The sequence below is a fragment of the Muscardinus avellanarius genome (genome assembly GCF_963383645.1).
Source record: "Muscardinus avellanarius genome assembly, chromosome: 1".
Lineage (NCBI taxonomy): Eukaryota > Metazoa > Chordata > Mammalia > Rodentia > Gliridae > Muscardinus > Muscardinus avellanarius.
In genome coordinates, this window is record NC_137786.1 from 180,231,658 (window position 1) to 180,285,324 (window position 53,667).

General features: G+C 35.7%; 4 protein-coding genes and 1 pseudogene across 5 annotated transcripts; 4 read left to right on the plus strand and 1 right to left on the minus strand.

The window, feature by feature from the left end:
• Window positions 1-2,944: 2,944 nt before the first annotated feature.
• LOC308258955 (olfactory receptor 51L1) lies at window positions 2,945-3,889 on the plus strand (the record flags this gene model as incomplete). The annotated part of the gene is made up of 1 exon (XM_080689605.1): window positions 2,945-3,889. The coding sequence occupies one exon, from the start codon at window positions 2,945-2,947 to the stop codon at window positions 3,887-3,889; it is 945 nt and encodes a 314-aa protein (XP_080545731.1).
• A 1,973-nt stretch (window positions 3,890-5,862) lies between these two features.
• Window positions 5,863-10,043, plus strand: LOC308258961 (olfactory receptor 51G2-like; annotated as a pseudogene). Its single transcript has 3 exons — window positions 5,863-6,602; window positions 6,823-7,019; window positions 9,969-10,043. The product of its transcript is annotated as an olfactory receptor 51G2-like (transcript).
• Window positions 10,044-13,710: 3,667 nt separating this feature from the next.
• LOC308267700 (olfactory receptor 51G2-like) lies at window positions 13,711-14,652 on the plus strand (the record flags this gene model as incomplete). The annotated part of the gene is made up of 1 exon (XM_080702577.1): window positions 13,711-14,652. The coding sequence occupies one exon, from the start codon at window positions 13,711-13,713 to the stop codon at window positions 14,650-14,652; it is 942 nt and encodes a 313-aa protein (XP_080558703.1).
• A 9,631-nt stretch (window positions 14,653-24,283) lies between these two features.
• Window positions 24,284-25,377, plus strand: OR52J3 (olfactory receptor family 52 subfamily J member 3; the record flags this gene model as incomplete). The annotated part of the gene is made up of 1 exon (XM_080702698.1): window positions 24,284-25,377. One exon carries the CDS (start codon window positions 24,284-24,286, stop codon window positions 25,217-25,219), a length of 936 nt encoding a protein of 311 aa, XP_080558824.1. The 3' UTR covers window positions 25,220-25,377.
• A 6,150-nt stretch (window positions 25,378-31,527) lies between these two features.
• Window positions 31,528-32,481, minus strand: LOC308267459 (olfactory receptor 52E2; the record flags this gene model as incomplete). Its single annotated transcript, XM_080702188.1, has 1 exon — window positions 31,528-32,481. The coding sequence occupies one exon, from the start codon at window positions 32,479-32,481 to the stop codon at window positions 31,528-31,530; it is 954 nt and encodes a 317-aa protein (XP_080558314.1).
• Between the last annotated feature and the right edge of the window lie 21,186 nt (window positions 32,482-53,667).

Sequence of the window (53,667 nt, forward strand, 5' to 3'; positions counted from 1 at the left end):
TGTAGAGTTACAGGTTCAACACCGGCTTCAGCAAATTAGCCAGACTTTCAGCAATTTAGCAAGCTTCTGTTCCAAAATAGCAACAACAAAAAAGATCTGAAGGTGTAGCTCAGAGGTAGAATGTTTCTGGGTTCAATCCCCAGTAGGCATGCCCCACACTCTTAAAAAATATAGTGAGATGAAAATCAACAGATAAAAGACAATTAAAAAGGGAATGGGAAAAATGAAAAGAAAACACCGTAGATGCACCTACAATAAAGACAATTCTAAATAATGGCGATCCATTTAATTTCCTGGAACTTAAATCTGAGAATTGAAGAAAATATGATTTATACAATATTGGAATAATTAAGGGAGAAAGCATAGAAAAAATATTCTGGCATGGAATAAAAGAAACTACTTCTCATTATGACCACAATCTTAGCTCATTATCATGAGTGTATGTGTGTGTGTATGTGTGTGAATGCATACACACACACAGGTTTGTGTTCTAATGCATTATTGTTAATGCATAGATTGGTTTAATGAGTTCAACTGTTAACAAAAAAGAAGACTTTTTTCTGAGTGAGGAAGAAGAAAAAATAAAGGGGCTAGAGACTTTAATAGATGTTGAAAAATAGAAAAATATTGGTTGGATATATGTATATGTATATATATATGTGTGTGTATATATATATATATATATATATATATGTATGTATGTATGTATGTATGTATGTATGTATGTATGTATCCTGCCTGGTGGGGGATCAATTTGGTGAGTAGCCAACTTTTTTTATCCAAGACAAGTTAAGGGCCACAATAAAAGCTGGATTTAGACTGCTTGGAACTGGAGAAGAGGTTTCTGAGGCTTGTTTAGGATGGGGCCTGACACAGAGTAATGAGAAACCACTGGATTTGTGGAAAATGTGAGAAAGCTCTCTTAGTATTTGGAGAAGATGGACTGATATTTTCTTCTTTTCCTCAGGTATATATTCTAAGTCTTCTTTAGAATCACAGATTGTAAAACCTAAGAACTTTCAGTCTTCACACTGTAAAATGGAGATATCAATCAGTAGAAGGGGAGAATTTAAAATAAATAAATGCATGAAAGTGTTTTGTGAGATATGATTAAGGTCTCTTACACATAGCTGGAACCCTATGATAAGAATTTTGAGGTCACATTTGGAGAAAGCCTTGTGTTTTGGTCAGGGCTGAGTCCTAAGTGAGGCTCTCTACTTAGAGATTGCAATCCCCCTGGAGGAATGAGGGAGATGCTGAGCCCCTGCTGCAGAGATGGCCGAGGTCTGTGGGGCCTAGACCCTGAAGGACAAAGTATCTGAGGCTTGGATAGGACTGAAATAATGAACCAGACGGTGAAGGGTAGATAATCCCAATGTACTTGGCCGTTTTGCCCAGTGCCATCAACCCAGGAAGAATCAAAGGCAGCACTGGTATCTAGCTGGCAGGAGGAGCTAACACAGTGAAGACTGCTGAAAAGGGAAAGTGAAAGCTAGCATAGGAAAGATGTTTTGGACCAGGGAGTTTCTAAGAGACTGATGGTGAGTACTTAGGGATATATTTCTGAGATTCCTATGGGTTCATAGACCTAGGTACAAATATGTTCTAAAATTGAATAATTACTTAATATCTGAATCAACTGTTTATGAAAACACCTAATAAGCAGCATATTTGAAAAAAAATCTTTAATCAGTAAGTGTTAGGGGTTAGGGCATATCTCAGTGGTAGAACATTGATAAACAAGTGCAAGGCCCTGGGTTGAGATACTTAATACTGAAAAAAAAAAGAAAAGAAAAGAAACAAAACAAACCCATAAAGAAATGATGAATGCCCATAATGTGGAAAAGCACCCATTTTAATCATTTAAGATATATACAAGTAACTGTGTTAAATGTATTGTTTTCAGATTTTGTAGAACAGACAGGAAAATGCCTTTAAAAAAACTTTCATAGTTACATTAAGACCTTCTTCACTAAAGATTTATTTTTAAAGTGCTTAAGCTTTGATCTGATATATATGGAAATGTATAGGTACCTCTGTGAATGTGTGTGTAGACAGACAGACACAGATAGAGACACTGACAGATACACAGATGTATTCCTTTTTAATCACAAGGATGTATGAGAATATTTTTTACTGTTTGTTTTGTTTGTTTGATTTTTTGCTAGAGGCATTCTACCTCTGAGCCCTTCTTCCTCCTAGCCCTTTCAAAAATTTTTTGCTATAAAACAGAGTTTTGCTAGGTTGCTAAGGCTGATACTGAATCTGTGATTTTCCTATTTTGCAGGTGTAAGCCTGTGAGAATGTTTTTATGTTATGAATTAGTTGCTATCCCAAACATCTAAAAATTGTAAGTGTGCTGGGATTAGAGATTTGCACATGCTTTCTTTTATATTATAGGTTATTTATATTTTATCGCTAAAGTATTACATATTTAAAATGTCTAAATACTGAAGATTATTAAAAATTTGAAGTGAAACTATATTGAGTTCTTGGGATCAATTCAATTATCATGCATGAAAATATCTTAAAGCAATAATTCATTTGTTTAAGAACATTTCTGATAGGAGTTTTATGCAAATCAATTGGCATTTATGATGCTTTTCTCTGATGTTATCTTTATAATTTATAGTAAGACTTTTCTTTCTCTATTCTTATGTTGCTTAAGCTTTTCAGTGTCCTCGATGTAAAGCTACGGATTTCTTGTCAGAGATGACCCTATTTATGTGGGGCATACTTTTGTTCCAGAGTTTGGTGATATTTAATTTGGGGAGTTTTTATGTAAGATTAATGAGAGAGTTTTCATTTCTTGTAATATGAAGTTAGAGGAAAGATGTATTGCTTGTACTCACACAAGATAATTTTGATGGATAATCATAGGGAATAGTAAAGAATAATAAAAAGGAATATTCTTCACTGTCTGCCAAGTCCCTCAAGGGTCGCTATGGTGGCCTGGAATAACAGTGATATGGTGGAGCCCATATTTATCCTGAGGGGTTTTCCAGGACTGGAGTATGTTCATTCCTGGCTCTCGATCCCATTCTGTCTTGCCTACCTGGTAGCGTTTTTTGGTAATTTAACAATCCTCTCCGTCATCTGGGTAGAGTCCTCCCTCCATCAGCCCATGTATTACTTCCTTTCCTTCTTGGCATTGACCGACCTGGGCATGTCCATGTCCACACTTCCCACGATGCTTGCTGTACTATGGTTGGATGCTCGGGAGATCCAGGCAAGTGCTTGCTACGCTCAGCTGTTCTTCATCCACACATTTACATTTCTGGAGTCCTCGGTGCTGCTGGCTATGGCCTTTGACCGTTTAGTTGCAATTTGCCGTCCATTGCACTACTCCACCATACTCACCGACAGTGTGATTGGGAAGATTGGCTTGGCTTGCCTGCTAAGAAGCATGGGCGTTGTGCTGCCTACGCCGCTGCTACTAAGGCGCTATCGCTACTGCCATGTCAATGCCCTCTCCCACGCCTTCTGTTTGCACCAAGACGTTCTAAAATTATCCTGTTCAAATGCTAGGATCAATAGTGTGTATGGACTCTGTGTAGTTATTGCCACACTAGGTGTGGACTCAGTCTTCATACTTTTTTCCTACATTATGATTCTGAATGCTGTGCTGGGTATTGCTTCTCGGGAAGAGCGGCTAAAGGCACTCAACACATGTGTTTCTCATGTCTGCGTGGTGCTCATTTTCTTTGTGCCGGTTATCGGGGTGTCAATGGTCCATCGCTTTGGGAAGCATCTGTCTCCTGTAGTCCACGTCCTCATGGCTGACATCTACTTGCTTCTTCCTCCAGTGCTTAATCCTGTTGTCTACAGTGTCAGGACAAAGCAGATTCGTCTGGGAATTCTCCGCAAGTTTGGACTAAGGAGAGTTTAACCTTGATTCTCCTGTTTTTCCGCTGAAAATATTAGGCCAGCTATTTTATTATGTATAAATATGATTTTGGTCTTAGTCTTGGTCATCTGCTTAAGTTCCTGATGTTTTCACTTCCTAAATATGTGATCTCAGGTAATCATTAACCTTTATGTCACTCAGGTTTTCAGGATCAAACTATGATAATAACTGGCCTAATCTATCTTCAAGATAATTATGAGACTTCATGATAGATAATGTATGTAAGACTAATATAAAAAGTAAGCATTTTCGAAGGAAAAATAAAATCCATAATATTCAATTTTAGGAAAGCAGGATTTGAATGGCTAGTAAAAACAACATTTAGAATGAAGAAGCTGTAGATCCCTAAAATCCATCATCATCTATTTGATACCTGAGCTCTGGGCTCACAGGCTGTAAATTCTTCTCATAACTCCACATTGTATTCTTTGCTTTCATTTTCTTTTTACTCTGAATTTATTCTCTCTCTCTCTCTCTCTCTCTCTCTCTCTCTCTCTCTCTCTCTCCCTTTCTCCCTCCCTCCCTCCCTCCCTCCCAATATTTTCCCCTCTCTCTTTCCCTTGCTCTATTATGCATCCTTTCTTCATGAGTAGGAGTAATTCATCCTTTCTCAACCCTCTGTTTGGAACAATATGCATGTACCTCAAGTTTATCATGACTGAACTGCATTGATATTGCTCACTGATTCCCCAAATTTTTATGCTGGTTTGTTTTTGTTTATTTGGTTCAATAAATGTCAAAAAGTTTTTTTTTACAAAATAAGTGAACTTATTATAAATTTCTTTTTCCTCTCTTAGTATATGATAATCTGAGTCAAGTTATTTTTGTCATGTATGTAATTGTTATCTTAACTGTTAGAGCGATTACTCTTAGAATTTACTTCCATCCACATTTTTATTACGATAATAACTTCTTTGATGTCTCTTGGTTAACCTTTAGAGCACTCTTCACATTCATTGTCCCTAGTTTGACACTGACATACTATAAATCTGGTCAAGCTGATTGCTTCTTTATTAAATTTAGTGCCTTGTGTTCTCTAAAGATAAGTCCAAGCTATTTATATTTATGCACGTGTTTCTTCTTTAATTATGGTCTATTTTTATTTAAACTTAGCTCGGATGAAAAAAAAAACCCAGAAAACTCTCATGTCTTACAGTTTTGCTCAATTACATTTCCTTATACTTGTGACGTAGGAAACCACCCCCCTTTAGTTACCTGTTGTCAACCTTGGTTTAATTATATTAAATGGAAAATCCAGAAACAGATCATTCATAAAGTTTAAATAACTTTCTTTTAAATATATATCTATACTCTATTTTAGCAATAGTTCTTAACATATTTTAATTGATATTATGAATTAAATTTCATCATAAGTATGTGAATATAGGAAAAACAGTATAGTCTATCAAGTTTTAGACCTCCACTGGGGACCTTAGAATACATCGCGGTTATACTGAGAGCCACTACACTTTCTAAGATGTTTCTGCATTTTCATGGGTGTCAATTAGTTCAGGATGCAGATCATGGCCCTTTGATTTCACCAAACACACAATTGTCATTTGAGACCTAAGAATCACCTTTGATAACCCTTCTTGGATTCCCTGAATGACCTTGGCCTCTCTTCTGTATTTTGAATCATCTTGTATGTTTAGGTGTTAAAATACTACTCTAATTTTGGTTCTGTATCCACTAGTTTGTATTTGAAGATGTTTCTTATACATTTCTTAATTTTTATTGTTGCCATATTTTCGTTAAAATGTTCTTAATAAATGTGCCATGAAAAGTGAATTAAGTGGTAAAATAATAAATATTAGATATTACGTGCAAAGAGTTATTAAAAACAATAAAATATTAAATATTGTGAGCAGAGGAGTGATCAAGAACACTAAACATAAGGCAGCACACATCAAAGAATCTTTCCTTTTTACCATGTTTACTTTTCCTCCTAATTTTCTATGTTCTTATCCCTATATCCTCATTTCCTCCTGACAGGTTTCTCAGGCCTTGAAAGTAGATACGGCTAGATTTCCTTCTCCATCTTCTTTGATTATGCTACTTCCATTGCAGGGAACATCATGATCCTCTTTATGATCAGAACTGAGTCTTCCCTCCAACAACCAATGTACTACTTTCTATCAATGCTGGCGATCACTGACCTGGGCCTATCCACCACTACCTTGCATCCATGTTCAGTGTTTTGTGGTTTTATGCCTGATAGATCCCTTTCAATGCTTGCCTGGTCCAGATGTACTTCATTCATGTTTTTTCAATAATTGAATCAGCTGTGCTGTTGGCCATGGCCTTCGACCGCTTTGTAGCCATCCGAGAGCCTCTACACTATGCAACCATTCTAACCAATGGTGTAATCATTGGGATTGGGTTGGCAATTGTTGGAAGGGCCTTGGCGCTGGTTTTTCCAGCTTCCTTCCTCCTGAAAAGGCTTCAGTATCGTGCTATCAATATTCTTTCCTACCCTTTCTGCCTGCACCAGGACCTCATAAAGACTACCGTATCCAGCCATTGGGTGGGCAGTGTCTATGGTCTCATAGTGGTCATCTTCTCTATGGCACTGGATTCAGTGATTCTCCTTCTGTCCTATCTTCTTATCCTGGCCACAGTGTTGAGGATAGCCTCCAAGGCAGAGAGAGTGAAAGCCCTCAAATCTTACATTACCCAGCCGGGCATGATGGCACATGTTTGTAATCCCATTTTGGAGGCTGAGACAGGAGAATCATGGTTTGTGGACAGCCTCAGCTACTTAGTGAGGGCCCCTGCAACACAGTGAGACACTGTTTCAAAATAAAGAATAAAAAATAGGTCTGGGGGTGTATATTGGAGGTGGAAAGCTGTTTCATCTCCAGTACCACACACACACACACACACACACACACACACACACACAATCTTACATTTCCCACATCTGTGCTGTGCTCACCTTCCACACCCTAATGATTGGGCTGTTCATAATCCATCACTTTCTCATTGTCCGTGTGCTTATTATGACCAATGTGCACTTGTGGTTCCACCACTGATAAACCCCATTGTATACAGTGTCAAGACCAAGCAGGTCCATGACAGAATCCTCAAGAAATTCAAGAAGCAGAGAGTGTGGGTGAGAGTGTGAGTGTGAGTGAGACTGTAAATTATAGCTTTTCTTCCATGTATTCCTTATGTATTTCTCAGTAACAGAATTTTGAGTTTAAATGTAACTAATAATATTTTACAATAAGGTACTATATCTAAAGCTTATTAATAGAAATTGTTTATAATATTAATACAAAGAAGAAAACTTTTATCTTATGCTGAAGTTATCCATTACCCCCTGTTCAATTTCTGAAGAAGATTGAGGTTTTAAGAAAAATGTTTAAGCCAGGATGGGTGGCTCATACCTATATTCTCAGTACTTGGAAGCTGAGACAAGAAGAGCACAGGTTCAAGGCCAGCCTCAGAAAATTAGTGAGATCCCTACTGATAGAGCAAGACTCTTTCAAATTAAAAAAAAAACCCTAACATAAAATAGGGCTTAAAATGTAGCTCAGAAGCTGGGCATGGTGGCACACGCTTATAATCCCAGCATTTGAGAGGCTGAGACTGGAGGATCGGGGTTTGCGGATAGCCTCAGCTATTTAGTGAGGCCCTCCACAACTTAGTGAGATCCTGTTTCAAAATAAAGAATAAAAAAAGGGCAGGGGGTGGAGCTCAGAGGTCAAATGCCCCTGGGTTCCATCCCCAACCCCCCCCCCCACACACACACACACAAATGTAGCTCAGCGGTAGATGCCCCTAGGTCCAATCCTCAGTATCATACATACACAAAAGTAATAATTTATAAGAAGTTGTATAATATAGACCCTGCAATCTTTTTTTTTTTTTTGGTGGTACTGGGGTTCCTGGAAACCCTTCTACCTCCAGGCTACACTCCCAGACCTATTTTATACTTTTTTATTTTTGGAAACAGGGTCTCTTAAGCTAGCATGGCTGGCTTCGAACCTGCGGGATCCTCCTGTCTCCACCTCCCAAACGCAGGGATTACAAGCGTGCACCACCACGCCCAGTGACCCTGCAATCTTAATAATATTCACTCCCAAAATGATTACCTTAAAAATATTTTAATATTTTTGATCTTCTTTTCAGAATGGAAAAAATATTTCAAGCAAGAAAGGGTATTATAAAAATATTTTGGTGATTATAATACTCTGATTTTATTTTTTTTGGAATATGTCCAGGAGTGTTATCACTGGGTCATAAGGTATTTCCATTTCCAATCTTCTAGGAAACCTTAATACTGATTTTCATAGCAGTTGTATTAGTTCGCAGGCTCCCCAGCAGTACAGTAGTGTTTTTATTTCCCCAAAGTCTCACTAGCATTTATTATTTGTGTTCTTGATGATTTCCATCTCAAATGCAGTTAGATGCAATCTCAGTGTAGTTTTAATTTTTATTGCTCTGATTAAAGATATTGAGATTTTTAAAAATTATTTGTTGGCCATTTGTATTTTTTCTTTCCAAAAGAGTATATTCAACTTAGTTGCCTATTTCTGTTGAGTTATTTGTTTTTTAGTGTTAAGTTTTTAAAGCTTTTTATACAGTCTAGATATTAGATCTTCTTTAGATGGGTAGGTAGTAAAGATTTCTCTTCCTATAGGCTTTCTTTGTAGATTCTTGGTGGTCCATGTTCATAGCAGCATAATTTACAATAGCCAATTATGAAATCAGCCTAGGTGTCTACTGATGAATGAATTGATCACAAAACTTTGAGATATTTGCACAGTGTAAATTTACTAAGCCATGAAGGACAAAATCACACCATTTACAGGAAAAAATATGAAACTCAAGAATATTATACTGAGTAAAGCCAGTCTCAGAAAGCAAGTAGATGTATGTTCTTTCTCTTATGAGGAAGCTAGAAAGATATTCAGAAACAAGAGCAACATCAAAGATATAAGGAGAGACTCCAGGAAAGGGGTGGAGAGGAATTAGAAAAGAAGGCACAAAAATAATAAGGAATGCAAATATTGAAGTGAAGCTATAAATGCATACAAAATTAACCAACACAATCTCAAAGGCATGGAGGAGGAGGGTGAAGGGAAGGACCTGGTGGGAAGGGCACAGATAGTTGTGTGCATGTATTTTTCTGACACTCAGTACAAAATATGATGTAAAATTACAATGCACCAAATAAAAAAAATTAAAAATAAAATTTAAAACTAATGACGAATGAAGGAAACAGCACATTTTCAGAAGCATAAAAGGAAGCAAATTTGAACCCAACTTAACTGAACTTATTGGGGTTGTTCCCAGATAATCTAAAAGCAATGATAATTAAAATATTTTATTGGTGCATTGTAGTCATACATATTAACTTATGATACTCACACAGCATGGTATTACAATGTGAAGTTTCTCCCAAATTGGTTGGCCAAGAATTTATTGAAATGTACTTATTTTTGGTCCATTAACACTATTAAAATAGTGGTATGTTGTAAGATTTAATAAGAGCAATGTAAAAACAAAATATTTTTGAGAAGGAAAATGCCATAATATTGACTTTTACAAAAACAAATTTAAATGGCTGGTAAAAAAAAAACATTTTGAAATAAGTAACTGTAGCACTTATAATAACTTGAATTGGTCTATCATTAAAGAAAATAGAAACATAAAGATGGATCTGAGAAGAAACAATAAGAGAATTGGTCTTGGGAAACAGCAACAAAAATAACTGGAAAAAAAGGAGTCCTGGTGCCAAAAGGTTAATAGTAGTAGAAAAAAAAAAAAAGATGAGCAGAGTGTTGTATGTTAAAGCCTAAAAGTTTTGCCACATACTCTACTCTCATAATCACTACCTGTTAATTCATGAATGAGCAAATAAGATATCCTTTAAAATTGTTATTTCAGAGAAATTATTTATTTGCTAGAGAGGATATGAGGCAATAACACTTATTATCATAGTTTTGTATCTTCAGTTTAGTGTAGAAACTAAGGAATGATTAGAGGGAGATTGTGGGAGAGTCTAAACAGGAGTTTTTCTGGAGGGAGATTGTGAGATATTCATCTTTCTAAGGTGAAAGCATTGCGTTTAATGGATCAAATGCATATGGACCCCATCGCCTTTCGCTATCTGCAATTGTTATCATAAGCACTAATTTTGAGATATGTTATACTTTATATACATTTTTTAGTCTTTAAAATAAGCTAACAAGTAGGGTTTTTTATTCCTAATGTTTGGCTTGCAAAAGCTAGGACTAAAATAATTTTTCTAGCACTCAACAGCTAGTAACTGCTGTTGCTGGTTACTCAGAACACAAACTTTTCTTCTTATGTCATTCTATTGAAACCCATTGGTTTTCTCTATCACATGATCATAAGGACATTTATCGATTACTTTTCAACATGGGAGTCCATGTTAGCATAAACACCTCCTCGCCTTGGGCAAGAGAAATACCTTAAACATCATTTACCTTCCCTAGAGTTATGAGGAGAAAAAAAGTAAAACCGTGTGATCTTAAGGGAATGTACTAGTCAAGAGGGGATAACAGATGAGAGTAGTTAAAGCCCAGAAGTGCGGCAGAGCACCCAGATAGATAGAGTATAGGAAACTAAAGGCAAAACTTATCTTTTCCTGGCTCTGGAGTCATGGAAGAAGAGACCTTTCTCAGGATATCTGTGCTCCCTTGAAGAACCATATTCCTTAGAATGCCCTGTATATATTATTCTTCTATTACCCATTCAGTGGCTTTTGAAATATACAAGAAGTTGCTAAGTTTGAGAGACAGAAAACACAGACAGCCTGCATCAGAGTGAATTCTGTCTGTACTTAAGAGCTCAGGTCTGACTGAAAGGAGGCTTTGAGGTGAGGAGAATGAATAAAGACAATGCATTATCTATTTAAAGAATCCAGGAAGTAGAAGGGAAGGTCAAGAAATAGGACTGACATCCACTCCTGTGAAATATCTGCCCTGGGATAAGTGCAAGTACAGACTGGATTTCCATTAAAGGAGTCAGAAAGCTCAGCGGCTGCTCAAAAGAGCTCTGGGATAGAATAATATTATAAATTCAACCCTAGGCACAGATAGCACTACAGGTAAGAATACTTAGAGTGGAAATCCTATTCTTTCAAAACATTTCTGTTTAATATTAACTAAAGTTATCATGTTTAAATTGGTGAAGTTGATGGTGATACTGTTGATGATTGGAATGCCTCCTCTATCTTACCCTCACACAAGGCATGAGGACAAGTACCTGTCAAGAGGGGCCCCAGGGGACTGTATTTTACAAGTGATTCCTTGGGCACTCCAGGCTGCACCTGCATTTGAGTTGCTGCTTTCCTTGGATGATATTACTAAAGCCATGGATACTTGATCATTTTCACCTTAACTTGACCCCAAAGCATCTACTAAGTTTCAGAAATATATGAAGAAGGCTTTAAATGCATCTTTTTGAGTCCCTTAAATGTTACACGAAGTGATCTAATTTCCATTTTTAATACTTATAGCAATTTATTAATCTATTCAAAGTGATTGAGGTGGTAAATAACAGTTGGCATCTGTGAATACTCTAAGTCAGAAATGTTTCCAAGAAGAACTAGGAGCAGGTTATCTAGGTTGGAGACCCTGAGGACTACCAGAAGTTTTGAGAATGTGTATAAAGAAAGAAGAACATAATTGTGTGAGAGTGTCAATGTGATGGCAGTCATTGATCAGTGATGGATACTAGGAGAATTTTATGATAAAAGGCTAGAAAAGTGAGGAAGATGCATGAAGAAGTGTATTCCTAATGTGTTATGATTAGTATGTAAGTCAACTTTTCTCTTTATTTCATCTGATTCTTTATAAATGAAGGAGAATATTATCAGAGTGGAAAATTTTCATCATCCTGTACAGTGACACATCACTAATTGAGGATGAACCATGTGAAGTTTGACAAAGCTTTTGATATAAATTATGTTGTGTGGAAAATTTTTGTTGTTGCTTGATGCCCAGAGTAACCAGAGTTGGGTAGTCATCATATTGCTAAGTGATTGTGATTTCTATTCTGGTGTCTGTCTTCACCATTTCATGGGAATATCTGTTTCATATTCTCTATAGTATATATGATCTATTTGATACCTGAGCTCTGAATACACAATCTCTAAGCTCTTCTCATAACTAGACATTGCATTTTTTGTTTATATTTTTTTTCTCTGAATTTTCTCCTTCTCTTTTTATCTTCATAAATCCTCTGTGAGTAGGCATAATTTCTCATTTTATAATCCTCTGTTTGGAATTATATTCCAACATCTCAACATATACACTTTAAATTTATAATAATCTAACTGTATTCCTTTTCTCACTGGTTTCCCAAATTTCTATGCAGGGTTTTTATTTGTTTTAATAAATGACAAAATTATATAAAATACACAAAAATTTTCTATGTCTCTTTATTTTCTCTAAGCATGTGAGGACCTGAATTATGTTATTTTTCTATACATAACTTCTATAAATTAGCATGTATACCTAATTTCTTTCATCATGCTTACTGTTAGATTTAATTTCACACTTTTTAAAAATTACTATGATAGCCAGGCATGGTGGCACATGCTTGTAATCCCCATGCTTGGGAGGCAGAGACAGGAGGATTGCACAGGTTCGAAGCCAGCCTTGCTGATTTAAGAGACCCTGTTTCCCCCCCTCAAAAAAAATATATATGGTCTGGGAGTGTAACCTGTATGTAGAAGGGTTTCCAGGAACCCTTGTACCACCCCAAAAAATTCACTATGATATTATTTCTCTCCTAATCTTTAGAACATTCTTAACATTGGTGCTAGTTTGATATCAACATAATATAAATATTAAGCTGGTTCATTTTTATTACACTTAGTACCTTGTGTCCTCTAAGATTAAGTCCAAGCTCTTTATTTATGTGCATGTTTCTTCAAAATGTTTGATCATTTTCTATTTTAAAATCAGCTCTTATAAGCATATGGAGAACCCTCATTTCCTATAGCTTTGCTTTTGTTCAATTACATTTGTTTACACTTATGACACATGGGGTACCATCCACAAGTCTGCTTTTGAAATTATAGTTACCTGCCATCACTCTTGGTTCAGTAATGTCAAACGAAAAAATTCGGAAACAGATGTTTCATAAGTTTTAAATAATATTAAAGTATATTCCTGAATTAGCTATTATTAATATGTTTTAATTGATCTTACAAATTAAACATTATCATAGGTATGTGTATAGAGAAAAACAGTACATTAAGAGTTTAGTCTATCCACTGCTTCGGACCTCTTCTAGGGATCTTGGAATATATCCCCAGCTATAATGGGAGTCACTATACTTTCTAAATATATTTATATATTTGTATGGGTGCCCATCAGCACAGGATGCAGATTTGCAGCTCCTTGATTCCATCTAATTCTTGTTGGTAATTTGAGATTTAACTCAAGAATCAACTTCGATATCTTTCCACACTGCTAGGATGACCTTCTTTTTCTTCTATATTTTTTATTATCTTGTGTGTTTGAGTGTTAGGCTAACATTTTAGCTCTCTAGCTACTAGTTTGTAAGTACATAACAGTATTTCTTATATATTTCTTGAAACCTAGCACTACCAGATTTTCTTTCACATGTTAATAAATGTCATAAAAAGAAATTAATTGATAAAGGTTAATATTTTTAATTTTTGTGAGCAGAGGAGTGACCAAAAATACTAAATGCAGAAAACACATAAAAGCATATTTATTTGCCACAATGTTGAATTTTCCTCTAATTTTCCGTGTTTTTATCTCTCCATGTAGACTGAGGAGGCCTCCATCAGCACAATGTCTGTCTTCAATGATTCTACCCTATATCCTCGTTTCCTTCTGACAGGCTTCTCAGGCCTTGAAAGTAGATACGGCTTGATTTCCTTCCCCATTTTCTTGGTTTATGTCACTTCAATTACAGGGAATATAACAATTCTCTTCATTATCAGGACTGAATCTTCCCTCCACCAACCAATGTACTACTTTCTATCAATGCTGGCGATCACTGACCTGGGCCTGTCCACCACTACTTTGCCTACCATGTTCAGCGTCTTTTGGTTTCATGCCCGAGAGATCCCTTTCAATGCTTGCCTGGTCCAGATGTATTTCATTCATGTTTTTTCAATAATTGAGTCAGCTGTGCTGTTAGCCATGGCCTTTGACCGCTTTGTAGCCATCCGAGAGCCTCTACGCTATGCAACCATTCTAACCAATGGTGTAATCTTTGGGATTGGGTTAGCAATTGCTGGAAGGGCCTTGGCGCTGGTTTTTCCAGCTTCCTTCCTCCTGAAAAGGCTTCAGTATCGTGCTGTCAATATTCTTTCCTACCCTTTCTGCCTGCACCAGGACCTCATAAAGACTACCGTATCCAGCCGTCGGGTGAGCAGCATCTATGGTCTTATGGTGGTCATCTTCTCTATGGCACTGGATTCAGTGCTTCTCCTTCTGTCCTATCTCCTCATTCTGGCCACAGTGTTGAGGATAGCCTCCAAGGCAGAGAGAGTGAAAGCCCTCAACACTTGCATTTCCCATATCTGTGCTGTGCTTACTTTCTACACTCCAATGATTGGCCTGTCCATGATCCGTCGCTATGGGCAGAGCGCTTCTCCCATTGTCCACGTACTCATGGCTAATGTGTACTTGCTGGTTCCACCTCTGATGAACCCCATTGTATACAGTGTCAAGACCAAGCAGATTCGTGACAGAATCCTTAAGAAATTTAAGAAGCAGAATGTTTAGATTCATTCAGAGACTCTAAAATGCATCCTTCCTATCATTTTCTCCATATTTATTTCTAAGCAATGTAGAATTTAAATGTTACTTATAGTATTTTGTCTTTAATTAACTGTATTTAAACCTCAATAACACTGTATCTTTATCAATTCATCTGAGAGAATAAAGGCATGGTTTTGTTTTCTAGTGGAGTTATTCATTATCCTTTGTTCAATTTATTCTGAAGATTAAGATTTTTCAAAAACTGTACAGTATAGGCTCTGTAGACTACTTACTAGTTCAGCAATATCTCATTGTATTACTTACAATGCTGTAAGTAATAGAAAATGATGAAGGAGTGAAACATACACTTTCAGAGAAAAGAATACAAAGTTGGGAAAAATGAATAGAATTCATTTGGGTAGTTTTCATATAATCTAAAAACAATTATATATCTGTGTCTGTGAGGGGCCATTGTATTCTGAAGCTTCTCTACTATGCCATGAGATTCAGATTTTTCTCTCTGAGCTCTCAGTACATTTATCAATTTTATATAACAGTCATCAATTATTTTATGTTTGAACTGTGTCTTGTAAGATCTAAGAAGAGATACATGTCTCCAGTTCTTATATTCTTCTCATATACAATTCAGATCATCTTTTATGGGTTCCAGGTTACATTCTACACTGGAATTCTCAAGATGCTGTTCAGGAATTATATTCTTTAATATTATGAGATTGATAGAGAAAAAGATGTTAAACATTAAGAATTTTAGCATTTTGGTGCTCAGATTTTGTTACCAACTAATGAGATCAACTAAATATACATTTTAATTATATAACTGAAATATTTTTAATTAAATATTTTAATTATATACTTAATTGTATCATAACTATATAATTGTTATATATTATTTATTTTATAATTATATAATATTGTTATATAATTATACAAATTTATATATATTTATTATATGTGATCAACTGAAATATATGTTTTAATTATATAGGATATAGGCTATCCATAAAGAATGGTATGTACTCAATTTCATCACCTTCAGTGATAAACTTATTGTCCTGTGGTCTGAGTTCTATCCCCATGATTTCACTGAAAATGTCCTTTACTTTGTGATACTGTGATCTACCTGATACTAAATTCTATATCCATCTATTATCTCACACCTCTACTTTCTTTGACATTGTTAACCCTGCCTTCCTTTTAAGCTAACTTTATCTTTTTATAATTTTAGATTTACAGAAAAATAATTTAAAACAGTATAGAATTTTCATGTATTCTACACCCAGTTTTCCTAATTATTAACATCTTAATTTACTACAGTACATTTGTTATAATTAAGGAACCATTATTGGTACTTTGTTAATAAAAATGATACCTTTCCTCAGATTTTTGTAGCTTTTATCTAGTATACTTCTACTGCTGAAAGGTCTGTTCCAGGATCCCACACTCCACTAGCCAGAGATATTCTTATTCCACATTGCACTAGCCAGAGGTTTTCCTATACTCCCCTTACTGTAAACCTTTCTCAGAATTTTATTGTCTTTGAAATCTTGGCTCTCGTGAAGAATATTAATAAGTATTCTTAAAAATTAATATCTTTTTTCTGATATCTTTTTTCATAATTATATTGAGGTTATGTGTTTTTGGAAGAAAGACCACCAAAGTAGACCATTTAAACTGCATCTTATCAAAAATATGTCAGCAACATTAATACTCACTGTTGGTGTTGACTTTGATCATATGACTGGACTGGATTATTGTTTATCATGTTTGTTTACTATCAAGTTAAATTTTTATTAAATTTTATTTCCTAAAGGGTTAGGAATAGAGCTAAGAGTTGAAGAGCTTGCCTCCCATGTGTGAGACCATCGATTTGACTTCAAGCATTCATTAAAATAAAATATATTAAAATTTTTCATCATCATTAGCACTCAGAGAGTTGCAAATTAAAACTACCCTGAGATTTCACCTAACCACAATTACAATGGCAATAATTTTTTATTTTTTATTTTTATTTTTTGTACTGGGAATGGCACCCAGAGGCTTTCTACCTCTGGGCTATACTCCCAGACCTATTTTTTATATTTTATTTGGAAACAGGGTCTCACTAAGTTGCTGAGAGCCTCACTAAGTAGCTTAGGCTGGCTTTGAAACTTTGCGATCCTCCTGTCTCATCCTCCCAAGCGTGGGGATTACAAGCGTGCACCACCACGCCCGGCGCACAGAATGGCAATAAGTTAAAACACCAACAAAAATAAATCTTGGTGACAAGTAGAGAAGTAGGAACTCTAACCCATTGTTGGTGGGAATACAAATCAGTCCAACCACTAATTTCTAGTGCAACTTTAGAAATTAGTGTGAAGGGTCCTCAGAGAATGGAAATGAACTTACCATATGACCCAGTTATAGCTCCACTGGCTATGTACTCAAATAAATTGAAATCAGACTGCCATAATAAGGCATATATATCTCTGTTTATAGGTGTGATGGAGGACATGGAAGAAGCCTGAGGAACGAAAGTTTCTGAAAGAGTTAAGGCAGTTTGGCGAAAGGTCAAGCTTTCCGAGACTCTGAGTGACTTCTGGTCTTTCCGGAATTTCTTACCCCCAACCCACTGGTGAGAGCGGGAACTGGCTGTAATCATGCTTTTAATAATCTTTAACCAGGCCTCTTTGTTTCTTCTTGTTTTTTAATTTTCCCTCCATGATTGTATTCTGCAATCACATGATGTATGTTTTATATCAATTATTCTGTATTGTGTTTGAGATTGTACTTTGATGCTTTTCTTTCTTTTGAAGTTGTGGTTTTGGTGCAGGGGAAAAAAAGGTATAAAAACTTAGTTCTAGAGAATAAAGTTGTCAGTTGTCCAATAGACAATTGTCCATGCCTTCATTTCATGTCTCTCCCTCCCAAGTCCCAGAGAGGAATCTCCACATAGGTGCACAATTCATACTTGCTAAACCATTGAACCAGCTAAGGTTCCCATCAACAAATAAAATTAATAAAGTATGTCTTTACCTGTGGTGTAGTTTTAATGGCAATAACTATACAGTTTTACATAGAAAAAAATGGGAAGTTATGTTCCCCTTCATTGAGAGGACAGTATCTACATAAATTACTTAAAATTCTTTTTTATGTGAGATTTGTTCTTTTCTTCTTCATTATTATTTTACATATCCCCCTCAATTTTATTCACCATTTGTTTTGCAAATTAATGCTCTCTAGTAGTACCACACGCTCCTGCATTATAATGTATAATCTCTGTCAAAGTCCATCATTTATTTCTTTATGTAAGCCTGGTTACTTTTAAAAATGGCATCTGAAGCTAAGATACTGATAATGGCTATATTTCTTCGTTAATAGCTCTTTTAGCTTTCTTTAGCTCCTTTAGCTCTTCTCATCTTACAAAGTAATGGATGATATATTGATGCTAACCTGTTGATATACAGATATACACATTTATAAATATTTCTATGTATAACCATCTATGTTCAATCAAAGTATGAGATTATGCTGATGTCTCCAAGTATAATTTGTTATGATATGCATGAGTCTGCAGTCTTCCCCTTACTTGCCTATTAGCTCTAATTCCAGCAATGAGAAATCCTGTTCTCATCATCCATTGTCTATGTATAAAAATTTTCACATCTGGGATGCAAATATAGTCATGTCAGAATTGTTTTCTGGATACAAGTTATTTGTCATTTATTTGATTTGGAGAGATATGTTTCAATTTTAAAAGAGCTACCTAAGAATAGTAGGGATAGAGGAGGTAATAGAAGCTAAAACCAAATAAATCAACAATCTTTTCAAAGAATTAATATCAGAAAAACTTTTAAACAAATAAAAAGATGTTGACACACAGGTTCATGAAATATTTAGAACTCTTTTTAGACAAGATCAGACAAAAGGTTGACCCACCACAAGATAGTCAAACTTACTAATGTAGAGGCCAGGAAGGAAATCCTAAAGTTGACAAAAGCAAAATATCAAGTGACTTTCAGAGGCAAACCAATTAAAATCACTCCAGATTTTCCAAACCAACCATGAAAGCCAAGAGGGCCTAGAACAATATATTCCAAACTCTGAAAGAAAACAATGTGTGGCAAAAATTTTCTATCCAGAAAAAATATCTCTCAAATTTAATTTAAAAATAAAAACTTTGGCCGGGCATGGTGGTGCATGGTTGTAATCCCCACACTTGGGAGGCAGAGACAAAGCCAGCCTCAGCTACTTAGTGAGGCTCTCAGAAACTTAGTGAGACCCCACTTCCAAATAAAATATAAAATAGGTCTGGGAGTATAGCCCATAGGTAGAAAGCCTCTGGGTTCCAATCCCATTACCACAAAATCATCATCATCATCATCATCATCATCATCATCATCATCATCATCATATTCCAATACAAACAGAAGCTGAAAGAGTTTATTCTTTCAAATCAGAACAAGAGGAAGTGCTCAAAGATATTAAACAAAGAAGAATTAACTAATAAATGCCAGAACCAGAGAAACAATAATTTCAATCAAATGAATAACTAAAGAAAGAACAAACACTATCTCAAACAGAAGTAAAGATGTTAAATATTAGAAATTAAAAATCATGTCTCAATAATCACACTGAATCTAAATGGCCTCATCTCCGAAATAAAATTATATAAGGTGGCAAAATAGATTAAAAACCAAAATCCAACTATTTGGTGCCTGCAAAAACCCCACACCTTACAATAAAGATAGTCACAAGCTAAAAGTGAAGGGCTGAAGCAAGTTAATCCATGTCAGTGGAATTTTAAGACAGGTAGGTGTAGCAAATATGACATCAGACAAATTGAACTTCAAATCCAAGATTATCGGAAGAGATAAAGCAGGTCATTTTTATTGGTAAAAGGACAAATCCAGAAAGAGAAAATGATGGTAGTCAACATTTATAAAACAAGCTTACTTTGTTTTTAGAAAGTGGCTACAACTATTTTTGGGGCATAAATGTTGTTTGTATTTATGTCACACATAGATTCCAATTCAATAATATTGGAAGACTTCAACACTCCTATCAAACCACTAGACTGATTTTCTAGACAAATTTTTAGTAAGGTGTGGGCAGACCTAAAACTGTTAGATGGTCAGTAAGATGAACCTTAGACCTAAACAAAATAGGAATCAAATATAAGAAGATTCAGAGTAACCACATAAGCACATAGAGACTGAACATCACACTGCTGAATGAGGAATGGATCATAGGAGAACTGAGGGGTGATATTAAGAAATTTCTAGAAACAAATGAAAACAGAAACACAACATATCAAAACCTCTGGAATACTCCGAAGGCAGTAGTAAGAGAAAAAATCATAGCACTGAGTGCCCACATAAAAAAGAACAGAAAATCACCAAATAAATAACCTACTGACACATCTCAAGGCCCTTGAATAACAGTAACAGTCTAATCCCAAAGCCAGTAGAAGATAGAAAATTATTAAAATCAGAGTGGAAATCAAGGAAATAGGAAAACAATATAAAAAACAACAACATAAAACTCCAACAAAACCAAAAGCTGGTTTGTTGAAAAAATAAACAAGAGAGATAAACCATTAGCTAACCAAACCAAAAAAATAGAAATCAATCCAAATAACTAAAATAAGAGATGAAAAAGTAGATATTAGTACCACAGTGTGGAGGATTATTATAAACTACTTTGAAAAAGTATACTTCAACAAAATGGAAAATCTAGAAAAAATTGACAAATTTCTAGACACATACAACCTTCCTAAATTGAGTCAAGGATATATAGAAAATATAAACTGACCCATAGTAATGAAAGATATTGAAGCAGCAAAAAAAACCCTACCATCAAACAAAAGCCTAGGATCAGATGAGTTCCCAAGTGAATTTTATAAAATGTTTATAGAAGACCTAATCCCAACAACCCTCAATCTATTCCACGAAATAGTAAGAGACAGGACTTTCCCAATTACATTCTATGAAGCCAACATCACATTCATACCAAAACCAAAAAAGGTATCTCAAGAAAAGAAAAACATGTGCCTACATTGTTGATGAACTTAGACACCAATGGCTAAACAAAATATTAGAAACCCACATTCAAAATGACATCAAGAAAATCATACATTATGACCAAGTTGGATTAATCCCATAGATGCAAGGCTAGTTCAACATACAAAAACAATCCATGTAATTCACCACATAAACAAAACCAAAGATAAAATTACAGGATAATTTAAATAGATGCTGAAAAAGCATTCCATAAAATCTGACACTCATTCATGCTAAAAGTACTGCAGAGAATCAAAATAGAAGGAACATATGTCAACATCATAAAGGCAATATAAAGTAGGTCCACAGCCAGTATCATATTAAATGATAAAACAGTGTGAGAGTTCCCCCTAAAAATAAGAACAAGATAAAGATGTCCGTTATAACCACTTTTTATTTTTACAATATTGTAATGGATACTCTAGCCAGAGCAATATGGCAAGAGAAGAAAATCAAAGCAGGACTAATAGGAAAAGAAGAATTAAAACTATCCCTATTTATAGATGACATAATACTATACTTAGAAGACCCAACAAACTCAACCCAAAAGCTTACATAACTAATTAACAAATTCAGCAAAGTGTCTGGATACAAAATCAATATTAAAAAATTAGGGGCTTTTCTGTATGCCAATCATAAATCTAATGAAAAAGAAATAAAAAATCACTTCCACTTAGGATATCTCACAAACAAATTAAAATCTTAGGAATAAATCTAACAAGGAGGTAAAAGATCTCTACCAAGAATATTATAAAACATTGAAAAAAGAAATCAAGAAGACCTTAGAAGATGGAAAGATCTTTCATGCTCCTGGATAGAAAGAATAAATATCATCAAAATTGCAATTTTTTCATAAATATATCAAAGTCAATCACTATGCTAAACATGAGAAAGAGGTAGGGGGGAGAGAATTGGGTGGCAATTGGGGAAAGACTAAATGAGTTTTGTGTGCATGTATGCCTCTACCATCTTGTACTCTATTAAGATGTATGACTACAATGCACCAGTAAAAATTTAAGACACATGGCTAAATGAAAAAAAGATACTTAATGTGAGTATCTCATTACATTGTTGAGTATCTTCCTAAGTTGCTGAAACTGGTCTTGAATCTGTGACCATTATTTCTCAGCATCTCAAGTACTGGGGTTACAGGTATGCACCACCATGCCTGGTAATAGGATTGCTTTAAAGATGTACATGTGAAATTTTGGTGGTGGAGTTGTGGTACATGTACAGAATACAATTTGGATGAATAATCACAGTTCTGCATTCTTATATTAATCAGGGAAAACTAATTCAGTTATATTAAGACAAACAAACTATTGTGGTGCATGGTGGTACACACTTGTAAGTTTTGTACTTGGGAGGCTAACGTCTGCAGGTTTGATGACAGCTTCAGAAACTTAAGATGACTCTGTTTCAAAATAAAAAATAAAAGGGGCTGGAAGTGTAGCTCAGAGGTTAAATTCCCCTGGGTTCAATGCACAGTACAATAAATAACAATAAAATAAAAAAAAGAAATTAAAAGAAAATTATCAGTGAAAAGAAAGTGACATTTAAAGCCTATCCCCCCAAAAAAAATCCTTCAGTACTACGTACAATGTTTGGAACTGAATTAACCAGTTTCTTCTATGTGTGGAAAGATCATAGAATTTAGCTGCACAATCACATTCACATGGAGAAACAATTTTCTGTTTTTACACTGACAAATATAAATGACTATGTTCATCGCCATTTTTCAGTGTTTGCTTGTATACACCTTAGTTTACTTGTGTGTTCCTTGGGGATTCTGTATCTGGAGCTGGGTCAAAGAGTTTGTGAGCAGTCTCTGGGGCCTTAGTTCCAGAGCTCTGTCTAAAGTTGAGATTAAATAGGTATTAGACACATAAATAAGTGTACCTTCTGGGAACTATTTAAGAAGCAGAGAAAATACTGTGTTGCTTGATGCTCTGTGGAGTGCGGATAATCAGCTGCTGATTGCTGGTGAGTGATATGGCGCTGGCTGAAAGGGGGACCATGTAGCCCACTTGAACCAAGTAGAAAGGAATCTAAGTGTTATATCGCCATATGTAAAGATATTATATATATATATATATATATATATATATATATATATATGCTATGTATTAAATTTAAAAGTTATATGTAAAATTTTTTATCAACATACAAGGCACAAGATCCTATCATTTGCATTAGATTAAACCAGTTTCTATGGAATAGGAAAGAATGAGCCTAGTAGAAACATTTTGCTGTGAGTGAACTCACAGATTTAACCCCAGAGTAAACAGCAGGGATCTGGTAGCATTGGTCCTGTCATTATCTCATTAACTTTCTATTAGAGGGTGATGTTTTAGTTGTCTGGAGTGCCCATATTTTTACAGAATAAAAAAAGACTTAGTGAACTTGGAACTTGGCAGCATGTATTTTCTCTCTGTGTTGGAAAAAACTCAAGAGGATAAAGAATCTATGTGTTTCCTGTATTGAAAAAATATTAGTTTTATTAATATTAAATATTAATAGCATATAAATATTAAAATAATATTGAATTAATATTTATTAAATATTAAAAATAGTTAGAAAATGAAGTTATGCCAAGGACTGATCCAGGAGTGTCTAAGCTTTATTTTAAATTATAACTGCTGTACCAGAGCCCCCCAGGACAGTTTACTTCATTCTAAGTGTCTTGGTTCATTGGTACCATTTTGAAGGCTTAAGCATCCTTTTCCATCCTCTTTAGACTATTGCAGAAGTTGATTCCTTCTCCACGGAAACACTGATATCCCAAAAGAACTACAAAATAAAACAAAATAAAAATAAAAACATAAAAAATCTTCTTTAGTACCCGAACCATTTGAGCTGTCAGGGTTTTTTTCTATCCACAGTAATTTCTATTGTCTTAAACTGGAAGAAGTGACCAGTTAAGTGTCAGCATCATAGCAGAGGTAAAATCAAAACAGTTAAAATTAACGAATGCATGGAGAGGAACTGATGCGGCATGGATAATGGACGGATCCATGCACATGTCATTGGACAGCCCTCATTATTCTTTTCCCACTGACACTTCCGGCAGAGTCTCTCTAGATTGATGAGAGTCTCATTACTTGTTGAAGCTGTTCTTGAACCTGTGATCCACCAGTCTCAGCCTTCTAAGTACTAAGATAACAGGTGTGTACCTTATGCTGGCTGTTAGTGTATTAATTTTGCCCTAAGTACAGTGTTAATATTTTTAGCATCTCTCACCGGGATTCCCAGAGTTGAATCACATTTTATTGTCTTCCAATGGAAATAGCAAGATCTCATTATTAAAAATGTGCACTGAGTTTTCAGCATGCCTCCCCATTCACAGAATACAGACAGCAGACTAAATAAAAACCCTGAATTTTACTAGGTGTGAGCTAGTCATTAGGGAATGATTTAGCACACAAACATTTAAGGCAGGCCCGCTCTTATTGTAAAAGTAACTTCAGCTCTATGTCAAAACACAGAGCTAGCAATTGATGTGCCAGCTCCATCCTCCTCTGATTTCTCTTTTTTTTAATCTCTTGTCATACCCCCAACAGAAGGAAGAGCTTCACTTCTTCAGACCACATCAAGTGATGTACCACAACAACAAGAGCATTTTTCACCCAGCCACATTTTTCCTCATTGGGATCCCAGGTCTGGAAGAGATCCATACGTGGATCTCCCTGCCCTTCTGCTCTATTTACCTTGTGGCTTTACTGGGCAATGCCACAATTCTGATCGTTATTAAGGCAGAGCATTCTCTCCGAGAGCCCATGTTCTACTTCCTGGCCATCCTTTCAACAGTTGATTTAGCCCTTTCTACAACCTCTGTGCCCCGCATGCTGGGTATCTTCTGGTTTGGTGCTCATGAGATTAACTTTGGGGGTTGTGTGGCTCAGATGTTTTTGATTCATGCCTTCACAGGCATGGAGGCTGAAGTCCTGATGGCCATGGCCTTTGACCTCTTTGTGGCCATCTGTGCTCCACTGCACTATACAACTATCTTGACATCTCGGGTGCTGATGGGCATTGGTGTGTGCATTATAATTCGCCCATCTTTGACCATATTTCCCATGATCTATCTCATTTACCGCCTACCGTTTTGTCAGGCTCGAATAATAGCTCATTCCTACTGTGAGCACATGGGCATTGCAAAATTGTCCTGTGGAAATATCCATATTAATGCTGCCTACGGGCTTTTCGTGATCTCCCTCTTTTTTCTGAACCTGGTCCTGATTGGCATCTCATATGTGTACATCCTCCGTGCTGTCTTCCGCCTCCCATCGCAGGAGGCTCGGTTGAAAGCCTTGAGCACGTGCGGTGCTCATGTTGCGGTTCTCTGTGTTTTTTATATCCCATCCCTCTTCTCTTTCCTCACTCATCGGTTTGGGCACAGCATACCACACCATGTTCACATTCTTGTTGCAAACCTTTATTTGGTTCTTCCACCTTCACTTAATCCCATCATCTATGGAGTGAGGACCAAACAGATACGAGAGAGAATTATCTATATGTTTACTAAAAGATGACTCTTGTGTTCCTTTCCTTTTTTATTTTTTATTTTTTGTGGTACTGGAGATTGAACCCAAGGACATTGTGCCTCTAAATTTTTTATTTTAACTTTGAAATACAGTCTCATAGGTGGATGAGCGTCTCACTCTTGCTGAGGCTGTACTCAAACCTACGGTCCTTCTGTCTCAGCCTCCCAAGTGCTGGGATTACAGGTGTGCACCACCACCGTGTTCTTTTTCTAAGGATTTGTATCTTCCTAGAAATATTTAGGTGATCTATTGTTCCTTTCCTTATTGCTGCCAATTTGCAGTGAAAATTGATTTGTTTCTGAGCATGGACTAACAGATTCAGAAACTTCATTGTATCTCAAGTTTGTAGACCAATGAGCTATCCTGAATGGGATATCCCGGGAGACAGTTGTGTGGCCTTTGCCTCTATGACAAAGGTCAGGAACATATTATGTTAGGTGTCTTATACTCTTAGATTAGAGATAAGAACTACTTTCCCTCTCTTCTTAATCCACCTTCCTCTCCTATTTCCATCCATACATTCACGCACGTTTGATTTTTCATTTTTCATTTACTTTGTGACTGTTGTATATGTTGAATCATTTTAACGTCTGAGGATGTTTCAAGACACAAAATCAACACAAATATCTCAATCTGTGAAGCTTAGATACTATTGTACTCTTGTAAAAATGTGTTCCTGGGTTCAAAGCAATTATTGCCAAATAAATTAACATAGAATTTTCTGACAATTACACGGGACTCTGCACTGAGAGCCAAAACAAGCATACAATGTCAAGGTGATTTCTCACAGGTACCAATGATAGCATACCACTGACTGACCTTGCACATTAAGCCAAGAGCATAAGCATAAGAGGGGTCTGACAATGTAGTTACATGTAGCATTTCTATGTGATCCTGCTCACTTTAGTCTATTACTTTGTCAGGTTTTGTTTTACAATCTGCATTTGACCCTACAATACTCTATCTCCAAATCCAAAGCCTTTAATCTTGGAAACTATCTCTAGTTTCCCCTTCAGAATTTAATGTAGAAATTTCACTTTAAACTATGAATAGCCACTTTTTTGCTGCCAGATATTGAACCCAGGGTCTTGCTAAGTTACTACACGTTGCCCTTGAATTTGTGAGTCTCCTATCTCAGCATCTGAAGTATTGGAATTATAGGCATGTGCCACAAGGACCAGCTTCAGGCGTTTCTCCGAGCTAATAAAAATATAAAATCTAATTAATTAATGGTTTTACAATTCTTTTAAAATACTAAAAATCACTGAGTTTTATAGATTTAAGTGATTAATTTTATTGTACATGAGTTATATATCAATAAATGCATTATTTTTAAATAATTCGCGTATGTGATTTTATAAAATATAAGTGATAAAATTATTTTTGTTTTAGAAAGCAAATGACTGACCTTGGAATAGAGCAATGATGGGCCAAAGGGATATATTGTAAAAAAACACAAAAATATGTGTGCAATAGATATGCATATCATTTTAAAAAACTGAAAGATGAAATTGTATTCTACATGATGTTTTAAAGTATTGATATATTGCAGAATGATTACACTTAATTAATTAAAGTATATTACTTCAGAGTGTTATCATTTTTGTTGTGAGGACACTTAACATCCATTCTTTTAACATATTTCAAGAACATACACTTTTATTAGCTGTTATCACCATCTTGTATGATCTTTATCTAAATTAAATTTTGTATCTTTTGACAAACATGTCCCCAATACCTTTGCCAAACTACCCCTTGTCCCATATAATGATCATTGAACTCTCTACATCTATGAGATTAACTTTAAACATATTTTACTTAGCATTATATTCTCTAGTTCCTAAGTGAGATTAGTCAGTCTCAAATAGTCAAGGGTGGTATGTTTTCCCTTTTTTGTGGACGCTCAAGAGAAAATAGAAAGAGCAAGGGACTTTAAATAATGCAGAGAGTTGGGTGTGGTGGCTAAGGCTTGTAATATCAGCATTTTGGAGGCTGAGACAGGAGGATTGTGGTTCTTGGATAATAATAATAATAATAATAATAATAATAATAATAATAATAATAAATAATAATAAATAATATAGAGAGGGGAGAGAGAGAGGGGGAGACAGACAGAGAGAGAGAAAGAGAGGGAGGGAGAGAGAGAGAGAGAGAGAGAGAGAGAGAGAGAGAGAGAGAGAGAGAGAGAAAGAATCCGTAGAATGGTTTTGAAGTAGATTGAAGAAGGAGGATTGAAGATAAAAACATTTCAAATAATGCTATGATAATATGTGAAGTTATTACTACCAATCTCACCAACTTATGTGGGGAGGCTAGGAGGAAGTGGGGTGGGAAGTAGAAAGAAATACACAAAGAGTTGTCTCACTAATAATTTTAATTTTAATTTTTAACCTTTTCAAGAATTGTAAGATCAAATATCTAAAATTAGGAACATCTGTTCATTGCACACTATAAGGTAAAATTAAAAATAAGAAACCATAAATGTGTCTTTTATATCCCAAGCATAGGCTAAGTAAAAGCAAAACACATATATAAAAAGAAACTAGGAGTAATCTAATGCATTTTTTAACACAGCTTTGTGCCATGAAGATTAAAGAATAACCTCACACTGAAAAACAGAGCATGGCCTGTATAGACTGTTTACATGAGTGGATAATAGGGAAAGAATCTGTGTTATTTCTCTAGAACTTACATGATTTTGCTAATGGACTCCTTTGTGTAGTTTTTGCATTGTACTTCTATTTCCTTTTTCTTTTTTTCTTTTTTGCTATATATACATATGTATGTATATATTATTCATGCATTATAATCTCACATCATAATGTAGTTCAGAATGATACTGACATACATACAAGCACATAGCAGTTGATGAGCTTGCCCCGGTTCCTCCCCACACCCTCTTCTTCCCCATACATGATATTGAGATTAGCATTGGTATTCTCATATATGTATATAAGGTCAATGGAAGTGCTTCCTTTGTTAATTCTCCCTCCCCCACCATCATCCTCCCCTGGACCAAGTCCCTTGCTCTACTGGTGTTTATCTTTTGTTATCTGAATAGAATATTTCCGTTATTAGCTTCCACATATGAGAGAAAACATATGATCCTTCACTTTCTGTGACTAGCTAATCTCACTTAATATAATGTTCTCTGTTTTCCTGCAAATGGCACGATTTTATTCTTCTTTATTGTTGAGTAGAAAGCCATTGGATGTATGTTCCATAATTATGTAATCCAATTAATTTTCTGTTGATGGACACCTACATTGGTTCCATAATTTTTCTATTGTGAATTGTGCTGCTATAAGCATGGATATGCATGAACCATTGTAATATTCTGATTTCAGTAGGACTCCTATTTTCTAAGCCCTAGAATTTTCAGTTTCTAGTTCTTTGGGGGAAATGTACTGTATATCTCCTGAGGCCATAAATAATTCCTCTTTCAGGACAATCTAGTATGGGACAATGAATCTTGTAAGGTCCTATTTTTCCTGTTCCTATTTACTCTGGGTCCAAAGCAAGAGCCTCTCAAAACTGTCAAGCCTCCAGTCTCAAATACTAACTACTACACCTCATGACTCTCAAGGAGAGAAGGATAGTTCATGCTTTTTGGTCAATGTTACTGGCTGCAGTGAATGCAGACCATTTAAGAAGACAGATAATTAGTCCACATAAACAGTTGCCCAAGCAAATGTCTGGTGGTATTGCAGAAGATTGTTACTTGAGACCTTATCTGCCAATTAGAGTAGAATTTGTACTCTAGTACAATTGGCAATTCCCTTTTACAATGGCATTTTAAACTCCAAGTCAGACCCTTAAGGCCCAATGTAGGGGTAACAGGTATCTTCCTCAACTCTCTGGTGGGTCTTGGACCCTCACATATAATTTGAGTAGATCAGGGTTCCAAGCAATATGGTATCAGATGGCACTATAACTCTACTCCTACAAAGCTTGATCACATTAGCACTGTGCTAGAAAAGAGCTCAGGAATAGATGATCCCTTCCACAGGCTACTGGAAAACAAGGAGAAATAATGGCTTCAGTCATAATATTCCTCGTTATAGTATTTGGAATAATGATACTAACAGGATGTGGTTTACTCCTTTGTGCTAAAGGTCCTAGTCCTAAGACAGAAACAGTTTTATCAAACAATTCTCCAAAACTTACCAAAATAACCTCTTGACCATCACCTTAAAAGCAAAAGTTATTATATGCTAGCAGAATTTGATAGAGTAGGGATGTATTTAAAAAGGGGGGGATTGTGAAAATATAGTTAGATCTTTTCTATCAAAGGAATAGCTTGACTTGGGATCTACTCTGTAAAACTGTCATTGTGTAACCATGTGTGTTTGTATTTTTGTAAAGAAAGAATTTTCTGGAAATAATGTCAACACCTCCCCCAGCATTCCCTTCAGCCAATGGTGTAAGGATTGTGAGGCTATGTTCCAACCAAGAATACACAGAATACTCTACTACAAATAAAGTGCCCAGCAAGTTTCCTTAATATTCTTTTTTTTTAAGGGAAAAGGGCAAATGCAGTCCCTCACTACCACAAATTATGTAGCTGAGTTTCCTACATTTCAGGAAATTGCAGGGGTCAGCACATCTGGAGTGCAATGGATTAGCCTCGCCCTGGGAAAACCATCTTCTTGATCATGGTGTCTCCCCTGCCAGGTAAGTATCCTTAATGTTCTTGAACACCAAACTTTAAAGATAGCCAAATCCCTTTTTTTCAAAAAGTACAATTCACCTTGCCAATATATATATATAATTTTTAAATGAATATGTCATTCTCAGGATTTGGGGATAGGGAGATAAATAGAAGTTATTTTAGCATTAAAGAGATTACTGCCCAGAAAATTAAAAACAATAAGCCAATATAACTTAAATTAATTTTTAAAAAATCCTCCTCAAAAGATAACAAGTATGTCAAGGAAATATTATCTTATTTCTTCTTGTTTCTCCACATTTGTGTAGTGTTTGTTTTCTCTTTTACTACCTGAGGCTATCTCTGAGTCTATTTGTATTACTTTTCTACTTTCTTAAACATAATTATCTGCTGTACAGTATATATGTGAGAAATGAGAAATCTATTTTTCCTATCATTTATTATTATCCAAAGTTATTATTATCAAACTAATTCAAGTTCCCCTGTAACATTAGGATGAAATCCTTTATCATTTGTGTAATTACTTATGTTTATTTTACCACTTTGCAAAAGTTAAACCAACCGTTATCATAGCTTTTACTATGTCAATAGAAAAATAGAAAACTTCTATTAAAGACCCTCAGCTCAGGTTAAATTAATACAGTTTATATAAAATAGTAGACTGACTAGAAAAGTAATAATAATATTATATGTGTACAAAATTAATAGTGTACTTTTATAAATTGTCAGATTACTATCAATAGAAATTTTATACTTGAAAGAAGAAACATAAATTCTAATAATATAAAAATATGGATGGAAATAGATAAAATAATGTCATGTTTGTATATGAATGTATCACTAACAATCTTACTAGCAAGTAATGGGAGGGAGGAGAGGGGAATGTGTGGAGGGCAAACTACCAAGGGACGTGTTCAGCAAGTTGGGCATGGTGGCATATGCCTATACCTAGGAGGCTGAGATGGTAAGATTGCGGATTTGAAGCAAGCTTCAACAACGTAGTGAGATTCTACTTCAAAAACAAAAAGAAAAACAAAACAAAAAAGGGTTGGAGGTATAGCTTAAAGGTAGAGTAGCAAATACCAAAAATAGAGACAAAGAAAAAGAGAGATTGCATGCATATATGAATGTAACACTTTGAGTCTTAACTACAAAATATAATTCTAATGCATCAGTAATTTTTTAAAATACTTAAAGCTTCAAAATTAAGTGCTCTGAATTTTTTAAACTCTATAAATTTCACAAATTCAGGTAAAATGTGATAGTCACAATTTTTCTAACATCCTGTAGTTATGAAAACAGACATTAAAAATTTATTAAGAGAAAAAACTCCAGGAAACATATTACTTTAACAAAAGTGGAAACACCAAAATATGATATAAAATACCAACCAGATATTAAAAAGATTAAAGAAAAATGACATAACATGATTATAAGAGAATCAAGGGAACAAAATAAGAAGCCAGGAACAAATACTAAGATGAAGTGGTATGAAGAACAGGTGGAATTCAATGTATTTAAATACTTAGCCAATGTAGCCATGTATTGGAACACAATTTTTATGACAAGGCATTTCTCTGAATAAACTCTCATAAAATTACACATGGAACATCCCTTGTATTAAGTGCTATTCCTTATTTGCTCCTTGTTTCTGCAATACTATTTTTTTCACACGGTCATAGATCTGCTTGGTTCTGACCCCATAGATGACAGGATTGAGCATTGGTGGCACCACAACATACAGATTGGCCAGGAGTATGTGGATATAGCGGGGGACATTCCGGCCAAAACGATGCGTCATGAAGGAAAAGAGGGCTGGTGTATAGAAGGCGAGGATGACACACACATGGGAACCACACGTGCTGAGGGACTTGATTTGGGCCTCACGAGAAGGAAGACGAAAAACTACACGGAGAATCTGCACATAAGAAAGGGCAATGGCTATGATGTCAAACACCAGATTACATATGGCACATAAGCCATAAATAATATTGATCTTGATACTGGCACAAGCCAGACGAGCAAGCCCCATGTGCTTACAGTAAGTGTGGGGAATGACATGATTCCCACAGAAAGGCAATCGCAGTATGAGAAATACAAATGGAATGACAAAAATAATTGCCCTGAGTAACACTCCAAGACCAATCATGGAAACCACCTTGTTGGTGAGGATGGTACTATATCGGAGTGGATTGCAGATAGCCACATAGCGGTCATATGCCATTGCCAAGAGGACTGCGGACTCCATAAGTGTGAATTTGTGGATGAAAAACATCTGGATGAGACAGTCTTCAAAGATGATCTCTCTGAGATTAATCCAGAAAATTCCGAGCATCTTCGGGATGGTCGCTGTCGAGAGGCCCAAGTCAATGGTGGCCAACATGGCCAGAAAGTAGAACATGGGCTGGTGGAGGCTGCTCTCAGCCTTGATCACCAACAGGATAGTGATGTTCCCTATGAGCGCAATCATGTACACAGCACAGAAGGGAAAAGCAATCCAGATGTGAAAAGTTTCTAGTCCTGGGATCCCCAGCAACAAGAAGGAGGAGGGGTGAAACTGAGTGTCATTGGGAAGGGACATCCTCTTTGGGATTGCATATGTCCATGGTGCTTACAAATGTATGTCCTTCAGTCTGCAGGTCACCAGACAGATTCTACAGCTTTTGGGATCTAAAGATAATATAAGAACATTCTATTTATTATGCATACTCTTCTGCAAGTAATTATATCAATTTGAAATGCACTGTGTATAGAACACTTTTTTGTGTGTGTGGTACTAGGGGTGGACCCCAGGGGCTTTTCTACTTCTGGGCTACACTCCCAGACCTATTTTTTATTTTATTTGGAGACAGGGTCTCACTAAGTTGTTGAGAGCCTCACTAAGAAGCTGAGGCTGGCTTTGAACCTGTGTGATTCTCCTGTCTCAGCCTCCCAAGTACTGAAATTACAAGGGTGCGCCACCACACCCGGCAACCAAACACTTTAGATAAGGGGCATCTTAAGGATGTATCTGGAGAAAGTTATACATTAAATTAAAATAATAAAATTTTCCACATTATATTTGCAATTTAGCAATCATCATCCTCTTTGACAGCTTGTCAACAGTCTTACTACTAATATTATGAAATGTTTTACCTTAATGCTCTCTTCATTAGGTACTTAAACTTATCCCCAAATCATCAACAATAGAATTTTTTTTTTGGTACTGGGGATGGAACCCAGGGGTATTCTATCTCTGAGCTATACCTCCAGCCCTATTTTTTTAGTCTTTATTTTAAAACAGGGTTTTCACTGACTTGCAAAGGGCCTCACTAAGTAGCTGAGGCTGTCCGCGAACCCGGATCCTCCTGTCTCAGCCTCCCAAATGCTGGGATTACAAGCGTGCGCCACCACGCTTGGCAAGAACAGAATTTGAATTTTATACTTTTTGGAAGAGAAGACAAAAGTAAATTCTAAAGATATAAAAGGATGGAAAGGAACAGACCAAATGATGTCATGTTTGTATATAAATGTATCACTATTGAATCTTACTAGCATGTAATAGGCAGGAGGAAAAGGAATAGAATAGTGTATGGAGGGAAACCTACTCTAGATGGAGAAGGAGAAACATTAGATGAGCAAATAAGGTGACCTAACAGGGTGATGGGAGGGGAGAAGAGGGAAATTCCCTAATGCACATGATGTACATTCACAAACACATGAAAGTCAGTCACTAAGTCAAACATGAGAAGAAGGGAGGGGTAGGAATGAGGTGGGAAATGGGGAAGGGCTAAATGAGTGATGTGTGCATGTATGCCTCCACCGTCTTGTACCCCATTAAGATGTATGCCTATAATGCACCAATAAAAAGAAGAAAAAAAGAGACATTGTATGCATATATGAACATGTCACTTTGAATCTCACTAGGAAGCATAACTACAGTTCATCAATAACAATTTAAAAAATATATGTGCTTCTAAATTGAATGTTATGATTTTAAGCTCTATACATTTCAGCAAGTCAGGCAAAATGTCATAGTCAACTTTTTGTCCACAAATATCCTTCAATTATAAAAATAGACATTAAAATACAATTATATTGAGGTATGAAAGACACTTAAAGAAACAAATTACTCTAACCATCAACACATTAAAGTATGAAATAAAAATTATATCTGTAATTCCTGTGCTTGGGAAGCTGAAATGGAATTTTGTAGATTCAAGGCTAGCCTCAGCAACTTAGTGAGGCCCTCAGCAATTTAGTGAGACTTTGTTTCAAAAGAAAAAATAAAATAGGGCTTAGGGTGTGGCTTGGAGGTAGAATGCCCCTAGATTCGATCCTTAGAAACAATAAAATATTATATCCTATAGAGGTACAGAATCCGAATATTAACAGCTAGCCAGAAATGTTATGAATAGATCATGTAAAAATATAGAAAAATAGAAATATTTTGCATACACACAAAACTTGGTGCTAGGGATGTGGCTCAGTGGTAGAATGAATGCACAAAGTCATGAGTTTGATACCCAATTTAAAGTAAATAGAATTACTTTAAAAAAAAGCCTTCTATCTCAGCCTCACAAGTACTGGGATTACAAGTGTGCGCCACCACGCCCTGCTTGTCTCAAAATTTTATTACAGAATTCTTACTCAGAAACCCAAATTATATTGCTGGTCTTGGCATGCTTGTATACCCAGCATTCAGGAAGTGGAGACCAGAGGATCGTGTTTCACAGAAGGCCTCAGCTACTTAGCAAAGCCTTTCACAACTCAGTGAGACTCTGTGGGTAATATTAAAGAAAATTTATGTGAACTGGGGAGATGGGAGGTTATTATCTAATTTAGGAAGAGTGACAGTATATAAACAATGTTGATATTCCAATTTTTAAAACTCTTACAATTTTGCCTACTTAATAAAATATAGTAAAAGGCTACTACTTAAAATAATCATCCTCATAAAAATGTATAAATGAACATAAAAATTCCAGGCATCAATTTTTTTTATATGTGAAAACACATAAGATGTTGCTAATGGCTATCCAGAAGATAAAAGAAAAATAGTATTTGAGATTACAATATTTTGCTGAGCAATAAGTTCTCCCTAAAGTTTTACATGTTATAAACATTATTTATTTATTAAAATCAATCCTGAATGAAATTACAATTCTAAAGTTACTTGGCTAAATTGCCAATGAAGTATAAAATATAAACATTTTTAGAAACAGAGTTTTCTTTCAGATTTTACCCGAGAAAGTTACATATATATGTCTTCTTCAAACTCTGCAGCGTTATATTTTTTTCTGAATTACTTTAATGTGAACATCAAAGTGTCATTTTGCAAAAAACATAGTGTAAATTGGCTGATAATTAATGAGGTCATCAGACAAGAATGTTTTTTACAAAAGAAATAAAAAATCAAACAGGTTTACTCATCATTTTTCCAAATACTGTACTATATCTATAGTACATATCTACTTACATACCATAGAATACACTACATAGATTCTATACATGTATTATATACACCCATACACTAAAATCTAGTTTTATATGTACGTAAGACTTACATACACTCGTTAAATTTGGAAAAACTGGGATAAAGTAGTATTTTTGCCATGTTGTTTTCATAATTTAGTGAAAGTATTGGCACTTAAACATGTATGTCCCTACCTACAGTTTTATAGAAGCTTTGTATATATCAATCAAATAAAATATATCTGTCTTCTTTTTATTGTTTATGATGATTAAATATCTCGAGATAATTTCTTTTGCTATTTCTTACCTTCACACATCAAAACTCAGCAGGTAATAACTCGTCAAATATATCTTTAGCGAAATAGAACTTCTAGAGGATACACAGGAAGTAGATGTCCCCATTATTATTTTATCTTCATTTTAAAAACCAAGTTTGTTATTTTTCTGAAAAATGAAGCATTTATTGTATACTTTTCATTAAACTAGTAATACATTCTCTTATTTTTCTTTACTTCGTCCATCTTATTCAGAACGATTTTTTCATTGCTTGTGTTAATTACAGTCCCATAGGCATGGAATATATATCCATATTAAGGCAGCCCTAAGTTTCCAAAGAGCCATTAAAATGTTCATTTGGTCAAGATCTTGAATAAAAAATATTTTAGGTATAGATAGAATACCCAAATATCTATATGTAAAATTTAATCTATAAAGTTCGTTTATATACATATATTCCAAAAATATCAAACATATAACATATTAATTTATAATATTGTGTTGTTGTAGTTGTACATTTCATGAATTGGTGACAGTAATTTATTTGTACCACATCAGTTGATACCATGTTTTACATAAGTTTATATTTTTTCTGTGTAAGATAATCACTCTATTTCTTTCTTTTTTGCGGGTCTGGGGATGGAATCCAGTGGCATTCGACCTCCAAGCTACACCCTCTGCCCTATTTTTTATTCTTTATTTTGAAACCGGGTCTCACTGAGTTGCAGAGGGCCTCACTAAGTAGCTGAGGTTGTCCATCAACTGCTATCCTCAGGTCTCAGCCTCCCGAATGCTGGGATTACCAGTGTGAGCCACCATGCCTGGCTTCTATTTCTTTTTCATTTAAGAAATTTACCTACAATGCATCATTTTTACAATTGTGAATTCTTACTGTTCTTTCTAATTCAGATTAATTAATATGAATAATCTTATTTTTATTCATTGCCCTAATAGCTATCTTTGTAATGGATCCTAAACAAATATGTCTAGCCCTTAGTACTAAACTTCAGATTCAAATAACCAAATTCCTTCTAGGTAGTTAGATTCACATTTTTTTTTTCCGGTACTGGGGATAAGAACCTCCAAGCAACATCCTTGGCCCTATTTTTTATTCTTTATTTTGAAACAGGGTCTCACTGAGTTGCAAAGAGCCTCAGTTAGTAGCTGAGGCTGTCTGTGAACCATGATCCTCTGGTCTCAGCCTCCCAAATGCTGGGATTAAAAGCGTGCACCACATCCAGCTTACATTTTTTAAAAATGTCTAAAAATTTAATATTTCTAAAATTTTAAGTTCCAATCTTGCTTTCATCTATCATCTATCTTTATGAATACCATTTTTATTTAGTGATATGGTTAATTAAAATATGAACATCATTTTATTCCTTTTTTACTTATTTAAAAGAAAATATTAGCCGGGCGTGGTGGCTCACACTTGTAATCCCAGCATTCAGGAGGCTGAGACCGGAGGACTGCAGTTCATGGACAGCTTCAGCTACTTAGTGAGGCCCACTCAACTCAGTAAGACCCTGTTTCAAAATAAAGAATAAAAAATAGGGAAGAAGGTGTAGCTCAAAGGTTGAATGCCCCTGGGTCCCATCACCAGACCCACGGGAAAAAAAAAGAAAGGAAAATATTATTAACGATTCTTTTAAAATATCAAAATTAGTACAGTGTCTATATTCTAAATGGGATAATTCACAACACCATTATTTCTTTACATACTTATAATGCTTTCTAATGCTTAAAACATAAGCTCTAAATCATACTTCATGTGTGGTACCTTAAAATCATGAATGATATTCTTTTTTGCTAATTGTGTAACCTTGCACACATCACTTAAAACTGCTGCAACTTGATTTATCAATCTAGAAAATAGAGATAATAGCCAAGCTTGGTAGTGTATGCCTGTAATTCTCGTACTTGGGAGGCTAAGACAGGAGGAGCGTAGGTGTGAGGTCATCCTGAGCAACCTAGCCAGATCCTCAGAAACCTAGTGGGATCCTGTTTCTAAATACTACAAAATTAAATAAAATGGGTTTGGGCTGTCGTTCAGAGATATAATAGCCCTGGATTATAGCCCCCCTGTACCATATACATAAAGAAAGAAAAAAGAGATAATAAAGGCAAATTACCACTAAATTTGTTGTTCGTGTTAAAAAAGGTATTTCTTTCATAAAACTTTGAACCATTTCCCAAAAATATCATTTCACCTATCATGTATTAGATATCAGACTAATATTCTTACGAGGCACACCAACAAGGTTCAGACTGAAATCTAAATGCTTTTACTAATATTAAATCACCTTTACTTGCATAGTCTTTCCCAAAGCATTATTCTTACTCTTCTTTGCCCCCAATGTAGCCCTTGTCTCCTGCCATCTTTTTTTTTTATGTCTCTTCTCTCCCTTTGTGCATTTCTCAAATGAGAAGCAGGGAAGACTCACCAGGCTGAGCACCAGAAGGGAATCGTGCTCTGTTTTCTCAAAATATGCTCAACGTTTTTAAGGACACTGCTCTTTTCCTCAGAGAAATTTTCTTTAGAATATCCCCTAGAGCCAGTTTTTAAAAGAGCACAGGTCTCTGTGGAATCTAGTGTCTAATGTGGGCCTGAGTCATAAAGAGAGTGATAGAATGTAAGAAAATGAAGAGGAAGAGGTTTTTTTATTTCCTTGCAGATCTCTGTGAACTTTTGTTAGCTTTCTCTGTCCTGGAGACAATGGCAGATGGAGGGCATACCCAAATCATTCCAAACGCTCATTGAGGAAGAATTTATGGTATTATGTCCAAGAACAAGAACTTGCTAGTCAATGCCTTTGTTCTTCTTGAAGTTCTCCACACTTATTAAATTAAATAGTATTAAATACCATTTAAACTTGATTATTTCTTCAGTTGCTCCATTTTCTACCTCAATACATTTCCTATTTATGGTTAATATCAAGAGCAATCATTCACTTTCCCAATTTTTTATTGATTTTTTTTTAGTTTTCAGAGTATTTAATATTTGATCATGTATATCTACTTTCTGTACATGTTACAAATAGTTTAGCATACAGTACTGGAAAAATCCACTTTATCTGCAAAAAATTATACATAGTGTTCTGTGGCTTTCTTTCTTCCCATCATTTTATCATAACATTTTACAATATGCTTTATTAAAGTATTATAATTATGAATCACAATGAGTTTCAAAGTGGTACAAATATACATGCATGAGCAAAGCACTTGGTGTGAATCCCGCTGGATCCCACCACTCACATCCCTTCTCCCTGTACATGTTCATGAGATTTGTAGAGATATCTGCATATAGGGACATAGCAGTATTTGAACTGATCCCTTCACCATGCCGTCTTTTCCCCCTCAACAACTTTCTTCCCCAACCTCCTTCCTCTGTTCTTCTGAAATCTCTTCTCATTTATTTTAAGTCCCTTGTGCTTCCTATTTATCTCTCTCGTTTCTTTTTTTTTCTTTTTCTTTTAACAATTTTTTTATTGAACATAAATAGTATACATTTAAACTAAATTTGGTGCCCTCTCCCCCCTGCCCCGGTTTTCCCTTCCCCCCTCCCACCAATGGTTGTCCAGCTTAACCATGTCTTATTCATAATTTTACACATGTTCAGGTGTAGACCCTCATTAATCAAGATCAGCCTTCCTCCTCTCCTATCTTTCCATTCAAACTTAGCTAGTCTTTCCCCTTTAATATCTGGAGTCCCACTGGTATCCTTTGTGTTTCCTAGTTTGGGCATATTAGAGGAAACATATGTATCTTCTCCTTCTGTGCTTGGCTGATCTCACTTAACATAATGTTCTCCAGGGCTTTCCATCTTCTTGCAAATGATATAATTTTGTTCTTCTTTATGGCTGAATAGAACTCCATTGTGTGTATTTCCCACAGTTTTGCTATCCATTCATCTGTTGATGATGATCTGGGTTGGTTCCATATTTTGGCGATTACAAATTGTGCTGCTATGAACATAGGTATGCATATGTTGCTATATTTCTCTGAATTCAACCCCTTTGGAAAGATACCTAGGAGTGGTATAGCTGGATCATATGGTGGATCTATTCCCACCTTTCTTAGGAATCTCCACACAGATCTCCATAGTGGTTGAACTAGTTTGCATTCCCACCAACAGTGTAAAAAGTCTTCCTCTTTCCCCACATCCTCGCCAGCATTTGCTGTTGTTTGATTTCTTTATGCTTGCCACTTTGACTGGGGTTAGATGGAATATCAGTGTAGTTTTGATTTGCATCTCCCTGATGGCCAGTGATGAAGAACATCTTTTCATGTATCTATTGGCCCTTTGTATCTCTTCTTTTGTGAAGTGTCTATTTAGTTCATTTGCCCATTTCTTGATTGGATTGTTTGTTTTGCTAGTGTAGAGTCTTTTGAGCTCTTTGTATATTCTGGATATTAGCCCCCTATCAGAATGGCAGCTGGTAAAGATCCTTTCTCATTCTGTAGGCTTCCTCTTTAGGTTATTGATAGTTTCCTTTGATGAGAAGAAACTTTTTAGTTTGATGTTATCCCACTTGTTTATTCTTGCTTTAATTTCCTTAGCTTTGGAGGTTTTGTTGAGAAAGTTACTGCCTGTGCCAATATGTTGTAGTGTTGAACCTATGCTCTCCTCTACTAACTTCACAGTCTCAGGTCTAATTTCTAGGTCTTTGATCCATCTTGAGTTGATTCCTGTGTTTGGTGAGATATAGGGGTTTAGATTCATCTTTTTACAAATGGTTAGCCAGTTCTCCCAGCACCACTTGTTGAAAAGGCTGTCTTTTCTCCAGCATATGTGTTTGGCCCCTTTGTCAAAGATTAATTGACTAAAGATGTGTGGGTTTGTTTCTGTATCTTCTATTCTAATCCACTGGTCAGTATATCTGTTTTTGTGCCAGTACCATGCGGTTTTTGCTACTATTGCTCTATAGTATAGTTTGAAGTCTGGGATTGAAATGCCTTCTGCATGTTTCTTATTATTAAGAATTGCTTTGGCTATTCTAGGTCTTTTCTTTCTCCATATGAAGTTCATGATTGATTTTTCTAGGTCTCTGAAGAATGTCACTGGTATTTTAATGGGAATTGCATTGAACCTATAGATCAGTTTTGGCAGAATGGCCATTTTGATGATATTTATTCTGCCTATCCATGAACACGGGAGATCTTTCCATCTTCCAAGGTCTTCTTTTATTTCTTTCTTTAATGTTTTATAGTTTTTGTTGTAGAGGTCTTTTACATCCTGGGTTAGGTTTATTCCTAGGTAGTTTATTGGTTTTGAGGTTATAGTGAATGGAATTGTTTTCTTTGTTTCTTTCATTGTGGTTTTGTTGTTGGCATAAAGAAAAGCCACTGATTTCTTTAGGTTGATTTTGTAACCTGCGACTTTGCTGAATTTGTCAATCAGCTCCAGAAGTCTTTTGGTTGAGTTCTTTGGGTCTTCCAGATAAAGTATCATGTCATCTGCGAATAAGGATAATTTTAATTCCTCTCTTCCTATGTGAATTCCTTTGATTTCCTTCTCTTGTCTGATTGCTGCAGCAAGAGTCTCAAGGACTATATTGAAAAGGAGTGGTGATAGTGGGCATCCTTGTCTTGTTCCTGACTGTAGCGGAAATTCTTGTAGTTTTTCCCCATTCAATATAATGTTGGCTTTGGGTTTGCAGTATATTGCCTTAATGATGTTGAAGTACTTTCCTTCTATTCCAATTTTTTGCAGTGTTTTTAACAGAAATGGGTGTTGGATTTTGTCGAATGCTTTTTCAGCATCTATTGCTATGCTGATGTGGTTTTTGTTCTTGGTTCTATTTATGTGGTGAATAACATGTATTGATTTGCATATGTTGAACCAGCCTTGTTTTTCTGGGATGAAACCGACTTGGTCATGATGTATTATTCTCTTGATGTAGTTTTGAATGCGTATAGCTAATATTTTGTTTAGAATTTTTGCATCTATGTTCATTAAGGATATTGGTCTGTAGTTTTCCTTTCTTAAGGTGACTTTATTTGGTTTGGGGATTTATGTGATACTGGCCTCATAGAAGGAATTTGGGAGAGTTCCATCTCTTTCAATTTTCCGGAACATGTTGTGAAGTATTGGTATTAGTTGCTCACTGAAGGTTTTGTAGAATTCAGCTGGGAACCCATCTGGGCCTGGGCTTTTCTTTGGTGGAAGAATTTTTATTGCCATTTCTATTTCTTTGGTTGTTATTGGTTGGTTTAGGCTTGCTATGTCCTCTTGGCTGAGTGTAGGAAGGTTAACTGTGTTTAGAAATCTATCAATTTCTTCCAGGTTTTCAAGTCTATTTGAGTATAAATTTTTAAAGTAGTTTCTGATAATCTTTTGAATTTCTTCACTATCTGTGGTAATATCTCCTTTTTCATTTCTAATTTTGATAATTTGAGTTGATTCTCTTTTTCTTTTGGTTAGGTTGGCCAGGGGTTTATCAATTCTATTAATCTTTTCAAAGAACCAACTTTTTGTTTTATTGATTCTTTGAATTGTTTTTTTGTTCTCTATTTCATTTATTTCTGCTCTAATTTTGATGATTTCTTGCCTTCTGCTGGGTTTGGGAATAGACTGTTGCAGAATTTCTAGATCCTTGAGTTGTGTCATTAGGTTCTTTACTTGGTGGTTCTCCGTCCTTTTTATGTGGGCACTCAATGCAATAAACTTTCCTCTTAGTACTGCCTTCATGGTGTCCCATAGGTTTTGGTAGATTGTGTCTCTGTTTTCGTTTTTTTCCATAAATTTCTTTATTTCTTCCCTAATTTCTGCTCTTACCCATTCGTCATTGAATAGTGTATCATTCATTCTTCATGAATTTGAATACTTTCTTTCGAGTTTCCTGTTGTTGATTTCTACTTTTATTCCGTTGTGGTCTGAAAAGATGCAAGGAATTATATTACATTTTTTGAATTTGCTGGTATTTTCTTTGTGTCCCAGGATGTGATCTATTTTGGAGAAGGTTCCATGGGCTGCTGAGAAGAAAGTGTATTCTGTAGTTCCTGGTTGAAATAATCTGAAAATGTCTATTAGGTCCATTTGGTTTATGGTTTCCTTTAGTTCTAGAGCATCTTTACTCATATTTTGCCTTGAAGATTGATCCAGTGGTGTGAGAGGTGTATTAAAGTCTCCCAGAATTATTTTATTTGGGTCTACTTGGGATCTTATGTCCAGAACGGTTTGTTTTACAAATGTGGTTGCACCCAGATTTGGGGCATAAATATTTACTATCATTATATCTTCTTGGTGTATTGTTCCTTTTAATAAAAGGAAGTGCCCTGATTTGTCTCTTTTGATGTGTTTTAGTTTAAAGTCTGTTTTGTTGGATATCAGGGTTGCTACCCCTGCTCTTTTTTGGTCACTGGTGGCATGGTATATCTTTTTCCATCCTTTCACCTTCAGCCTGTGAATGTCTTTGGCTGTGAGGTGAGTTTCTTGCAGACAGCATATATTTGGATTATGTTTCCTAATCCACATTGCCAGCCTATGTCTTTTGATTGGTGAGTTAAGTCCTTTGACATTAAGAGATATTATTGAAATATGATTTTTGTTTTCTGCCATTTTGTGTTCTGTCTGCTCTTGGGTGGTTTTGTCTTTCTTCTTTACTTAAATGGCCCACTTATTAACTTCCTCTCTTCTCTGATTCTGAAGTCTGCTTCTTTTTTCTTCCTTATGGTTTATTTCCTTAAGAATTTTCTCTAGTGTTGGCTTTGAATTCATGAATTTTTTGAGATTCTGTTTATCCTGAAAGACTTTGGTTTCACCATTGATCTTGAATAGTAGTTTTGCTGGATAGATGAGCCTTGTTTGGAAGTTATTTTCTTCCAGGGTCTGAATCACGTCGTACCAGTCTCTCCTAGCATTCCTGACCTGGGTTGTATAGTCGGGGGTGATTTTTATTGTTTTGCCTCTATATGTCACCCATCCTTTTGTTCTCACTGCTTTTAAGATTCCTTCCTTAGCCTCTATGTTGGTCAATTTGGTTATTATGTGGCGTGGAGTGGTTTTTCTTTGGTCCTGTCTCAGTGGAGTTCTGTATGCCTCCTGGACTTGAAGGTTCAAGTCTCTTTCCATATTTGGAAAATTCTCTGAGATTATTTCCTTGAAGATATTACAGATGCCCTTGGTCTGTACCTCTATCCCTTCCTCAATGCCTATTATCCGTAAATTAGGACGCTTCATATTATCCCATAATTGCTGGATGTTTAGGTTTTGTTGCTGTAAAGATTTATGTATATCGCTGACTGTTTTCGGTTTGGGATGTATTGTCTTCTAATATTGATATTCTGTTTTCCATTTCATCTAATCTTCCAGAATTTCTTTCTATTGCTGTCTTCATTTCACTTATTGCCTCTTTCATTTCATTCCAGACCTCTTTCTGATTCTTTTTTAGTGATTCTACTTCACCTTTAACCTCCTCTATACTTGTTTTAAATTCATTCATCATATTGAACATCAAGATTCTGAACTCCCCTTCTTGCATTTCTAGTAGGTCAGTATTCGTGATTTCTGCTGTCTCTTCATAATTCCTGGTTCTCATATTTATAGCGTTCTCTGTCCTGTTTTTCTGATTTCTACCCATCATTCGTGAGTATTATGCTTAGTCTAATCTTAATATTAGGAGATTAGGGGTATCGGCAAGTCAGCAGAGCCTTTCCAGTGTTGAGGGTGAGTGATATGGGAGGAGCTGGGGTGATTGGTAAAGGAGTCGGATTAGGTAGAGGATATGTTTAGGTTGAGAAAGACTTTAAGTATGATAAGGTAATATCTTGCTAGGAATGAGAGAGAGTTAACTAGTAGGACTCTTGTCGTTAGTAGAGTAATTATGGATATAAGAAATACTTTGAGTATTAAACCAGGAGGTGTATTATGGGGAAAAGTTTTGGGGGAAAAAGTATGTAGGTTAGTGTGGGAAGGTTTGTTAATAGGGGTGATGGAAGGAGCAGACAAACATAAAAAAAAAAATCCACACAAGATACCAAGACTATTGTGTAATCCAAGAAAAAGAAAGGAAAAACCAATCAAAGGAGGAGAACAAAAAAAGGAGGGAAAGAGGAATAAAGAAGAAAAAAAGAACAAGATTAAAATAAAAGGAACTAGCCGCTGTGTGAAATCAGAAAATAAGGTAAACTATCCAATATATATATTGTATATATATATATATATATATATATATATATATATATATACAAGTTAAAGTAAAAGAAGTGTGGGTTAAGAAAAAAAAAATAAAACAGCAATATCCATACCAAAACAAAAGCACTGTAAAAACAAAATAAAACAAAACATCCACATTAAAAGTAAAACAAACAGTCCTACTTATTTACGCATATGGGGTCAGGTCCATATAATATGTGCGTATCTGATTGCTTTTGTAGCTTTCAGAATATAATCCAATTTCTCTTAGTTTTCTTTGTACTCTATTTTTATCTTTTTAGGTCACTCTGGGAGTCCTTTCTCTCCTTTAACTGCTTTAGGTTTATGTGTTCAGATGTCTGGTACAATTCACAGGTTCTGCGAAATTCCAACCTGTAGTCAGCCCCTCTGCACTCACCACCCTAGACTCCTGCCTGTGCTTCCCTACAGCAGGGGTGGCAGATGACCAAAGTATAATTGGAACCTCCCCCTGAGGTCCTGTGCAGATATTGTGGCCCGATGGATTTTCCTGTGTCTCTGGAAATTCCAGCTGGGCTAGCCGGTGTGGTCCCAAGATGTACCCTGGGCAAATGGATGCCGGTTCCTGGATGCCCACACTTACTGCCGGAGCTCTGCCTATTCCGAGAGTGCAGGTTGGGTGCGCTGCTATTACTGGACCCAGGTGTGAGTGGATGCAGCTGCCTATTGCTGCTGGTATGCTCTTCCAAGGTGTATTGAGCTGTGTTCTTGTTTAGAACTAAGCATCTGGCTACCGGGCGGGTGGGAACACCCAGCGGTGGGCCAGGGGTGCAGGATAGGTGCTCACGGTTCCAGGTGTACAGTCAGTGCGCAGTGTCCAGCAATGGTCTCTGCCTCCCGTGGGACGTAGAAGCTGGGGGTGCCCTAAGGAGATTTCCGGGGCCCACAGGGCTTTCGTAGCCTGGAAAGCAGGCTCTGGCAAGGTGGCCGGGACTAGACACACAGGCAGGCTCCGATTTAGGGGTGGCAGTGGCCCAGGCACTGACTGCTAGCAGGGGACCGGGGCGCAGGCAAGGTGCGCTAGGAGAGTGCTGTGTTCTGAGGCTTGGGCTGGTGCTGAGGTTGGGGGTGGAGTGGGGGCGCACGCTAGGACCCGCACTTTCCCAAGACGCACTCAGGTACCTGGTTTCCTTGGTTCAGGTTTCTGTGGGAGACTGTGTTGTTGTGATCCAGTCGCTGATGAGCACACAGAATTCTGACGTGGGTGCTGCTTGCTGCTTAAGATGAGGTCCTTTTTATTGATATTTAATGCTGCAATTAAATCTTGAGTTATATCTAGTAGAAAAAATTAGCATAATCTTAACATAATGGAACCATGTGTATCTACTTACTGATAAATTTTAATAGATGCTAGCATCATGTCCTGATTGTTTTAGTAAATCTACTTATTCTACAGACAACAAGATCTTTACTGGTGCAGGTATCTCCATACCCAGTCTTTCTCCTATTTATTCTTCTCCAGAAATATTAACCAATATATCTCAAACATGGTTACACTCTGGATGCTCAGGCATTGCCAAGGAGTGCTTCATGAGCACGTGACCAGTACAGTGCCCAAGAACTGTCTTCTGAAGCCGGGCCCAGTGTGTAGGCTTTGATGTTCTCTAATTGCTGTCTTTTCAACCTAAAAATAATTTTATCTTCATATTTATGTTCTACAACTAAAGTTTGATATGAAAATGGAGCAGATGCTGGGAATTTATCTCAGCTCACATCTGCATCCTGCACATCTTCCCAGGCTGGTTTCTTGGCCACTTGCTCACCTACCCTCGCCAAGGACTGCTGCTTTTCTTTGCCCTTAGCATGTTCCTTACTTTGATCCTATCCAGACTGTATCCAGAGCACATATGTCATTCTGTGTTTCTACAACTACAAAATTAGTGTTTCCTATTTTTTTTTCTTACTTGAAGAGGCCAGTTCTGCATTTGCTGATGGCACGGCTGTAAACTGAAAGAGCGGCACTTTATCCCTGTGTGGAGCACCTTTTGCCTCACGCTTCATGGTTTCCCTGTTGACATGGTCTTGGAGCTGATCTCAGTGCCTAAACAAGGGTGAGAAGAAATTCTGAATGAAGTTAATGTCTGTGGTGCTAACCTTTAGCTAACTGAAAATGAGTATCTCTGATTAAATAACCACCAGCTTTTTTAATATATATAGTTTTATTGGTGCATTATGGTCCCACATCATAATGTAGTTCATAATGATAGTGGCAATGGGAAAGTCCATCGCCCGCTTTTTACCATTTTCTTCTCCAACTCATGTGATCCTGAGATTAAATTTTAGAGCATTGTTTCAGAAATCAGGCAATTGTTTGTGTCTGGTTGTGGACACAACATAAGGTTTCAAGGTCCTAGAAATGAGTGTCCTTTTTATTTTTTTCTATTTTCCTTTAAAAAATTTTCTCTTTTATAAAAATTTTTAAATATGTTTACTGGTACATTGTAATTGTACATCATAGTAAGGTTCAAAGCTATACAATTAAATATTGACTTGGTGTGTTTACCTTCAGACTGCTACCCAGCCTTCCTCATACATATAGTGAAATTGGTAGTGATACCATCATTCATGTGCATACCATAATTGGAATGGTTTCTTTGATCTGTTCTTGTTTTTCCCCTTCCTGCCTCCCTTTACCAGTTCCATTTCACTATTCTACTGGTCACTTTTCTCACTTATCTGAAGCCTCTTTTGTTTCCTATTTTAGCTTCTACATATAGAGAGAACATTCAACCCTTGACTTTTCTAACAACATATTTTCTAATTGCATACATTTTCCTACGAATGACATATTTTTGTTTTTCTTAGTGCTGAATAAAATTTCATTATGTATATATACTGTGCTTTTGTTACCCATTCATCTGTTGATGGACACCTGGGAAGGCTCCATAATTTGTCTATTGTGCTGGTTTAAGCACAAGCACATATTTGTATGTATCATCATAGTGTTCAGACTTTAATTCTATTGGACAAATATAGAGGAGTGGTATAGCTGGGTCATAAGATGATTCCATTTCTAGTCTTTTGAGGGACCTTTATACTCATTTCCCTAGGGGTTGTACTAATTAGCAACCCTACCAACAGTGTATAAAAATTTTTATTTCTCCACATATTCACCAGCATTCATTATAATTTCATTCTTGATTTTTATTCTAACTGGATTTAGATAACATCTCATTGCAGTTTTGATTTTCCCTGATTGCTAAGGATGTTGAATATTTTTATATATTTCTTGGCCATTTGTATTTTTTATTTTGTAAAGTGCTCAGTTTCATTGCCCTTAGTTTGATTGGATTTTTTTAAGTGTTACATTTTTAAATTCTTTATAGAATTTTAGATATTAGTCTTCAACCAAAGGAGTAGCTAGCAAAGATTTTATGTCAGTCTGCAGGCTCTCCCTTCAAATTTTTGATGATTTTCTTTGGTTTACAAAAGCTTTTCAATTTGATGTCATTCCATATATTGATCCTAAGTTTTATTTCTGAGCTTTATAGGTCATATAAGAAATCTCTAGCAATACCTTTATGTTGGAGACTGGATCCTATGCCTTCTTTTAGAAATTGCAAGATTTCCTGGCCTAATTTTTAGGTCTTTGATCTACCTTGAGCTGACTCTTGTGCAAGGTGAGAAAATGGAATTTAATTTCATTCTTTTGTGTGTATGTGGTATTAGCAATTGAACCTAAAGGCAGTTTGTCTCTGAGCTACACCCCAACACTATTTTGTTGTTTTAATTTTTAAACAGGTCCTTATTAAATTATAGAGGGCCTTGCTAAGTTGCTGAAGTTGACTTGTGAACCTGTGATTCTTTTAGCTTAGCCTCCCAAGTACTGGGATTATAGGCATGCACCATTATGATAGGCTCTAATTCCATTCTTCTATATGTGGATATCCAGTTTTCCAGCACCACTTGTTGAAAAGGCTATCTTTTGTCCAGTTTATATTTTTATATCCTTTATCAAAAATCAACTTGTTCTAGTGTGAAGATTTCTTTATGTATTTTCTATTCTATTTCATTAATCTATATTTCCATTTTAATTTCAATACCATGCTGGTTTTGTTACTATAGCTCTGTAGTATAATTTGAAATCCAGTATTGTGATGCCTCCAGCATGGCTCTTACTACTCAGAATTGCTTTAGCTATTCCAGGTTTTTTGTTCTTTTTAATATTTTGTGTCTACTGTAGGTTTGTGTTTGTATATATTTGTATTTACCATGAGGATTGAATAAAATATATCTATAAACCTGTCTTAAGATAACCGTTTAACTACAATTTCATACTTTTTACAAAAACTGTATACTTTCACTCACCAGCACACACATTTTATGTTATTGATTTTAGAATTTATTTATTTTTATATTTGTTCATCTACTAACTTTTGTGGGTATATTCATGTGTGTGTGTGTGTGTGTGTGTGTGTGTGTGTGCGTGCGTGTGTGATTTTGTTTCTTTGGTACTGGAAGTTGAATTAGGGGCATTATACCTCCTAGCTACACCACAATCCCTATTTTATGTATTTATTTATTATTATCTATATATTTTTGATCTTGCTAAGTTTCTGAAGCTAGCCTCAGACCTACAATTCTCCTTTCTCACCTTCTAAAGTACTAGTACGATAGACATGAGCCACCATACCTGACTTATACTTATTTTTAATATTTCTTTTTATATGCCTTTAAAATAAAAGAAAGAAAATAAAACAAACAATTGAGTTGACTTAAGCATAAATCCTTGACTGAAATAGCATCCATAGTATACCCTGAGTGCTAGATGAATATCTCATGATATCCATGAACCATAAGGCTCTACATTGGTATTTATGCTGTGCAAAGAGGTTCCTATGAAAGGTGTAACTGTGGAGGCCTGACTCCCAAATTTTGTCAGCTCCCCTAATATCTTACATAGAATAACCAACTTTTTATGATGTCATCATCCTCTTTCTGCCTGCATTTCTGTTTCAACATAACTCATAAGTCCTTTCTACATTTATCTTATTCTTCTCTTACCCTTTTCCTTCTACTAGAGAAAATGTATTGTGTCAGTCCTGTTTATTTAAGCAGTGACAACAACAGTGTCTCAGGCTTGATAAATAACTGATATATGTTTGTTGACTCATGAGAGAATGTATCATGAAATTCACTTAACCATTTAGGTGTCCTGTCCCCTCTGCTCCATAGTATTGTCAGAACTTCTCTACCATTCTTGATTTATATCCCCTCCTAAGCAAAACAGAAGAATAAAATCACAAGATGTTGGGATTAAATAGAATTAATTTTACTTGAACTTTTTTCTTATATTATAGGTTTCAAAAGCCAGCCTCAGCTACTGAGTGAAGCTCTCAGCAACTTAGTGAGACCCTGTTTCCGAATAAAGTATAAAGTAGGTCTAGGAGTATATCCTGGAGGTAGAAAAGCCCCTGGGTTCCACTCCTAGTACCACACCCACAAGAAACATTGAGATTAAGAGGATAATGAAATTCTTACATGATCTTATATAAGGAGTCATTGGTAAAATGGTGACAAAATGGCTATTATCTGCCCCTGAATTTTTAAGTTTATGATTTCCATTACTGACAAAAAAATTTTTCAGAAAGTCAGGCGTAGTGGCAAACACTTGTAATCCCTGTACTTGGAAAGCTAAGACAAAAGGACTAAAGGTCTGAGACCAACCTCAGCTACTTAGTGAGGCAGTCTGCAATTCAGTGAGACCCTGTTTCAAAGTAAAGAATAAAAAAGAAGGCTGAGGGTATAGTTTGGAGGTAAAATGCTCCTGGTTCAGTCCCTATTACGGAAAAAAAAAAGTCCAGGGGGATGGCATGATGAAAATCAATAGCGTGAAAAATTGTGTGTATTTTTTATTTTAGATAATTCTAAATATTGAGTCATGAGGATGTCATTGTGTACTTCTTTAGTATAATAGCAGTTACACCAATTATTGAGTTGATATGACAGTTGCATAATATTAAAAAATAACACTAGCTTCAATATAGTCAAGAGTTCACAAATATTGGGGACATAAAAAGGCACAACCATCTTTAGGGAGTTCAGGATAAAGAGCCCAGAAGTAATCTCAGAAGCCCTATTGGAATAAATAATTCATGGATTTATAAGAAAAGTATTTTTCCCTCAGAAACAAGGTATTCCCATATTTGAGAATTTGGTTCTAGAATTAGGATATAGTTTATCTATGTCTGATACCACTTAACGTCACACAAAAGGGTTAATTCTGAGCTCAGAGCTTTGTGGTCCTCACTGTCTTCAGGGTGTTCCCAAAGGTCTCCCTCTTGATGTTATGACCACAGTATTAAAACACCTGCCTCCCCAGCAGATGGAGTCCAGGAGAATGCTGTAAGAGACATGCTAACATCTCCAGGTGTATCCAGCTGGTGGGTAACATTTTAGAACAATTCTTATCTGTGCCTGCCTGAGCACAGCAAAACAGGGCAATAGGTGATGTAACAGTGGGAAGAAATGAAAACGTTTTGATTGTGGGAAAGGGTAAAAACGCTGACTGTAAGGAATGTATTGGTATAATCCTGTGTGCACTTAAGCAACTGCTGCCTGCATTTTTCCTGTACAGTCATAGAGAACCTCTGTGTGCAGCTTGTGCCTCATTCCACGCCTCTGCTGTTCTATCTGTGTAACACAGTTCTTCAAGACCTGGAGCATGTCTATTTACTGATTTATATAGGCTCGTTTTCTTTATGTTTTCTGACAATTTCTCACAGTTATGTTTCCTTTATTTCCTTAAAAAAGGAATTTAAAGTTAGGATAATGACTCCATCCCAATCCTGTGTTTGACTTGGGGGGGGTGATAATTGAACTTATTTTAGACAGTTAAAAACTACAATTTGTCAATTACAACCTGGTTAGATACAACCATTATTCTTGCTGCTTTATCTCAACTCTAAGGTAATGCTAATCATTTTTCAAGGTGCTATCTACTGTGTAACATAATTTTGTGTGTCTAACTATAAGAATAATTAGCTGCCTTGGTTTACAAAGAAAACACATGCTATTAACATTTATTTACAGATAAAGATAACTTAATGTTTACTAACCCTATTAAAGATTACCTGACAAACTAAGCTGTGTCACAAACAAGTTCACTAAAGCATTTTACTTTGTGATTTTCTTAAGACTAGGATGCCCTATAAATGCAAATATACTTTTTTGTGATGACTCATATTGGATTAGGCATACCTTGCAAAAAATCACCCAGTGTAAGCATTTAATAGTTTCATTTAATACATAAGAAATTTTAGATTCAGAGATGTAAAATAATTTTCCCTAACCACTCAAAAAGCGATCACAGACAGGCACGATAGTGCTTCTATAATAGCATTACTAGAAAGATTGAGAGAGGAGTATTACCAAGTTTGAGACTAGCTTCAGGAACTTCAAGAAACTTTCAGCAACCTAGTGAAGTCCTGTTTAAAAAAAATTAAAAAAAGGACTAGGGGTGTATCTTAGAGGTGAAATATTCCTGGGTTCAATCCCCAATACCACAACACAAAAACAAAAACAGTGACAAAAAGACAATCACATGGCGATAAACAATAGAACTTAAACTCAATCCTAGTGTTTCTTTCTAAATATTATTTTATTTTATACACAAAGCTCTGTTAAATTAGCTAAAACCAAGTGGAGAGAAGACGTATTATTCTGGATGTAAATCTGCTTCATCTCTCTCTAAGCTTCATTAGTTCAAAAACAATTTCTTGCATATAGTAGTCTCTGCTCAAATTAGGGACAGTTTTCTAAATATTTGTTTTTTCTTTCTTGGGAAGCCTTCTCTAGTATCTCACTCGAGTAATTCGCTTGCCATTGATAATTTCAATTCAAACTTGCTAACTCCTTCCTATATCTATGATCACATTCTCCCATTCAAGATTTTTTAAGGAATGTGTCCCAAAATCAAACTCCAATGGACCTTTTAGAGGCATACACACACACACATACACACCCACACAGACAAGTGTGTGAGAGAGGGCTTGAGAACTCTTAGGCACAGTGTGCTTAGCTGTATTAAGGGAATATATAATGAACAGAATTTGGTGTAGCCAGAAAATTATTGATTTAATATCAAGAAATTATATTTGTAAATCACCTCACTCTACAACTATGTGATATTTTATAAACTTGAATATTAATTGCTGTCTATGTGCATGTTGGTAAATATGTCTTTTTCTTGACAGTGTCATTGGAAACATACTTTAAAGCTGCAAGGCCTATTATCAGATCAGAAATGAAGACGGATATATATGTTATATCATAAGAAGATTCAGAATAAGAGTGTTAATCCTGAGATGTAGTTTGCCATGGATTCATTAATAGAATCTCAAGATAGAATTATTGGCAATAATAAGAAAGAAGTGATCAGATAACTATGGGGTGGGAAATGGTTTGCAGAGCTTAAACAATAAGATTCAAAATAGATACATATTCAGAATTGTCTGGCAAATATACTGTTTGCTGCACATATGGAATATTTGAAGATGGAATTTTATTTGCCTGGTTTAGGAATGTGGTCCATGTATAAGAAAAATGATTTTCATTATGTTTAAATATGTTCTAATTTCTTGGCCCACAAATTGCATAATCATAAATAAAAAATCATCAAATAAAATTTTAAAATAAAGGATACCCCTTTATGTATACAAATTAGGAAGAAAATTATTTATGTTATAACATTCTATTATTTGAAATTGTTGACCTGTATAACTGTTATGATCACTAATACCAACTTTAAACCATTTACTTTAAACTTAAGTTCTTGTAGAAAAGAAACCTCTTGTTCTGCTTTTACAGTAAGGTTTAGATTACAACTTGAAAAGTACACTTCAAGAAATCAATGTTTGTTGA